Here is a 72,089-nt window from a genome sequence, read left to right as displayed (position 1 = left end):
GTTTCTAAAATATAATTAAGTTACCTTTTCCTCTTGTCTATCTACACACAATACCCCATAATGACAAAGCAAAAAAAAAAAAAAAAAAACGAAATACCTTATTTACATAAGTAGTATTCAGACCCTTTGCTATAAGACTCGAAATTGAGTTCAAGTGCATCCTGTTTCCAATGATCATCCTTGAGATTTTTCTACAACTTGATTGGAGTCCACCTGTCTTGTTTTGTCATGATGGGGTATTGTGTGTAGATTGATGAGGGAAAAAAATATTTAATACATTTTATAATAAGGCTATAAGTTAACAAAATGTGAAAAAAGTAAAGGGGTCTGAATACTTTCCAACTGCACTGTATACCGGTACATACTAATGATGAGCTGGGTCAGCTGTTTGTTCACCCGCACCGGTCCGCAATTGCTAATAACCCATCCTCAACCGCCCTACAATATGTGGTAAAGTGAAAATCTGATGCCTGCACCCATCTCTAACCTGCAAATATATGCAATGCACTGTATAGTCAGAGAAGGGGTGATGATTTTTTGTCAGTGAATGCAGAATTATTATTTTTTAAATTCTAGATATCCCGGTTTCTGTTTATAATTTCTGACATCTTGGTAGGCTATTTGTTAGTCAACTTGTCTATAATAAGTTACAGTGGGGCAAAAAAAGTATTTAGTCAGCCACCAATTGTGCAAGTTCTCCCACTTAAAGATGAGACAGGCCTGTAATTTTCATCATAGGTACACTTCAACTATGACAGACAAAATGAGAATCACATTGTAGGATTTTTTTATGAATTTATTTGCAAATTATGGTGGAAAATAACTATTTGGTTAATAACAAAATCTCAATACTTTGTTATATACCCTTTGTTGGCAATGACAGAGGTCAAACGTTTTCTGTAAGTCTTCACAGGGTTTTCACACACTGTTGCTGTTATTTTGGCCCATTCCTCCATGCAGATCTCCTCTAGAGCAGTGATGTTTTGGGGCTGTTGCTGGGCAACACAGACTTTCAACTCCCTCCAAAGATTTTCTATGGCGTTGAGATCTGGAGACTAGCTAGGCCACTCCAGGACCTTGAAATGCTTCTTACGAAGCCACTCCTTCATTGCCCGGGCGGTGTGTTTGGGATCATTGTCATGCTGAAAGACCCAGCCACGTTTCATCTTCAATGCCCTTGCTGATGGAAGGAGGTTTTCACTCAAAATCTCACGATACATGGCCCCATTCATTCTTTCCTTTACACGGATCAGTCGTCCTGGTCCCTTTGCAGAAAAACAGCCCCAAAGCATGATGTTTCCACCCCCATGCTTCACAATAGGTATGGTGTTCTTTGGATGCAACTCAGCATTCTTTGTCCTCCAAACACGATGAGTTGAGTTTTTACCAAAAAGTTCTATTTTGGTTTCATCTGACCATATGACATTCTCCCAATCTTCTTCTGGATCATCCAAATGCTCTCTAGCAAACTTCAGACGGGCCTGGACTTGTACTGGCTTAAGCAGGGGGACACGTCTGGCACTGCAGGATTTGAGTCCCTGGCGGCGTAGTGTGTTACTGATGGTAGGCTTTGTTACTTTGGTCCCAGCTCTCTGCAGGTCATTCACTAGGTCCCCCCGTGTGGTTCTGGGATTTTTGCTCACCGTTCTTGTGATCATGCGTGGAGCCCCAGATCGAGGGAGATTATCAGTGGTCTTGTATGTCTTCCATTTCCTAATAATTGCTCCCACAGTTGATTTCTTCAAACTAAGCTGCTTACCTATTGCGGATTCAGTGTTCCCAGCCTGGTGCAGGTCTACAATTGTGTTTCTGGTGTCCTTTGACAGCTCTTTGGTCTTGGCCATAGTGGAGTTTGGAGTGTGACTGTATGAGGTTGTGGACAAGTGTATTTTATACTGATAACAAGTTCAAACAGGTGCCATTAATACAGGTAACGAGTGGAGGACAGAGGAGCCTCTTAAAGAAGAAGTTACAGGTCTGTGAGAGCCAGAAATTGTGCTTGTTTGTAGGTGACCAAATACTTATTTTCCACCATAATTTGCAAATAAATTCATTAAAAATCCTACAATGTGATTTTCCTGATTTTGTCTGTCATAGTTGAAGTGTACCTATGATGAAAATTACAGGCCTCTCTCATCTTTTTAAGTGGGAGAACTTGCACAATTGGTGGCTGACTAAATACTTTTTTGCCCCACTGTACATGCAGTTTCTCTTCTCTTCTGTCATTACTTGTTGCCCTAGAATAGTGTTTCCAACTCCAGTCCTTGAATACTCCCAACAATACACATTTAAATGTATGCCCTGGACAAGCACACCTGATTCAACTCATCAACCCTTCGATGAGTTGAATCAGGTGTGTTTGTCCTGGGCTACAACAAAATGTGTGCTGCTCGGCCATGGAAATTAATTTCATCTAGCTCCGGATGAACAGTTCTTGTGCTGACGTTGTTTCCAGAGGCAGTTTGGAACTCAGTAGTGAGTGTTGTTGCAATCAAGGGGAGAAGTTTTTCTTGCTAGCCGCTTCAGCACTCGGGCGGTCCTGTTCTGTGAGCTTGTGTGGCGTACCGTTGTTGCTACTACACTTTTCCACTTCACAATAACAGCATTTACAGTTGACCCGTGGCATCTCAATCAGGGCAGAAATTTGACAAACTGACTTGTTGGAAAAGTGTTTTTTATGCACAAATGGTAACAAGATATTCTGTTACCTAATTTAAATAAGTACCGCCTTGTAACCAACATCGTGGAAGGAGTTTGCAGAGGGGAGTGCTTTATATAGCTAGACAGCTATTCTACTGGTGCCAACATTTTACTGTAAGGTGTCGGCAAATATCATTCAAAGCTTAAACTATTCATCTATGGTAAAGATACTTATATGTTTCCCTTTTCATCTGCGTTTGGTGTTAGCTAGTTACTGGCTAGCTAGGTCTTCGGCCAGCATGGAACAAAAGGGGGGAAGGTTCATTCAAAACTCCAAAGCACTTGTCAAGTCAACACATCCATTAGTGGTGCTGTGAACCACATCATAAGAGACATGCCAAATGGTAGATGCATGTAAAAATGTTTTTTTATCACTAACCAGGTCTCCATCCAACCTTTTTTATGCGAGTAAAGTGCATGTCGGATAAAACATGTCATAACAGGTCCAATGGAAACAGAACACCCTGAAGTGATCAGAGCAAAAATCCTCATTAAATGTTCCGTTGTACGTGTGCGTTAATGCTTATATAAGCGCACATGCCAAGGTGAAAGAACCAAGTATCCTGGTAGGTTGCAACCAGTTCAGAATGAGTCGGACGTCATCAGATCATTTCCAGGTCAATGAGATAATTTCCAGGTCAGTAAGAATTTATGGCCACCTCAAGACATATGTTAAGGGGACCTGTAGTAGTTTTACTACACATCAATGTGTCTTACGCCATTGTAGAGGTGATAGGAATGAAGGAGTCTATTTCATAGCTATGTTATCCACGGAGGAGCTAACCTCACGACGCAAGTACTCTCTAAGCACTGAAACAGTCGTGATCATAGTTCATGACTTCTAATACCTTTCCTCCTGAATGGTGGGTTCTATGTTCTTGTTCTATAGAGGGTTGCGTTTAGTGGACATATTCCCCACAAAGTGGAGTGGGCGTTCACAACGACGCCGTGATGTGCCATTTCTGTTCAAGGTGTAGGCAGATGGACTTTTCGGATTTTGAGTGGGCTTGGCTTCAACGGAGCTTTTTTTTACCTTTTTCTTTGCAACCTTTGTATCAGAGTCTATAGACAAGGCCTGTGGGCTTGTTTCTTGATCGAGCGGGCCCTGTATAGGGTTTTAAGTGAGAGCAGGAGAAATTCGATTTTTAATGTCCTTGCTAAGGGTGTTAATTCCTGTGGACCTGGTGTCCAGCAATTCCCTGTCTAGTCTTTGTGAATTATCTTTTACCCTTTTCTCAAATTATTCTCGCTTTAGTTCTTCACGCAGTGGAACTTCTAGAGAACATTGGTCTACGGTTTGATCATCCTTTAACCTTTTGTTACCCTTGTGCTCTGACACTGTGTGGGTTGGGTGCAGGAACGTAGCGAACAGGTCGATTGTAGCAGTAGCCGTTTTGATGGTACTTTACAGTTATTTCGACAGCGGTGGTCATTGGATTCGTGGTTTCGTGGTAGAAACCGTTGTTGTGCGTCATCTCGCAACGCTCCAATACCTGATGATGCACCCTCTAACTGGAGTGAGTGCTCCTGGTCAAACTTCAAAACCGAGTTGTCAGGGCGCTTAGCGTTGCAAACTTTTGATGCCTCAAAAGCTGTGCTTGCAAGCTCTCTGAGTTGTAAGATAGGCAAGCCAACGTAGGTAATGACGGTGGCATACATGTTCAACAGAAACATTTGTTTGAATGGTAACAGCTCTTCCATTCCTGTTTCAGTGAGTAGACCAAAGTAAGTTGAACGAAAGCCTATGATAGTAAGCTTGTGGGTGTTCATTCTGAGCTTGTTTGACAGTGTTAGCCAGTGAGTTATCGGAGTCGCAGAACCACTAAATTCTAATTTCAAATCTGTGGCAAGTTTAGCATAGTCGTTTAGCACGTGTTGCGGTTGTAGATGAATAACCACGTCACGTGTCTATTCGACGTTCGCTTCAACAGGTAAACCCTGTCAGAACCCGTAGCATTCGGGTAGCCATCCAATGCGTCCTCTATGTGAGCTAGGGATGTCTCAGTATCGTTTGGCTGACCTGGAATGGGGTCAAAGGTGGGGACATTTTTGATGAGTTTGTCAAGGAATTCCGCGCCAAGTGGGCGGAGAGGATTGGCTTCATCCTGTGGGGAAATTGGGGCCGAAAGGCCAAGAGCAGAAGCCAAGCTTTGGCTTTGTTGGCGCGGAATTCCTCAGTGCCGAATGGCCAAGAGGAGAAAACTGAGAGACACATGAGGGAGGCAAAGTCTGAAACCTTCTATCATCTTCACTCCTTTGAGTACTGGCTCCGGTTGCTTGGTTGGGTAGTCGCTCTGCAGCATTTGACCTTTCTGGAATTCCACCAGATTGTACCTACGGGTGGTATTCTGCTGCATTGTAGAGTCCACTTCTGATTTTGGACACGTGAGTATCACACTTGCTCCTTTCGGTCTCATACTTATGTCATGTTTGCAGATAGTGGTCTTGAGTACGGGCGCAAGAGATTCAATGATGAGATTTCCTCCCTTTGCTTAGAAATTAATATCACTTGAGTTCTCTCATCATTAATTTGGTCAGCAACTTCAATGAGTTCTGCTGATTTGTCATCCAACTTAGTCATTGTGTTCATTAACTGATCGTCTTTGGTCTGCAGCACTAGGAGTAGAACATTGCTACTTTGAGTAACGTTCAACCAAACTGCTTGCATGTTATCAAATTGCACGCTCCTGTTTGTAGATTAGATTTATCTAGTTTGGAGTGGACGACATCGTATTTAGTTTTGGCTAAATTGAATTGTTCCTGTAGTAAACAATTTTGCCGAAGAGTTTGTGCTCGTTCATCGTCATTTTAATTGTTCAGATTTCAAACGCAGTTCCTCGGCTAAAAAAATATTTAAATTTCCTGCTTTTGTCAATAGTTGCTCGATTCTCTCCACCTATCCCTTCATGTCAGCCATGTCTTTCACGTGCTTCTGCTAAGCACTGCGGTACTGGACCGATGCCAACCTTTGATGGCGATACATAAGGGCTAAAGTGGAGAGAACTGTTACAAAGCAAGCGTTCAATGTTTGATTTTGGAGAGCGTTGTTCACAATTTCTGCTGTTTTTCCACTAATGGCATAATTAGTTAGCGGAGGTCAGAGATCAGTCCTTTTATGGGTGAGAGTTCACTAATTAGCTGCGGAGTGGGGACCACTCATTATTTGTAAAATGTTCCTATTTTTTTCAAAGTTTGGGTTTGGAATTTGTTGGAAGCTACAAAGACAATTTTAATCTATTTATAAACGTTAATGAACCATCAGTACTGTATCAGTAATATAAGAGTTGGACGTGAATGAATTTGCAAAGACAAATTGAATTGATTAATCAATGATATTGATTAATCATACCTGTATAGGCTATTTGGGAATTAAACTTTAACTAACCTGAAAGCGTAGCTGTATCAAGGTTAATGTGGAAAAGTTTAAATTGTCTCATTTGTAGAAACCAATCAATTTGGATATTATTTATAATGTCCATTTGAAAAAGATAAGTCTGGCAATTTTACCACTTAGTTAATTTGTATGAGACAACTATATCCAATCCGTTAAGATTGGCTGGATATCATAAGTAACCACTTGATATAAACATGATACACTTTGGGTGTCACAAATAAAACAAATAAATCCTGGAAATTCTTCACCCCCAGGGGTCACTGATCACAGAAAGCTAAAATCATACGGGAGTACAAAGGGCGGGACTTCCGTCGCCCAATAGGAAGAATTTCAACGTGACACAGGAAAAAAACGAAATGGTTGCTCTCCCTTTGTTAGCTGTAGCATCTCATGCAAACTAATCCTACTTTGTATACTTTCAAGCATAGCATAGGATCCCTTTAAACAAAGGAATGGTTTTGCTAATAACGTCTTAGATTCAAACCTTTTTCTGAGTTATTTTCGCAATGTTTTAACCAGAATGCGCGGTAAACAAAGAAATACACAGAGTCTACTCAAGCTAATGAAACCGCGAGGGACAGAGAATTATCGCTTTGTTGAGCTAATATCTCCTCAAATTTCAATCGGCTGGTTCTGTGTCCTCGCTAGAGAAATTAACAATAACCGTGTCTACCCGGTTGTGAAATTCGGGAGACAGAAATAGCACATTTGGCTCAACGCTCACATTTCTATAATTAGCTGAATTGTTATCCAAGCACTAGAAATTGAATCACTAACTTTACCAACTCATTAGACACCCTGATGTCATCAGATACGCAACACCGGAACAAGTTCTATGGGCAAACACACAAAACCAATAATTCCTGTCTACAACTCCCCTGCTGTATAGCATTATCTGGGTGTATAATGCAATCTGCTTTTCAATTTTATATAGGCTGAATCCAAATAAATGTCTCATTCTATCTTAGATGCCTCACACGTGGCACCATAGGTCGTGTCATTGACTATCATTAAATGTGAAGACTGTATCTTATCAAATCAATTCTCTGTGTAATTTAATTACACGATTAAACTAATCATGTAACTTTAATTAACTAGGAAGTTGGGGCACCACGGGAATATGTTGTTTATAGAGTTTCAATTCCTGAATATAACTCTTCAGATATTTTCATATCTTATCGAGTACATTCTTGTATTAATGTATTATTATTACCAGTTTCATTACTGCAAACCCTTGGATATCTGCACAAACCCTAGCCTAAATCATGAATCAGCGATAAACAAATTGGTTAAATTATTTTTTTTACGAACAAACTTAATCAATCACATAATTACATAATCACACACACAATTAGTTCATACATGAGGTATTACATGATTCAAAGAAAAAGTCCCTAGTGGACAAACCAATATGACGACTTGGTAGACAAAGGAAAAGGGGTAGGGGCCGCTCAAGAGCGGGAAACTCATAGCTGATAACTACACTCATAGAAATTGCTAATACTTTACATGAACAACCGCTCATTCGAAAATAAATTGCAATTGACATATTTACGAATGTATATCTTGTTGTCTCTCTCTGTGGTCGCCGATCAATCATGTTCTCATAGAATAGATGTTTCGGCGGTTGTCCGTGTTCTTCGTCCTAGGCTATGTACATTTCCAGCTGCAGACTGAAAAGGCCTCTTCTAAGATTTGCTCCTTCTGTGGCAAAGTTTTAGAGATGAACCATTTCTAGCTGTCTAACCAACGCAACACGCTGTATGGTCTCCGTGGCCTTTAGAGTTGTAGTTCTTAACCATTTCACATGTAGCGTCAGCTGCGTGTTTTCTAGTCTAATGTGCATTTTGATGGAAGTGGGTTTTATACTCAGTGGAAGAAGGGGGCGTTCCATGACGCCGACCAAGTCTATGCTCACGTGGGCGTCGCCACTGACTAGATAAAACTTTACATCTTAACAAGTATCTTATTTAGAAGGCCAACATCACATTACATCTTCTCACAACTAGTTTCATATTTACTCATTCCTTTTATCCAACATCTAGATGTAAATCTGATCATTGAAACGTGTACACAAACAGAGATACAGTAATGTGGGTCTCCTGTCATTCATGAGGTCACCAAATGAAACAACTTTGACAGGATTGTTCTTTAAATACCCATGGACCATTCCCACATTCTCAAAAATAGAAATATTGCGTAATTATTCAAACTTTTGATTGTCCAAGTGTCTCTCTGTGTTCCACAGTTTACATTCCAATCTCGAACACTTCAGAGCATAGAGGCAGCGTATTTTACGACAGTCATAAAACTCCCCCTCTACGAGAGAGAGCACGCTGTAGAACGGACCCGCTGTAGCCTGATCCTTCAGATCGTCACAGGAGAGTTATGACACCATACAGCCACACAATATTTTATGACTGAAACCCCACCCACCCCGCAGATATAACCGCGGGGTCTGTGGGTTATGAGTCAACCCACGCATCACTATGACCCACTATGTGGTCTAATCTAAACCTGGCAAATAACCTTTTCAGAGCCCAAAACCAGTAAAGTCTGGATACCTGACATACTACCTCCATACATAATGAGATTCTACAGATCAATAGTTCCATATCTCTTAAATCAAATTAAATTACATTTAATTTGTCACATAGTCTAAACCTGTTGTTTACGAAGTAACAGTGATATGCATAGTTAAAGAAAAAATTACAACACAAGGAATAAATACACAATAAGTAACGACAACTTGGATATACAGAGGTAAGAAAAAGTGAACCCTTTGGAATTAACTGTGCTTCTGCATAAATTGGTAATATAATTTGATCTGATCTTCATCTAATTCACAACAATATACAAACACAGTCTGCTTAAACTAATAACACACAAAAATGACATGTGTTCATATCTTTATTGAACACACCGTGTAAACATTCACAGTGCAGGGTAGAAAAAGAATGTGAACCCTTGGATAACTGGGTTCGTAGCATGGCGGATGTATCCATGTGTAACTCTGTGTTGTTGTCTGTGTCACACTGCTTTGCTTTATCTTGGCCAGGTCGCAGTTGCAAATGAGAACTTGTTCTCAACTAGCCTACCTATTTAAATAAAGGTGAAATAAAAATGTAAAAAAATAAATAATTCATGACTACTATATGAGTGCCACTGGGAGATAGCCATTTAGACAGGTTACCTAGGCATTCTTGGGCACAGGGACTATGGTGGTCTGCTTGAATCATGTAGACACTACAGATTGGGTCAGGGAGAGGTTGAAAATGTCAGTGAAGACACTTGCCAGCTGGTCAGTGAATACTCTGAGTTCGCGTCATGGTAATCCGTCTGGACCTCCGACATGTAAATGTGAGTCATCACCTGGATTCGGTCTTATGTCGAAAAATTTGATATTGTGATAAAAGTAGAGACTCAAAGCTACAAAATCGTACATCATACACTGCATTTTTGAGGAACATTGGGTAAGTAATTCTGCCTGTAATCCATGGCTTCTGGTTGGGATATGTACGTACGTTGACTGTGGGGATGATGTTGCCAATGCACTTATTAATGAAGCCGGTGACTGATGTGGTAAACTCCTGAAGGCGATCACTTGAATCCCAAAACATATTCCAGACACTGCTGGTGAAACAGTCCTGTAGTTTAGCATCCGCTTCATTGGACCACTTCCGTATTAGGCGCGTCACTGGTACTTCCTGTTTGAGTTTTTGCTTGTAAGCAGGAATCAGGAGGATAGAGTTATGGTCAGATTTGCCAAATGGAGGGTGAAGGAGAGCTTTGTATGTGTCTCTGTGTGTGGGGTAAAGGTGATCTAGAGTTTTTTCAACCTCTAGTTTATCCACTCTCCAATGTTGTCTCATCAGGTATCCCGCACGCCGGCCTCTATAACGCCGCCTCTACCCTTTTTGAGTATCGGGGATTTGGGCCTGGTCCGGGATGAGCAGTTTGTTCTTTGCCCACCGACTCGTTGAAGTAGAAATCCTCATCCGTATCGAGGTTACTGATCACTGTTCTGATATCCAGGAGCATTTTTTGGTAATAGGAAATGATGGCAGAAACATTATGTACAAAAAAAGTTAAGATCAGTGGGAAAAAAACACAAAATAGCGTAATTGGTCAGGAGCCCTTAAAACGGCTGCTATTCCCTCCAGCACCATTCTATATCATGACTCCAAGTCCCATTATAGTAAATGCAGAATGCCGTCCAGCCTGAGTTATCAAGAGCAAGTGATAACCCAAACAACATGCCCATTCTCATAAAAGTAGATAGCTATTTAACTTGCAAATTCATGTTAGTTATCAATATCTTTTGTCTGAGTTTAAATGAATTGGCTAGTTAGCTAACGTTAGCTAGGAGGGATCAAAAACGTGTATGTGACCAATAAAATTGAATTTGATCTTTTTATCTAGCAAGTTTGAGTTGAAACATATCGTAACCACATCCTATCAAATCTTATTGTCAGGTGCAACGTTAGCTATAGAAATCTTCCTTTCTAGGACATTACACACTAGGGAGAGGCTATATATTTAGCTAGTTACATCACAGTATCGTAGCTGGCTAGCTAGCTGCTCACCACACACCAGTCACAGCCATCATGTCGTACGTTTGTTGTATGTAATCCATTCCTTGCCATCTTGAGCAATATTATGAAAGCATTAGATGTTTGCACAAACTTTATGGAAGCCCATTTTCACTCCTATGCCGAGCAAGTGTGCATGCATTCCAGACTTGACAACATGTCCACAACACATGGTAGCTGGGTGCGGACCACACCTTGTTGTCTTGGGGCTATTGGACAAAAGTGGCCTGGTAAATAATCCATACCAAACCCATCCATACACGTTGTGACACACTCACTTACAAATCTCGTTTTGGACGAGACTGACTTTATGACCAAAATTATCCTATTTACAGTATTTGGTCAATTTTGACACTATAATTAATGTTTCTGACTCAAATCGATGCCTTATAGGCCGTTTATAACCAGAGAAGTTGGTTCTAGGAGGCAGTTCCACTTGAAAGGTGCAAAATGCAAGCAATATAAGCACAAAGTGTAGAGAATCATTGTACCATCTAATCCACTGTGAAATATATTGTCAATAACCAAACATATTGTATTTTCAGCTGTTTGAAGCTGGTGTATAAAACCGAATGTAAATGACGCAAGAACTAAACTTCCGAACGGGAAGCATAGAAATAGTGCTCAGAACAGATCTACCGCCTCTTAGACTTGCTTTCAATGAGAATGACTGACTAATAACACACATTTCTATGTGAATGTGGTTGGGTCACCCAAAAAGTTACATATTGCAGCTTTAAGTGTTCTTAATGTGGCCACAAATAAAAGTTTAGGATGAGTTATAAACATTATTTGGGTATGTGTTAACAGAATATGAAAAGTGAGATTTTCACTGGACAGTTACTTTAAAAGGACTTCTTATAAACTCATCACAGTGCAAGTGATTTATAGAGCAAAACAAAGCAGCCCATTCACTCACTGCTGACTCTATGTTACCACAGTAACATTATCAGAGTAAGATTTGAATAGACTTTGTATGCTATCCATTGAAAAGGGGATGATAGGATCATGCATTGTACTGTGTATCGTACAACATTTTTTTTTTAATCACAGAGGCATTTTTTTTTGCTACTCTATAATGGATGTCTTAATCCATTAAAAAAACTGTTTAACTAGTTAAATGTTTAACAGTTGATAAGAACTGGAGAAAACCAGAGCCATCTAGTGGATATGATGTATTACCGTGACACGAACCCACTGTAGCCTACTACATATTTTCAGGATACAATGAGGTGAATCTTATTCTTTTTTTTTACTAGATACCATAAGAAAACTGAAAACATTTTATCACACATTTCCAGTATGCACTACTGTGCAGTACGTGCCTTGGTATGCAGCCCACCTCCAGTTAAATATGCACATTGTGATTTATTTCATTAATTCTCGCAGCCAACAATAATGAATTAGGCAGAATGCAAAGTTATATGTAGACAATCCTTAAAAAACACAAGACACTACATCCGCCCACTGCTCTCTGACTGCAACCAATACTAAACCAAATGCTTTGCACTGTTACCCTTACCCTAGCCCAGGGGTGACAAGGGGAGGATACTGGCTTGAAAACGACCTACCTACCATCCTGCCAGAGAAACCTAAACCGATACCTCCACTGACGACCCCGATCATGTATTGAGGGTGAAGGCCAATAGAGGGGGCTGCTGCCACACACAACATCTAAACATTATTTTGGAGCAGTGCCTTTCCCAGGTGTGCAGGTTTTGGGTCCAGCACAGCACCATAACATTTTCCTGCCTACCCGAAACTCCTTGCTCCAGCCAGCAGCTATGCCACACCCATGGACGTTAGTTTCATCTCCGCAATGAGTCTGGATCTGAGTACCTCCCCAACGATTTCTAGAACGCAAACACATTCTAATCGTTCTGATTGGTCCCAGAAACCGATGGGGTTGGCCAGAGCCATGAGACACGTGGATAAAGCAGCGTTTTGAAAATGTGTCATTGGCTATGATACTCTGATTGGTTAGAGATGATCCAATCAATGATGACTTTGTTTAGTACAACACCACATTTTAGAGTCAATACAAATGACTTCAATTAAGTGTGTAGCGAACATAGAGCAGCAGAATAATTCAGTTTGTCGTCAAGCCCTTGACAAGTTGACATTAGTTGAATCGAGTGTGTTGCTGTGCTAATTAATTGAGATTGAATGCACATATTTTAGGTAATCTCTGAGGTCATGTTTGTAATTACAAATCTGTTGATGGAGTCGAGAGTTCTCATGAGAGCTGTTACGTGGATTGTAGACAACTGCTGGTCTGGACCGGAATCAAAAATGGACAAGTCTTGTTACTCCCTCTGCCTCTCGACAGTAGAAATTAATGTGTGGGCTTGTACACACTATGGGCTACTTTCTCAGACAGAGATGAATCTATTGAGAACAATTTGATCCAGGACCAGGGTTAATCTGGGTCCAGGATGCATTGGGATTAATTGACTGTGGTCGGCCACTTTGGCAGAAAAAAAAGACCAACCAAAAGGCAGTTGCCTACGTGATCATAGAGTTGTAAGGGGATGGAGATGCTGACTGTGCCACAACTCAGACTCAACCCAAACCATCCCTTTGGGGCCCATTCAGTAATCTGTTCTCAATGGTTTGGAGCAGAGCGTATATTTACAAAACACTGTTAAAGGCTTTGGCTTGGGAGTGCTATGATGCAACTCTTTCACATGCTAAAAACAGAACAGAACCTGGCCCTTCAGGATCCTGTTACACTTAGGGCGACTGGCTAACAGGAGGACTGCGATGAAGCCCCCGAGAAACTGATAGCCGAGCATCTTCTGCATTGACCTGTAACTCCAGAAATAATTATTTAAACTGGTAAACACTCTAAATAGGCCTATTCAAAAATGACTTCCATACAGTAACTAATCTCCACTAGAGCCATATACAGTATACAGTTAGGATCACCACTTTATTTTAAGAATGTGAAATGTCAGAATAATAGTAGAGAGAATTATTTATTTCAGCATTTATTTCTGTCATCACATTCCCAGTGGGTCAGAAGTTTACATACACTCAATTAGTATTTGGTAGCATTGCCTTTAAACGGTTTAACTTGGGTCAAACGTTTCGGGTAGCCTTCCACAAGCTTCCCACAATAAGTTGGGTGAATTTTGGCCCAAATCTCCTGAGTCAGGTTTGTAGGCCTCCTTGGTCGCACATGCTTTTTCAGTTCGGCCCATACATTTTCTAAAGGTTTGAGGTCAGGGCTTTGTGATGGCCACTCCAATACCTTGACTTTGTTGTCCTTAAGCCATTTTGCCACAACTTTGGAAATTTGCTTGGCGTCATTGTCCATTTGGAAGACCGATTTGCGACCAAGCTTTAACTTCCTGACTGATGTCTTGAGATGTTGCATCAATATATCCACGTAATTCTCTCTCCTCATGATGTCATCTAGTAGGTGAAGTGCACTAGTCCCTCCTGCAGCAAAGCACCCCCGCGCTTCACGGTTGGGATGGTGTTCTTCGGCTTGCAAGCGTCCCCCTTTTTCCTCCAAACATAACGATGGTCATTATGGCCAAAAAGTTATATTTTTGTTTCATCAGACCAGAGGACATTTCTCCAAAAAGTACGATCTTTGTCCCCATGTGCCATTGCAAACCGTAGTCTGGCTTTCTATGGCGTTTTTGGAGCAGTGGCTTCTTCCTTGCTGAGCAGCCTTTCAGGTTATGTTGATATAGGACTCGTTTTACTGTGGATATAGATACTTTGTACCCGTTTCTTCCAGCATCTTCACAAGGTCCTTTGCTGTTGTTCTGGGATTGATTTGCACTTTTCGCACCAAAGTACGTTCCTCTCTAGGAGACAGAAGGCGTCTCCTTCCTGAGTGGTATGACGGCTGTGTGGTCCCATGGTGTTTATACTTGCGTACTGTTGTTTGTATAGATGAACGTGGTACCTTCAGGCATTTGGAAATTACTCCCAAGGATGAACCAGCCTTGTGGAGGTCTCCAACTTTTTTTTTTGAGGTCTTGGCTGATTTCTTTTGATTTTCCAATGATGTCAAGCAAAGAGACACTAAAAAACACGTCCGTACGGGAGTTGTAGTGATGGGACAAGACTATAACTACTAATTGAATATCCCAAAATTGGGGGAGAAAATAAAACAACCTAAAAAAAGGTGGAGATAGTATAGCTGCTTCAAAACAGTTGAAAAACAGCTTCCATCTCCAGGCCATCAGACTGTTAAACTAGTTGGCCCTGAACCTTAGAGAATGTTGCCCTATGTAAATAGAGTCATTGAACAGTGGTCACTTGAATAATGTTTACATACTGTTTTACTCACGTCATATTGTATATGTATTCTAGTCATTGAACATTAGTCACTTGAATAATGTCCATACTGTTTTACTCATTTCATATGTACAGTTGAAGTCGGAAGTTTGGAGTTTGGAGTCATTAAAACTCGTTTTTCAACCACTCCACAAAGTTAATGTCAACAAACTATAGTTTTGGCAAGTCGGATAGGTCATCTACTTTGTGCATGACACAAGTCATTATTCCAACAATTGTTTACAGACAGATTATTTAACTTAAAATTCACTGTATCACAATTCCAGTGGGTCAGAAGTATACATACACTAAGTTGACTGTGCCTTTAAACAGCTTGGAATATTCCAGAATATTTTGTCATGGCTATCAGAATCTTCTGATAGGCTAATTTACATAATTTGAGTCACTTGGAGGTGTACCTGTGGATGAATTTCAAGGCCTACCTTCAAACTCAGTGCCTCTTTGCTTGACATTATGGGAAAATCAAAAGAAATCAGCCAAGACCTCAGAAAAAAAATTGGAGACCTCCACAAGTCTGGTTCATCCTTGGGAGTAATTTCCAAATTCCTGAAGGTACCACATTCATCTATACAAACAACAGTACACAAGTAGAAACACCATGGGACCACAAAGCCGTCATACCGCTCAGGACGGAGACGCATTCTGTCTCCTAGAGAAGAACGTACTTTGGTGCGAAAAGTGCAACAGCAAAGGACCTTATGAAGATGGAGGAAACAGGTACAAAAGTATCTATATCCACAGTAAAACGAGTCCTATATCAACATAACCTGAATGGCCGCTCAGCAAGGAAGAAGCCACTGCTCCAAAACCGCCATAAGAAAGCCAGACTACGGTTTGCAACTGCACATGGGGACAAAGATCGTACTTTTTGGAGAAACGTCCTGTGGTCTGATGACACAAAAATATAACTTTTTGGCGATAATGACCATCGTTATGTTTGAAGGAAAAGGGGGTAGGCTTGCAAGCCGAAGAACACCATCCCAACCGTGAAGCACGGGCGTGGCAGCATCATGTTGTGGGGGTGCTTTGATGCAGGAGGGACTGGTGCGCTTCACAAAATAGATGGCATCATGAGGAGAGAAAAGTATGTGGATATATTGAAGCAACATCTCAAGACATCAGTCAGGAAGTTAAAGCTTGGTCGCAAATGGGTCTTCCAAATGGAAAATGACCCCAAGCATACTTCCAAAGTTGTGGCAAAATGGCTTAAGGACAACGAAGTCAAGGTATTGGAGTGGCCATCACAAAGCCCTGACTTCAATCCCATAGAACATTTGTGGGCAGAACTGAAAAAGCGTGTGCGAGCAACGAGGCCTACAAACCTGACTCAGTTACACCAGCTCTGTCAGGAGGAATGGGCCAAAATTCACCCAACTTATTGTGGGAAGCTTGTGGAAGGCTACCTGAAACTTTTGACCCAAGTTAAACAATTTAAAGGCAATGCTACCAAATACTAATTGAGTGTTTGTAAACTTCTGACCCACTTGGAATGTGATGAAAGAAATAAAAGCTTAAATCATTAATTCTCTCTACTATTATTCTGACATTTCACATTCTTAAAATAAAGTGGTGATCCTAACTGACCTAAAACAGACATTTTACTGGGATTAAATGTCAGGAATTGTGAAAAACTGAGTTTAAATGTATTTGGCTAAGGTGTATGTACACTTCCGACTTCATATGTATATTCTGTATTCTAGTCATTGAACACTGGTCACTTTAATAATGTTTACATACAGCCTCCCGGGTGGCGCAGTGGTTAAGGGTGCTGTACTACAGCGCCAGCTGTGCCATCAGAGTCGTAACCGGCCGCGACCGGGAGGTCCGTGGGGCGACGCACAATTGGCCTAGCGTCGTCCGGGTTAGGGAGGGATTGGTCGGTAGGGATCTCCTTGTCTCATCGCGCACCAGCGACTCCTGTGGCGGGCCGGGCGGAGTGCGCGCTAGCCAAAGGTGCACGGTGTAGCCTCCGACACATTGGTGCGGCTGGCTTCCGGGTTGGATGCGCGTTGTGTTAAGAAGCAGTACGGCTGGTTGGGTTGTGTATCGGAGGACGCATGACATTCAACCTTCGTCTCTCCCGAGCCCGTACGGGAGTTGTAGCAATGAGACAAGATAGTAGCTACAACAATTGGATACCACGAAATTGGGGAGAAAAAGGGGTAAAATTCAAAAAATATATATAATAATAATAATAATAATAATAATAATAATGTTTACATACTGCATTCTAGTCATTTAACATTGGTCACTTTAATAATGTTTACATACTGTTTTTACACTTTATATGTATATACTGTACTCTAGTCATTGAACACTGGTCACTTTAATAATGTTTACATACTGTTTTACCTACATTATACAGCATATACTGTATTCTAGTCATGGCTCATTCCTATTCATATACTGTCTTTACACACCATTATATGTATATATATTTACATACTTCAGTGGAGGCTGCTGAGGGGAGGACAGCTCATAATATTGGGTGGAATGGAGTTTAATGTTTTTTTTCATACCATTCACTCTATTCCAGCCATTCTCATGAGCTGTCCTCCCCTCAGCAGCCTCCACTGATATACACTTTAAATATAGTGCATTCGGAAAGTATTCAGACCCCTTGATTTGTTAAACATTGTGACGTTACATCCTTATCCTAAAATTGATTAAATGTTTTATTATCAATCTACACACAATATCCCATAATAACAAAGCAAAAAATATATTTTTTAAGACATTTGCTAAAGTTTCTAAAAAGAAAATAACACTTTTACATAAGTATTCAGACCATTTACTAATTTACTCAGTTGAAGCACGTTTGGCAGCGATTACAGCAAGTCTTCTTGGGTATGATGTTACAAGCTTGGCACATCTGTGTTTGGGGAGTTTCTCCCATTCTTCTCTGCAGAACCTCTCAAGCTCTGTCAGGTTGGATGGGGAGCGTTGCGGCACAGCTATTTTCAGCTCTTTCCAGAGATGTTCGATAGGGTTCAAGCCGGGCTCTGGCTGGGCCACTCAAGGACTTGTTCGTAGGGATGGTGCCTGGGTTCCTCCAGACGTGACACTTGGCATTCAGGCCAAAAAGTTCCATCTTGGTTTCATCAGAGCAGAGATTCTTGTTTCTCATGGTCTGAGTGTCCTTAAGGTGCCTTTTGGCAAACTCCAAGCGGGCTGTCACATGCCTTTTACTGAGGAGTGGCCTCCGTCTGGCCACTCTACCAAAAAGGCCAGATTGGTAGAGGGCTGCAGAGATGGTTGGCCTTCTGGAAGCTTCTCCCATCTCCACAGAGGAACTTTGAAAGGGTGACCATTGGATTGTTGGTCACCTCCCTGACCAAGGCCCTTCTCCCCAATTGCTCAGTTTGGCCGTGCAGCCAGCTCTAGGAAGAGTCTTGGTGGTTCCAAACTTCTTCCATTTCAGAATGATGGAGGCCACTATTTTCTTGTGGACCTTCAATGCTGCAGACATTTTTTGGTATCCTTCCCAAGATCTGTGCCGACACTATCATGTCTAGGAGCTCTACAGACAATTCCTTCAATCTCATGGCTTGGTTTTTGCTCTGAAATGCACTGTTAACTGTGGGACTTTATATAGACAGAATTTACCACAGGTGGACTCCAATCAAGTTGTATAAACATCAAGGACGACAAATGGAAACAATATGCACCTGAGCTCAATTTCGAGTCTCATAGCAAAGGGTCTGAATAGTTACGTAAATAAGGTCTGTTTTTTTTTTTTATAAATTCTTAAATTCAAAAAAAAAAAATGTATTCGTCATTATGGGTTATTGTGTGTAGATTGATGAGGGGGGAAATGATTTAATACATTTTTGATTAAGGCTGTAATTTAACAAAATGTGGAAAAAGTAAAGGGGTCTGAAAACTTTCACGAATGCACTGTACGTACATATTTAGATTCCGGTTTCTGACATTTCTTAATTATGTGTGTATTAATATTATTGCTAGGCATTACCGCACTGTTGGAGCAAGAAACACAAGCATTTCGCTGCACCTGCAATAACATCTGCAAATCTGTGTACGCGACCAATAAACTTTGATATGAGAAAAATTGAAAGGTACATTCATGTCTTGCACACTGTTACAAGATTGTGTTTGTGTGTGTGTGTTGGAAACAGAGAGAAATTGAGAGCGCTATTAATTTCTGGGTTGTAGACATAATTCCAGATGTCAATGTGCTGCCCTGAATGGAGTACTGCTATTAACTGCTGCTAATAGATTTTGAAAACATGACATTGGACTAGGATGAGTCTACTCTCTGCTTACACCGTTAAATTTGGAATTAAATACAAAACAGACTTGTTTCTACTGTACAGTACGTACAAATTATACATGCAAATGAACTTATATATATATATATATATACACACTGCTGTGTATATTGTATACAAAGGTGCTTGATATAAATGCATTTACATTGTGGTAAAATACGCATTAATTGACAAGTATTATAAATACAAATTGTATCCTTATTGGGTTAAACATACTCAAAAACCACACACACCCATAATTACAAATATTGTATATACAGTGGTGAGAACAAGTATTTGATACAGTGCTGATTTTGCAGGTTTGCCTACTTAAAAATTACAGACCTCTACATGCTTTCTATCATAGGTACACTTCAACTGTGAGAGACGGAATCTAAAACAAAATCCAGAAAATCACATTGTATGATTTTTAAGTAATAATAATAATAAGTAAGTGCCATTCAGAGGTTAATTGGGCAAGAAAAAAGATTTAAGTGCCTTTGAACAGGTTATGGTAGTAGGTGCCAGGCACACTGGTTTGTGTCAAGAACTGCAAACCTGCTGAGGTTTTCACGCTAAACAGTTTCTCGTGTGTATCAAGATTGGTCCACCACCCAAAGAACATCCAGCTAATTTGAAAACAGTGGGAAGCATTGGAGTCAATATGGGCCAGCATCCATGTGGAATGGTTTATACACCTTGTAGAGTCCATGCCTTGACGAACTGAGGCTGTTCTGAAGGAAAAAGGGGAGGATGCAACTCAATATTAGGAAGTTGTTCTTAATGTTTGGTATACTCAGTGTATATCACATGAATATTGCAGTTTTGTGCTATTTCCAAGTAGATTTGAAGCTAAAGTCAAGTATTGCAACATATTGGGAAATAATTCCAACTCTGATGATGTATTGCTACTTCTTCTTCTTGGATTGATGTCTGCTCAGAGATGGGTCCCGATTTTCCGACCTAGTGTACACTTGCACAATTCATGGGAAGGGTGGAGGTGGAGAATCTAGACACAGTCTTAAAGGGATACTTCGTGATTTAAACGATTTAAACATATATCTCAAAATAAGTCTCAAACAAATCAAGTAACCAATTAAACTTAAGTATTTAGTGCTTAATCTATAACAAACATTTGTGGACAATCACTATCCGATGAACAAGATTAATGTCACTATGCATTCAACCATTTTTGTACCTATAAAAATATACATCATACAAAACTAAAATAAATCATATATATTTCTAAAGGTTCCCTGTCTGAGTTGTACACATGGGGGTTAACACCCATCCTAAAATGGGTAGTAGTGGCAGAAAACAGGAGAGGCTGGGGACAATCTCATGACAGGGAACATTGCTGAAGGCATCCTCGAGAGAAAACCTACAAAGAAAATAAACAAATTGTAGTCTATCCATTCAAATGAAACTTAGAACATACAGTAGCAGTCAAAAGTATACTCATCTACTCATTCAAGAGTTTTTCTTTATTTTTTTTACAATTTTCGACATTGTAGAATAATAAAAAACATAAAACCTATCAAATAACACATATGGAATCATGTACAGTTGAAGTCAGAAGTTTACATACACCTTAGCCAAGTACATTTTAACTCAGTTTTTCACAATTCCTGACATTTAATCCGAGTAAATATTCCCTGTCTTAGGTCAGTTAGGATCAACACTTTATTTTAAGAATGTGAAATGTCAGAAAAATAGTAGAGAGAATGATATATTTCAGCTTTTATTTATTTCATCACATTCCAAGTGGGTCAGAAGTTTACATACACTCAATTAGTATTTGGTAGCATTGCCTTTAAATTGCTTAACATGGGTCAAATGCTTTGGATAGCCTTCCACAAGCTTCCCACAATAAGTTGGGGGAATTTTGGCCCATTCCTCCTGACAGAGCTGGTGTAACTGACTTAGGATTGTTGGCCTCCTTGCTCGCACACGCTTTTTCAGTTCTGCCAACAAATTGTCTATAGGTTTGAGGTCAGGGCTTTGTGATGACCACTCCAATACCTTGACTTTGTTGTCCTTAAAGTCATTGTCCATTTGAAAGACCCATTTGTGACCACGCATTTAACTACCTGACTGATGTCTTGAGATGTTGCTTCAATATATCCACATAATTTCCCTCTCTCATGATGCCATCTATTTTGTGAAGTCACCAGTCCCTCCTGCAGCAAAGTACCACCACAACATGATGCTGCCACCCCCGTGCTTCATGGTTGGGATGGTGTTCCCCCCCCTTTTCGTCCAAACATAATGATGGTCATTATGGCCAAAAAGTTATATTTTTGTTTCATCAGACCAGAGGACATTTCTCCAAAACTTACGATCTTTGTCCCCATGTGCCATTGCAAACCGTAGTCTGTTTTTTCTTATGGCGGTTTTGGCGCAGTGGCTTCTTCCTTGCCGAGTGGCCTTTCAGGTTATGTCGATATAGGCCTCGTTTTACTGTGGATATAGATAGTTTGGACCTGTTTCCTCCAGCATCTTCACAAGGTCCTTTGTTGATGTTCTGGGATGGATATGCAATTTTCACACCAAAGTACATTCATCTCTAGGAGACAGAAGGTGTCTCCTTCCTGAGCGGTATGACAGCTGGGTTGTCCCATGGTGTTTATACTTGCATACTGTTGTTTGTACAGATGAACGTGGTACCTTCAGACGTTTGGAAATTGCATCCAAGGATGAACCAGACTTGTGTCTTGGCTGATTTCTTTTGATTTCCCCATGATGTCAAGCAAAGAGGCACTGAGTTTGAAGGTAGGCCTTGAAATGCATCCACAGGTACACCTCCAATTGACTCAAATCATGTCAATTAGCCTATCAGAAGCTTCTAAAGCCATGACATTTTCTGGAATTTTCCAAGCTGTTTAAATGCACAGTCAACTTAGTGTATGTAAACTTCTGACCCACTGGAATTGTGATACAGTGAATTATAAGTGAAATAATCGGTCTGTAAACAACTGTTGGAAAAATGACTTGTGTCATGCACAAAGTAGATGTCCTATCCGACTTGTCAAAACTATAGGTTTGTTAACAAGACATTTGGAGTGTATGCAAGAACCCTAAGTGTATGTAAACTTCTGACTTCAACTGTAGTAACCAGAAAAGTTGCATGAACTAACTGTGTACAATAATGGTGAAAAATATGATTTTTGAATGACTATCCCATTGCTGTACCCCACATGCACAATTTTCTGTAAAGTCCCTCATTTGGGGCGGCAGGTAACCAAGTGGTTTGAGCATTGGGCCAGTAACCGAAAGGTTGCTAGATCGAATCCCCGAGTTGACAGAAAGGAAGGAAACTGCTGAGGGATTTCACCATGATACCAATGGTGATTTTAAAACAGTTATTACAGAGTTAAATGGGTGTGATAGGATAAAACTAAGGATAGATAAACAATACTCCACAATGCTAACCTAAATGACAGAGTGAAAAGGAAGCCTGTACAGAACAATACTGCAAAGAATGGGGCAAAGAAATGTACTTTTTGTCCTTTTATTTATTTATTTTATTTCACCTTTATTTAACCAGGTAGGCTAGTTGAGAACAAGTTCTCATTTACAACTGCGACCTGGCCAAGATAAAGCAAAGCAGTGTGACACAGACAACAACACATAGTTACACATGAAATAACATGGAAATAACATGGAATAAACAATAAACAAGCCAATAACACAATAAAAAAGTCTATATACAGTGTGTGCAAAATGCATGAGGTAGGCAATAAATGGCCCACAGTAGCAAAGAATAACAATTTAGCAGATTAACACTGGAGTGATAAATGAGCAGATGATGATGTGCAAGTAGAGATACTGGTGTGCAAAAGAGCAGAAAAGTAAATAAAAACAGTATGGGGATGAGGTAAGTAGATTGGGTGGGCTATTTCCAAATGGACTATGTACAGCTGCAGCGATCGGTTAACTGCTCAGATAGCTGATGTTTAAAGTTGGTGATGGAGATAAGACTCCAGCTTCAGCAATTTTTGCAATTCGTTCCAGTCACAGGCAGCAGAGAACTGGAAGCAAAGGTGGCCAAATGAGGTGTTGGCTTTGGGGATGATCAGTGAGATATATAGTGAGATTTTTCCTCCACTTTGACAGAGTATTTTGTATAGATTGTTGGAAAAAAAATGCCAATTACATACATTTAATCCCACTTTGTAATGTAACAAAATGTGAAAAAAGTCAAGGGGTGTGAATACTTTCTGAAGGCACTCACATTTGACTGTTCGGCATCTGAGCACCCTCGCTAAGAATCAGGAAAGCAGAAAATGGCAAGGTGAGTTGGAAAAGTTAGCGCATGCGGGGCCTCCCGAGTGGCACAGCGATCTAAGGCACTACAACGCAGTGCTTGAGGCATCACTACAGACCCAGGTTCAATCCCAGGTTGTCTCACAACTGGCTGTGACCGGGAGTCCCATAGGGTGGCCCACAATTGGCCCAGCGTCGTCCGGGTTAGGGGAGAGTTTGGCCGGGGGGGGGGGGGGGGGGGGGGGATACTTTGCTCATCGCGCTCTAGTGACTCCTGGTGATGGGCCAGGTGCCTGCAGGCTGACTCTGGTCGTCAGTTAAACGGTGTTTCCTCCAACACATTGGTGCAACTGGCTTCCGGGTTAAGCGGACGGGTGGCTGGGGGCAGTATTGAGTAGCTTGGATGAATAAGGTACCCAGAGTAAACTGTCTGCTCCTCAGTCCCAGTTGCTAATATATGCATATTATTAGTATATTTGGATAGAAAACACTCTGAAGTTTCTAAAACTGTTTGACTGATGTCTGTGAGTAATAACAGAACTCATACGGCAGGCAAAAACCTGAGACAAAATCCAACCAGGAAGTGGGAAATCTGGGGTTGGTTGATTTTCAACTCATTCCCTATTGAAGATAGGAAGTGCAACATGACCAATATCCCACTAAGGCTTCCATTAGATGTCAACCGTCTTTAGAAACTTGTTTGAGGCTTCTACTGTAAAGGAGGGGCTCATAAAGGCTCTTTGAGTCAGTGGCCTGGCAGATTGCCACAAACTCGTGATGCTCGTTCACGTGAGAGGTAGCTCCCGTTCCGTTGCTTTTCTGAAGACAAAGGAATTCTCCAGTTGGAACATTATTGAAGATTTATGTTAAAAACATCCTAAAGATTGACTCTATACATTGTTTGACATGTTTCTACGGACTGTAACGGAACTTTGACATTTCGTCTGCAACTAGTGAACGCGCTTCGTGACTTTGGATGTGTTTACAAAAGTAGCTATTTTGACATAAATGATGGACATTATCGAACAAAACAAACATTTATTGTGGAACTGGGATTCCTGGAAGTGCATTCTGATGAAGATCATCAAAGGTAAGTGAATATTTATAATGCTATTTCTGACTTCTATTGACTGCACAATATCTTTTTTGGTTGTTTGGTCTCTGAGAGCTGTACTCAGATTATAGCATGGTTTACTTTTTCCGTAAAGCTTTTTTGAAATCTGACACAGCGGTTTCATTTAAGGAGAAGTGTATCTAAAGTTCCATGCATAAGACTTGTATTTTCATCAACATTTATAATGAGTTTTTCTGTAAATTGATGTGGCTCTCTGCAAAATCACCAGATGTTTTGGAACTACTGAACAAAACGTGCCAAAGTATACTGAGATTTTTTTATATAAATATGAACTTTATCGAACAAAACATATATGTATTGTGTAACATGAAGTCCTATGAGTGTTATCTGATAAAATGAATCACTAACCTTTGATGCTCTTCATCTCTATTTCTGATTTTTGTGACTCCTCTCTTTGACTGGAAAAATGGCTGTGTTTTTCTGTGACTTGGCTCTGACCTAACATAATTGTTTGTGGTGCTTTCGCCGTAAAGACTATTTGAAATCGGACACTGTGGTGGGATTAACAAGAAGTGCATCTTTAAAATGGTGTGAAATACTTCTATGTTTGAGGAATTTTAATTATGAGATTTCTGTTGTTTTGAATTTGGCGCCCTGCACTTTCATTGGCCCAAGAAGTTACTTAGAATCGTGGTTTGGGGGGCATATTTCGGAGGAAGGATGACTCAACCTTCGCCTCTCCCGAGCCCATTGGGGAGTTGCAGCGATAAGACAAGATTGCGATTGGAGATCACGAAAATTGGGGAGAAAGATTAGGATAAAATACAAAAAATATATTTTAAAAACGCATGCATGTGTGACACTGTCTAGTAGCTGCTGGCCCTGGCTCTGGTATGAACAATGTGCTTACCATAGGCAGGGAGGGAAGCTGCAGTACCATAACCATATGGAGCTCCATAGCCTGGAAAGAGAGGTCAGGGAACTTTAGCTACAGGATCAGTGCTTACATAGCGACAACCTAACGAACACACACATTTACAAACACCAAGCCCCAGGTCTTACCTATTGGGAGGTAGCCATGGGTGGGGGGAGCGCTGATGTAGGGTGTTCTATGCATCACTGGCCTTGTTCTAGGCCTGGAATGGGCACAGGCTGGGATAGTCACAGTTGATGACACAGTTCTCTTCACCTGCAAACAAACACACACATTCTTTACGGTTATAGCGTCACCTTTGCATACTTTTGGACGTATGCTGCACAACTAATAATGATAGGCTCATTTGAATTCTATGCATGGGCTGAAAGTGATCTTTGTCCACCCACCAGTGTGGTGGGTCTCCTCTTCTTGTTGCGGGGGTCTTTGGAGTCAGAGAATAGTCTCTTCAGAGCAGCCAGGGCAGCGCAAGCCTTCGCCGCTTTCTTATTGGGCCCTGAGCCTCGGAACTTCTGTTTATCAACCTCCACCTACAGTACAGTACAGACACTCAATCATTCAAAACTACACTAGGGCCACTTGCCCTGACCTACTGGGCTCTAGTTTAGTTTCTCTTGGTCAGGTCAAAATATTTAAATAAAAGTCAAGCAGGTGCTAGGCTGCTGGGTGTGTGTGCAAGTCTGTGTGTGTGTGTGTGTGTGTGTGTGTGTGTGTGTGTGTGTGTGTGTGTGCGAAGCACTACCACAGAGTTATATTTTACAACGAATGCTGCAGAAGAAGCAAAATCCTTCGTAGGCGACTCTTTTGTCCACACCCACACGGCTGGCGCGCCCCAAATGTCTGGTGCACCGCGCCCGCACACACACAGCTGGCTGGCTGTCTTTGTCTATAATACATCTGTGCTGCATGCGATTGAACAAGTCCCAGGAAGCATGCCCTTTTGTTGCCTTCCTTGTTAGAATAAAAGAGATTACTTGAAAAAAGTAATACCTAATCCATTAGCCTACTAATTCATGTATTGATAAATTAAAAATGTGCACATGTTCAATAGCCCAGAAGAAACAAATAAACCGGAAGAAAAATGATTTTAACCTGGTAATAATAAATGTTATTTCAATTTGCTCCAGAATCTAATTACATTAATAACAAAACTAGGTCTAAAATATTTCCTTGAAATGTTAATTCAAACAGCATATGAAATTGCCTTTATTAGAGATACTGCACAGCGGCTTGTTCTGGCCGATCCCCTCAAACTTATCAGCAGCACACAGAATCTCTCCATCGATTGGAGGAGTATTAGGCTATTGGCACCAATATGTCAAGTCTGACTGAAGCCTATTCATTTTTCTTTTATTTAACTAGGCAAGTCTGATAACAACAAATTCTTATTTACAATGACGGTCTAGACCGGCTAAACCCTCCCCTAACCTGGAGGACGCTGGGCCAATAGGCTAACAGCTAAATAAATTTTAAAAAAGGTGAAAAGACTGAATGTGACTGACTTGACCTAGGAAAGTGTCCAGACGACCGTGTGCTGGATGACTAGTAGGCTAGATGTGAATGTTCTGAAGGAGTCATTCTAATCAATCACCTGAATCATTTACGAGCCCCCATCAACAGCCAATGGGGGCCATCAGCAGGACAATTCTTGCTTTGTCTGAGATCAAATCAAATCTTATTAGTCACATGCGCTGAATACTTAGTGAAATGCTTACTTACAAGGCCATAACCAACAATGCAGTTTAAAAAAATATGAATAAGAAATAAAAGGAACAAGTAATTAAAGAGCAGCAGTAAAATAACAAAAGTGTGACTATATACAGGAGGTACCAGTACAGAGTGAATGTGCGGGGGAACCAGTTAGTCGAGGTAATTGAGATAATATGTACATGTAGGTAGAGTTATTAAAGTGACTATGGATAGATAACAGAGAGTAGCAGCAGTGTAAAGGGGGGAGGGGGGGGGAGGAGCCAATGCAAATAGTCTGGGTAGCCATTTGATTAGATGTTCAGGAGTCTTATGGCTTGGGGGAAGAAGATGTTTAGAAGCCTCTTGGTCTAGAAGAACAAGAAACGCACACCTATTAAGACGAGGTGCTGGCTAGTGGAGTAGAAACTTGAAAATAAAGGAGTAGTTGTTTGTAAACTTGTGTAGTTAAATTAATCTATGATCGTATGCTATCCATTTGTTTGTATGCTGTTCTTTGTATGACATTTTAATATTTGATTATTAACCAATGGTATTAGGCCACTCTTGGCCATGATTACAGACACCTGTGTCTTTTGACACTATATAAACGAGTCATCCCGCAGTGTTTGTGATTATACCCTGATGAAGACAGCCAAGCTGTCGAAACGTTGGTATTACATTTTTGCATCTGAGCTCCTAGAGTGTGTGGCTCTCCTTTATTTTCTAGAAGCCTCTTGGACCTAGACTTGGCACTCCGGTACCGCTTGCCGTGCGGTAGCAGAAAGAAAAGTCTATGACTAGGGTGGCTGAAGTCTGACAATTTTTAGGGCCTTCCTCTGACACCACCTGGTATATAGAGGTCCTGGATGGCAGACATGAGTGCTACAGGTCGGTAGTCATTTTGGCAAGTTACCTTAGTGTTCTTGGGCACAGGGACTATGGTGGTCTGCTTGAAACATGTTGGTATTACAGAGGGGTTGAAAATGTCAGTGAAGACACTTGCAAACAAAGGTTTCTGTACCAAATACAGTGGGGCAAAAAACTATTTTGTCAGCCACCAATTGTGCAAGTTATTCCACTTAAAAAGATGAGGCCTGTAATTTTCATCATAGGTACACTTCAACTATGACAGACAAATGAGAAAAAAAATCCAGAAAATCACATTGTAGGATTTTTTATGAATTTATTTGCAAATTATGGTGGAAAATAAGTATTTGGTCACCTACAAACAAGCAAGATTTCTGGCTCTCACAGACCTGTAGCTTCTTCTTTAAGAGGCTCCTCTGTTCTCCACTCGTTACCTGTATTAATGGCACCTGTTTGAACTTGTTATCAGTATAAAATACACCTGTCCACAACCTCATACAGTCACACTCCAAACTCCACTATGGCCAAGACCAAAGAGCTGTCAAAGAACACCAGAAACAAAATTGTAGACCTGCACCAGGCTGGGAAGACTGAATCTGCAATAGGTAAGCAGCTTGGTTTGAAGAAATCAACTGTGGGAGCAATTATTAGGAAATGGAAGACATACAAGACCACTGATAATCTCCCTCGATCTGGGGCTCCACGCAACGGTGAGCAAAAATCCCAGAACCACACAGGGGGACCTAGTGAATGACCTGCAGAGAGCTGGGACCAAAGTAACAAAGCCTACCATCAGTAACACACTACGCCGCCAGGGACTCCTGCAGTGCCAGACGTGTCCCCCTGCTTAAGCCAGTACATGTCCAGGCCCGTCTGAAGTTTGCTAGAGAGCATTTGGATGATCCAGAAGAAAATTGGGAGAATGTCATATGGTCAGATGAAATAATATAAAATATAACTTTTTGGTAAAAACTCAACTCGTCGTGTTTGGAGGACAAAGAATGCTGAGTTGCATCCAAAGAACACCATACCTACTGTGAAGCATGGGGGTGGAAACATCATGCTTTGGGGCTGTTTTTCTGCAAAGGGACCAGGACGACTGATATGTGTAAAGGAAAGAATGAATGGGGCCATGTATCGTGAGATTTTGAGTGAAAACCTCCTTCCATCAGCAAGGGCATTGAAGATGAAACGTGGCTGGGTCTTTCAGCATGACAATGATCCCAAACACACCGCCCGGGCAACAAAGGAGTGTCTCCGTAAGAAGCATTTCAAGGTCCTGGAGTGGCCTAGCCAGTCTCCAGATCTCAACCCCATAGAAAATCTATTGAGGGAGTTGAAAGTCCGTGTTTCCCAGCAACAGCCCCAAAACATCACTGCTCTAGAGGAGATCTGCATGGAGGAATGGGCCAAAATACCAGCAACAGTGTGTGAAAACCTTGTGAAGACTTACAGAAAACATTTGACCTCTGTCATTGCCAACACAGGGTATATAACAAAATATTGAGATTTTGTTACTGACCAAATACTTATTTTCCACCATAATTTGCAAATAAATTCATAAAAAATCCTACAATGTGATTTTCTGGATTTTTTTTCCTCATTTTGTCTGTCATAGTTGAAGTGTACCTATGATGAAAATTACAGGCCTCTCATCTTTTTAAGTGGGAGAACTTGCACAATTGGTGGCTGACTAAATACTTTTTTGCCCCACTGTATATCAATGATGTTGCTCTTGCTGCGGGCGATTCCCTGATACACCTCTATGCAGACGACATCATTCTGTATACTTCTGGCCCTTCCTTGGAAACTGTGCTATCTATCCTCCAAACGAGCTTCAATGCCATACAACACTCCTTCCAAATGCATGCTTTTCAACCGTTCCGCTGCCTGCACCCGCACGCCCGACTAGCATCACCACCCTGGATGGTTCCGACCTAGAATATGTGGACATCTACAAGTACCAAGGTGTCTGGCTAGACTGTAAACTCTCCTTCCAGACTCATATCAAACGTCTCCAATCTAAAATCAAATCTAGAGTCGGCTTTCTATTCCGCAACAAAGCCTCCTTCACTCACGCCGCCAAACTTACCCTAGTAAAACTGACTATCCTACCAATCACTCAGTACTCTACTGAGCATTGAAGATGGGTCGTGGCTGGGTCTTCCAGCATGACAACGACCCGAAACGCACAGCCAGGGCAACTAAGGAGTGGCTCCGTAAGAAGCATCTCAAGGTCCTGGAGTGGCCTAGCCAGTCTCCAGACCTGAACCCAATAGAAAATCTTTGGAGTGAGCTGAAAGTCCGTATTGCCCAGCGACAGCCCCGAAACCTGAAGGATCTGGAGAAGGTCTGTGTGGAGGAGTGGGCCAAAATCCCTGCTGCAGTGTGTGCAAACCTGGTCAAGAACTTCAGGAAACGTATGATTTCTGTAATTGCAAACAAAGGTTTCTGTACCAAATATTAAGTTCTGCTTTTCTGATGTATCAAATACTTATGTCATGCAATAAAATGCAAATTAATTACTTAAAAATCATACAATGTGATTTTCTGGATTTTTGTTTTAGATTCCGTGTCTCACAGTTTAAATGTACCTATGATAACAATTACAGACCTCTACATGCTTTGTAAGTAGGAAAACCTGCAAAATCGGCAGTGTTTCAAATACTTGTTCTCCCCACGGTATATATACATATATATAAACACACACACAAAGATATTCGGCCCATATGAACTTATTTAATTTATGCCAAAAAACAACCATACATGATTTAAAGAAAATCAGCAAAAAAAAAAAAATGTCACATTCTTTAATAAGACTCAAACACAAACACGCAATAGGCTACAGCTCGCTTCACAACGAAATACAGGGAAACTCAAGGATTTGTAGCCTACAGTGCGAGTGCGCTGAGGGCTCTGTACGCAGCGTTGGGCCCTCCCTGAAGCATTTTGCGCAACAAAAAGCAGCTTAAGCGTGTAAGTGTGTATAAAGACTTGCCTCCATGATGAAGCGTTTGTCGCAGCTGCCGCCGGTCTCTGATAGGAGTTCGTACTTCAGGCCTCTGCGTTTCTCATTCAGCTCCATCACTGGGTTCTTGCCCCCTGCCGTAAGGAGAGGGCCTGGGGTGCGGGACTAGGGATAATAATAGAATGAAATCACTACCTCTCTAGAATTGTAAGAGATGGGGTTCAGTCGGTGAATCACACAAAACATATCCATTATAGATGCATACCAGTTTAACAACTATCGCAAATAGTGTAGGCAATCACAATGAAAGATTTATAATAGGTTTCCATGTTAGTGTGACAGTTGTGTGGTAACATCATGTGGTCAGTGTGATGGTTGTGTGGTTAGCTAGTGTACGTGTGACGGTCGTGTTGTGTTGGGAGTGTGACTGTTGTGTGGTTACCTCGTGTGCGTCTGTGGAGGAGGTGACAGAGTTTCTGCTGGAGCTGGTGGAGATCCTGTCATTTCTATCACTTCTATGGTTGCGTCCCTCGCCGTCAGACCTCTCGTCAGCACTCAGGGAGTCCAGGTCCACATCGAGGTCAGCTGGGTAACCTAGTGCCTGTAGGACCTGGGGAACAGGAGCAAGAGGAACAAAGATAGTAAAATAATATATAAGATCAAGAGGAGGAGCACTTCCTTGGACACTGTGTGTTGTCATGGTAGAGTGCACCCAATAGTTGTGTCATATCTGCAATGTATCAATGTAATAATAGTGTCTGTGTCACAGTTCTACAATACATGTACAGATGATTCTACATCATCTTTCTTAAAAATCCACTATTCTCCATCAATCCAATACAATGCTTCTCTCATGTTACTGGCCTCTGCCTGTCCTAACTGCTAGTCTTCATCATCTCGTAACATGCATCCCTCCATGTATTCTTCCCATGCCATTTACTGAAATAGGTTTGTTGGGTACCTTAAGTGCTACTTGTAGTTTGGCCGTCTTCTTGGAGGCGCCGGAAGCCTCGTAGACAGTGCCGTGGACGTCCACAGACATGGTGAAGACTGGAGCGTGGACTGGGCCGGACTGGGACAATAGCTTGTACTGCAGCCCTGGGTGGACCTGGTTCAGTCTTATCACGGCGGTCATGGAGTGGTTGGGGTCCATCCTGTTACTGTCCAGAACTAGGAGGAAACATGGAGACCATACAGGGTTTCAATTACATAAATTAGAAGTATATGAGATAGATTGTGATTTTGAACAGTACTTTATAAACTCTGCAACAACAACAAAAAAGTCCCTCTTTTCAGGACCGTCTTTCAAAGATAATTTGTAAAAATCCAAATAACTTCACAGATCTTCATTGTAAAAGGTTTAAAACACTTTTTCCCATGCTTGTTCAATGAACCATAAACAATTAATGAACATGCACCTGTGGAACGGTCGATAAGACACTTAGACGGTAGGCAATTAAGGTCACAGTTCTGAAAACTTAGGACACTGAAGAAGCCTTTCTACTGACTGAAAAACACCAAACGTGAACGTGTCTTAGGCATGCTGCTAGGAGGCATGATGACTACTGATGTGGCCAGGGCAATAAATTGCAATGTCCATACTGTGAGACACCTAAGACGGCGCTACAGGGAGACAGAACGGACAGCTGATCGTCCTCGCAGTGGCAGACCAAATGTAACAACACCTGCACAGGATCGGTACATCCGAACATCACACCTGCGGGACAGGTACAGGATGGCAACAACTGCCCGAGTTACACCAGGTACGCACAATCCCTCCATCAGTGCTCAGACTGTCCGCAATAGGCTGAGGGAGGCTGGCCTGAGGGCTTGTAGGCCTGTTGTAAGGCAGGTCCTCACCAGACATCACCGGCAACGTCACCTATGGGCACAAACCCGCCGTCCCTGGACCAGACAGGACTGGCAAAATTCTTTCTTCACTGGCGAGTCGCAGTTTTGTCTCACCAGGGGTGATGGTCATATTCAAATTTATTAAGGAATGAGTGTTACACCGAGGCCTGTACGGGATCGATTTGGAGGTAGAGGGTCCGTCCAGGTCCAGACACAGCATGTCTGGGACCTGTTGGATCTTAGGGTGAGGGCTAGAGCCATTCCCCACAGAAATGTCCAGGAACTTGCAGGTGCCTTGGTGGCAGATTGGGGTAACATCTCACAGCAAGAAGTGGCAAATATGGTGCAGTCCATAAGGAAGAGATACACTGCAGTACTTAATGCAGCTGGTGGCCACACCAGATAGGGACTAACTTTAGATTTTGACCCCCCTTTGTTCAGTAACATTTCTGTTAGTCACGTCTGTGGAACTTGTTCAGTTTATGTCTCAGTTGTTGAATCTTGTTATGTTCATACAAATATTTACACATGTTAAGTTTGCTGAAAATAAACGCAGTTGACAGTGAGAAGACATTTCTTTTTTTGCTGAGTTTAGGTCTAGTTCTATACAGTGGATTCTGAACTAGGTTAGCATGGCAGGTGTCAAGGCATGTCTAATCTAAATGCCCAGGCAGACAAGGAGTGAGATTGAGGAAGGGAGCAGGTGTGTCAGATAGTGGGAGAACGTGGTGGTGCTAATACAAGGACAGCGTCCTATAGTGTAGGTAAGTGTCCTGTGAGAGATACCGAGGTGTAGAAAGATAATTGTGTGAGAGACTGCCTGGAGGGGGATTAATCCCCAGTCCATTTCAACCCCCTATCTGTCAGTCACCTGCTTTGAACTGTGGAAGATCAAAGTCCTGTGGGATTGGAGTCACAGTGAGGGGAAATTTAATTACTGTGACACAGACAGCCTGTACTAGCCATGAGGGGTAGATGAGAGATGGTATGGGATTAATACCCCACTCAGAATGCTATTTTTGAGTATTGACATTCTGGAATGTACCCGTATTCTATTATAGAGTTCTTATAAGGGCAATTGGCATAGGCTGATCTACAGAAAGTCTACGCATCTACACTACATAGTAGTTTTCTAGGCTGAACGGAGAGGAAAGGGATTTCCCTACACTCAGGAAGGATTTAGCCAGAGCAGCAGGGAATCTGACCTCTCATCAGGTTGTGTTTCATCCTCTTGAAGAGCTGTCTGTCGTAAGTGCGTCTGTCTTCATGCTGCCTTTTACGACAGGTTCCTGTGTAATACAAATGATGGTTTCACCTTCAGGAGAACAGAGACAACCTGAGATCTCGAGCATGAACACACACACACACACACACACACACACACACACAAACACACCTTTGTCTAACCCGAAGAGTCTGTGTGACGGTTTGGTTGGAGTGAGAGGATTCATATTCAGGACCTTATAAAGCTGTCCAAAGGCTAGGAGGCGTAGCGCATGCTGAAACAGACAGATACAGTATGAAACCAGACAGAATGAGGGCACAAAACAAGAGTAAAAAACAACCACAAGCCCTATAGAAATGAGTGACGCTAGAAATACCTACTAGAACGTAATCAATGGGTGAATTAAATACGGAACTATCGATCAATAGCATGTATTTAATATTATACTGCGAGATTCTGCTATTTAAGTCTATATGAAGGAAGTTAGCAGTACTTTCACAAGCCAATGCTAGCATGCGTTAACGCAATGACTGGAATTGTACAGGTACAGTAGCATTGCTATGCCAAAATCTAGCAGTACCCCATTAATTTTTTGATTAGCATTTTACTATTTTATTAGAATCCCCAATTACCTCTTCCTAGTGTCCAAATAGGAAACAAAAACAAAATATAAACACTACAATTTATAATATTATACAAAAAATTAAATAAAAATGCCTCTTAATACTGTGCATTTCCCAGCCTCTGTTCTGGACCTGGGGAATGTGAAGAAACCTCTGGCTGCATGTCTTGTGAGGTACCGATGAGTATCTGAACTGTGTGTAAACTGCATCAGTACCAGTTCAGTAGATTTGGCATGGGTCCCCAGATCCCCAAAAAGTTCTACAGCGGCACCATCAAGAGCATCCTGACCGATTGCATCACTGCCTGGTATGGTAACTGCTCGGTATCTGGCTACAGAGGAGTGTGTATGGCCCAGTACATCACTGGAGCCAAGCTTTCTGCCATCCAGGACCCATATACTAAGCGGTGTCAGAGGAAGGCCCAAAAAACAGTCAAAGACTCCAGTCACCCAAGTCATAGACTGTTCCTCTGCTACCGTACGGCAAGCTATACCGCAGCGCCAAGTCTAGGACTAAAAGGCTCCTTAAAAAGCTTCTACCCACAAACCATAAGACTGATGAACAATTCATAAAATGGCCAAAGGGACTATTTACATTGACGACCCCCGCTTTGCTTTTACACTGCTGCTACTCCCCGTTTATTATCTATGCATAGTCACTTTACCCCTACCTACATGTACAAATTACCTCAACTAATCTGTACCACAGCACATTGACTCAGTACCGCTACCCCATGTATAGCCTCTTCATTGTGTTACTTTTAAAAAAAACAATTTTTACTTCAGTTTATTTAGTAAATATTTTCTTAACTCTATTTCTTGAACTGCATTGTTGGTTAAGGGCTTGTAACTAAGCCTTTCACGGTAAGGTCTACACTTGTATTTGGCGCATGTGACAAATCGAATTTGATTTGACCTCTTCCCATTTTAACAACAATAGAGTCTACATGTTTTGACCATAACAGCTTGCTATCTAGGCTTTTACCCCCAGCAGTTTTAACTTTCTCAATCACCACATTATTCAGTAAGAGATCTTGGAAAGAGTTGTTACATTGGGAACATATACACAATTGCAACAACCATGACTTACTGTACAGTGCATATGAACAGAACAGATTTCCTCCTACCTGGAGCGAGAAACCGAGAGATCCTCCTCACCTTCCTCTACCCTCCCAATAGTATTACATTGCATTCTGCTCAGGGGCAGTCTAGAAGTGTTATATGTAAGCAGCACTAAGCAGTGCTGGTGCGCTGGGAATGCTTTCCCACGCTCATTAGTGGGCTAATTAGGCCTCCATGAGTGTCCTCAGCTCCAAGGGGCTGTAGAGGTCGAGTCTGGGGTGCTGTAGCAGCACTGATCTAACTATAGACCTTGACTGGGCCTCTGGGGTGGCCGTGGGGCCACTTTAAATAAACCTCATCATCCAATCAAAGTGAGGGAGACGGTACTGTAACGAGGAGAGCAGTGTCATTTCTTTCCTGACGTATACAAGTCTGACTTTACAGCATTGTAGGTATGTAATATACAGTTGAAGTCGCAAGTGTACATACACCTTAGCCAAATACAGTTACTCAGTTTTTCACAATTCCTGACATTTAATCCTAGTAAAAATTCCCTGTCTAAGGTCAGTTATATCACCACTTTATTTTAAGAATGTGAAATGTCAGAATAAGAGTAGAGAGAATAATTTATTTCAGCTTTTATTTAATTCCCAGTGGGTCAGAAGTTTACAAACACTCAATTAGTATTTGGTAGCATTGCCTTTAAATTGTTTAACTTGGGTCAAACATTTCGGGTAGCCTTCCACAAGCTTCCCACAATAAATTGGGTGAATTTTGGCCCATTCCTCCTGACAGAGCTGTTGTAACAGAGTCAGGTTTGTAGGCCTCCTTGCTCGCACACGCTTTTTCTGTTCTGCCCACAAATTTCTATGGGATTGAGGTCAGGGCTTTGTGATGGCCACTCCAATACCTTGACTTTGTTGTCCTTAAGCCATTTTGACACAACTTTGGAAGTATGCTTGGGGTCATTGTCCATTTGGAAGACCCATCAGTGACCAAGCTTTAACTACCTGACTGATGTCTTGATGTTGCTTCAATATATCCACGTAATTTTCCATCCTTATGATGCCAACTATTTTGGGAAGTGCACCAGACCCTCCTGCAGCAAAGCACCCCCACAACATGATGCTGCCACCCCCATGCTTCACGGTTGGGATGGTGTTCTTCGGCTTGCAAGCCTCCCCTTTTTTCCTCCAAATATAACAATGGTCATTATGGCCAAAAAGTTATATTTTTGTTTCATCAGACCAGAGAACATTTCTCCAAAAAGTACAATCTTTGTCCCCATGTGCAGTTGCAAACTGTAGTCTGGCTTTTTTATGGCGGTTTTGGAGCAGTGGCTTCTTGCTGAGCGGCCTTCCAGATTAGTGTACTTAGTGTATGTAAACTTCTGACCCACTGGAATTGTGATACAATGAATTATAAGTTAAATAATCTGTCTGTAAACAATTGTTGAAAAAATTACTTGTGTCATGCACAAAGTAGATATCCTAACTGACTTGCCAAAACTATAGTTTGTTAAAAAAAAGACATTTGTGGAGTGGTTGAAAAACGAGTTTTAATGACTTCTACCTAAGTGTATGTAAACTTCCGACTTCAACTGTATGTATTGTAGGTATGTAACTGATGTATTTAAGTGTCTCACCTGTGCATTGTGAGTGATAGCCTGAGCCTGTTGGCCTGTGATCACTGACAAGGTGTCTGTTGGCTCCTTCTCACAGGGGTCGTGAACTCCCGGCCCATCTGGAACAGCAGTAAAAATCCACATATTATATGGGCTTACTGGGCTAACTCAGCCCATCCACCCCCAGTGAATGGGCACAGTAAGTCCCATTGAGGTCAGCAGACCACTTTCCCAGGGGATACCTGGATAGAAAACCTCATAGTCCCTGTGACTGACCTGGGAGGAGGATCCCTGAGGCGATGCACTCCATGACCCTGCGCAGGGCCTCTCCGGGCCCCAGAGGTCGGTTACAGGTGGCTATGGCCTTCTCACAGATCAGCTCTAGGGGCTGGGGAGGAGAGAGTATTTAGTATTTTATTAGGATCCCCATTAGCTACTTCTAAAGCTGCATCCACTCTTCCCGGGGCCCACACAAAACATTAAATAACCTTAATAGTCAAGTAAATAACAAAAGGACAGAACTACATACAGTGCCTTGCAAAAGTATTTGGCCCCCTTGAACTTTGCGACCTTTTGCCACATTTCAGGCTTCAAACATAAAGATATAAAACTGTCTTTTTTTGTGAAGAATCAACAACAAGTGGGACACAATCATGAAGTGGAACGACATTTATTGGATATTTCAATTTTTTTTTAACAAATCAAAAACTGAAAAATTGGGCGTGCAAAATTATTCAGCCCCTTTACTTTCAGTGCAGCAAACTCTCCAGAAGTTCAGTGAGGATCTCTGAATGATCCAATGTTGACCTAAATGACTAATGATGATAAATACAATCCACCTGTGTGTAATCAAGTCTCTGTATAAATGCACCTGCACTGTGATAGTCTCAGAGGTCCGTTAAAAGCGCAGAGAGCATCATGAAGAACAAGGAACACACCAGGCAGGTCCGAGATACTGTTGTGAAGAAGTTTAAAGCCGGATTTGGATACAAAAAGATTTCCCAAGCTTTAAACATCACAAGGAGCACTGTGCAAGCGATAATATTGAAATGGAAGGAGTATCAGACCACTGCAATCTACCAAGACCTGGCCGTCCCTATAAACTTTCAGCTCATACAAGGAGAAGACTGATCAGAGATGCAGCCAAGAGGCCCATGATCACTCTGGATGAACTGCAGAGATCTACAGCTGAGGTGGGAGACTCTGTCCATAGGACAACAATCAGTCGTATATTGCACAAATCTGGCCTTTATGGAAGAGTGGCAAGAAGAAAGCCATTTCTTAAAGATATCCATAAAAAGTGTTGTTTAAAGTTTGCCACAAGCCACCTGGGAGACACACCAAACATGTGGAAGAAGGTGCTCTGGTCAGATGAAACCAAAATTGAACTTTTCGGCAACAATGCAAGACGTTATGTTTGGCGTAAAAGCAACACAGCTCATCACCCTGAACACACCATCCCCACTGTCAAACATGGTGGTGGCAGCATCATGGTTTGGGCCTGCTTTTCGTCAGCAGGGACAGGGAAGATGGTTAAAATTGATGGGAAGATGGATGGAGCCAAATACAGGACCATTCTGGAAGAAAACCTGATGGAGTCTGCAAAAGACCTGAGACTGGGACGGAGATTTGTCTTCCAACAAGACAATGATCCAAAACATAAAGCAAAATCTACAATGGAATGGTTCAAAAATAAACATATCCAGGTGTTAGAATGGCCAAGTCAAAGTCCAGACCTGAATCCAATCGAGAATCTGTGGAAAGAACTGAAAACTGCTGTTCACAAATGCTCTCCATCCAACCTCACTGAGCTCGAGCTGTTTTGCAAGGAGGAATGGGAAAAAATTTCAGTCTCTCGATGTGCAAAACTGATAGAGACATACCCCAAGCGACTTACAGCTGTAATCGCAGCAAAAGGTGGCGCTACAAAGTATTAACTTAAGGGGGCTGAATAATTTTGCACGCCCAATTTTTCAGTCTTTGATTTGTTAAAAAAGTTTGAAATATCCAATAAATGTCGTTCCACTTCATGATTGTGTCCCACTTGTTGATTCTTCACAAAAAAATACAGTTTTATATCTTTATGTTTGAAGCCTGAAATGTGGCAAAAGGTCGCAAAGTTCAAGGGGGCCGAATACTTTCGCAAGGCACTGTACATTTACAATACAAATACATGCTTTCGTACATGTATGCCTTAGCATCTCATGCATTATGTACTCATTACAACAACAATACTGCATTTTCCAATATTTTATAACCTATTGCTCTCTTTTGTTCTACTTTACTGCTTAGACAATTGCTTTGTCTAAGCAGGTCCTGATATCTGAATCTCACAGCACCAGTTCTGTAAACACCAGGAGAGAATCTCACAACATCAAGAACAATCTGTGATTTTTCCGTTTGACGTCAACACTATGCACAATCATGTTATTCATAGACACTAGTGAACGCAAGCACAACACACAAAAGAGAAATTGCAATAATCACGAGGAGTTTCACGGAAGTCATTAACTCCTGCTCAGTTACACCGTGAACAGAGCCACATTTCACGCAGCAACCTTGAATCGTATGGAGTTGCACCAAAGTATCACTCCTGCTACGTCCCCCTAAGGCAAACGCAGCAACCATGAACAGAATAACGTCTCACGCACTCAGGTAAATTCCCGACGTCAATAAAGCTACCTTGTTTTGCTAAATTCCCCTGATGTGAATAAAGTTACCTTGTTTTGCTAAATTCCCCTGATGTGAATAAAGTTACCTTGAGAGGAACAACACCACACACAGAGGATATCTTAACTCAACATGTACAGCACCAAATATACAGTGCATTCCTAAGTATTCAAACCCCTTGAATTTCTTCCACATTTTGTTACGCAAGACTTATTCTAAAATGGATTAAATCGTTTTTTTCCTCTACACACACACAATACCCCATAATGACAAAGCTTTGCAAATGTATTAAAAATAAAAAGCTGAAATATCACATACATAAATTCTCAGACACTTCACTCAATACTTTGTCGAAGCACCTTTGGCAGCAATTACAGCATCAATGACGCTACAAGCTTGGCCCACCTGTATTTGGGGAGTTACTCTCCTTCTCTGCGGATCCTCTCAAGCTCTGTCAGGTTGGATGGGGAGCGTCGCTGCAAATCTATTTTCAGGTTTCTCCAGAGATGTTAGATCGGGTTTAAGTCCAGGTTCTGGTTGGGCCACTCAAGGACATTCAGAGACTTGTCCCGAAGCCACTCCTGCGTGTCTTGGCTGTGTTTTTAGGGTCGCTGTCCTGTTGGAAGGCGAATCTTCGCCCCAGTCTGATGTCTTGAGCACTCTGGACCAGGTTTTCATCAAGGATCTCTCTGTACTTTACTCCATTCATCTTTCTCTTGATCCGGACTAGTTTCCCAGTCCCTGCCGCTGAAAAATATCCCCACAGCATGATGCTGCCACCATGCTTCGCCGTAGGGAGAGTCCTTTAGGTGTCTTTTGGCAAACTCCAAGCAGGCCGTCGTGTTCCTAGTCACCTCCCTGACCAAGGCCCTTCTCCCCCAATTGCTCAGTTTGGCCAGGCGGACAGTTCTAGGAAGAGTCTTGGTGGTTCCAAACTTCTTCCATTTAAGAATGATGGAGGCCACTGTGTTTTTGGGGACCTTCAATGAGTCAGACGTTTTTTGGTACCCTTTCCGAGATATGTGCCTCTCCACAATCCTGTTTTGGAGCCCTACGGGAAATTCCGTCGACCTCGTGGCTTGGTTTTTACTCTGCCATGCACTGTCAACAGTGGGACTTGATATAGACAGGTGTGTGCCTTTCCAAAATCATGTCCAATCAATTGAATTTATCACGGGTGGCATATCACAAATTGTTGAAACATCTCAACAAATGTAAATAAGGTATTTGTTTTTTATATAAAATGTAAAATATGTATAAAATGTTTTTATTTAATCCATTTTAAAAATCAGGCTGTAACATAACAAAATGTGGACAAGGGGAAAGGGTCTGAATACCTTCCGAATGCACTGTACATGATGTGCATATACAAACATACACCTCTTCCTCCTCTCCCTGGACCACTTACCCATCCTTTGAGAGGCTCCCACACAGTTAGTCTGTTGCACATGTCTCTGAAAATACGCATGACGATGACACACGACTTCAGATCGGTCACTCTGGCCTACAATGTGAACAGACTCACAATTAGAGTCCAGTGATGATAAAACACATGTACAGTCCACCATCAGGATTGCTCAAATCTTCAGTCATACAAAGGATACTATGCCATTTAATGTTCCCCAAATATCCCTCTAGGGAGCAAACAGTTTTGAATGAGGCATGTGAAATCAGAACAGATGTCCCACCTGGAACCATTTGGTGTGTCTGAGCGTTGCCAGGGCAGCCTGGCACCACCGCCCGTCCAGCACCTCATCAAGCCCCTCCACCTCCACACCTTCCTCTGGAAAGAGGGACAGGATGAAGACACAGATTACATTGCCCAGGGGGCCTTCAGACATACTGCAGCACAAACACAGGCTGCATCTGAAATGGTACCCTATGCAGGTGGTGGTCAAAAGGAGTGCACTTTAGGGAATAGGGTGCCTATTTAGGACATACCCATAGACACACAGGCAAGTAGGGTGGGCTGGCTATAATTAGCTTCCTACTGGTCTGATAATATTTTTAAAATGGAAGGTGATAATGTCTGGAGATTAGTTCTGTGACAACTGTCTTGAGGATCTCAAGGACGTTTAGAGAAGTAGTGGGAAAGCATTGGTATTGTGAAGTTGAAAAAATGTAATTGAGTCATAATTCAATTTGTTTGTCAGGCATCGTAGTAGGACCCCATGCTGGTATTTTCTGTCTTGCAGGTCAATCAGATGTTTATGGTTACTAAATCACAGGCTTACTGTGGGATCAAACCTGCCCTGTCATGGCTGGAACTGAGCCATGGGAGAAAATAAAAAAACAACAGTAGAACAAACAGAGTGAGGACGCCACCATGGAAAGAAAGTGAAGACTCAGTTTCCCGGGAGCAGCTATGTTTTCTCATCCCAGAGCAGACCACACTAAAGAACTCTGGGCTTAGTAAAAGAGATATCCTCTTCATCCCCTACAAATAATTAAATGTGGAAAATTGGCAATGGAACCAACATTAAATTACAACATCTACTGTATATAGGCTTACAGCTAGAACCACAACCAATTATAGCTATTTCAAAGTTACAAAAAGATAACCCCGCTCCGCACAATCGAATGCCTTTTTTTGGCATGAATTATAAATCGCGAGTACCGCTTATTTTAGAATCGGTAATTATATTATGTGATGAATAAATGACTCCAACCGTTGGGACAGGTTTTTCACTCAAATATTTATATTACCATCGACTAACCAAATTGGATAGTCGTATCCACTTATTTTTAGGTTTTAAATGTTCATTCCTGGCTTGGTTTATTGAGCGAGTTTGGAAATAAAATTGATTTTATGATTTCTTCAATTGCAAATTCTTGGTCTAAGATTATTCGCTTTTGAATTTAGTGGTCACACTGGCCATTTCAAATGTAAGGTTAGTAGCCATGTTCAGCAGCATACTCTATTTACGGAGGGGATTGTAAGAGCAGTCTATGTGTGGTTTTGCAGATCTTTGCCATAGAGACCATTGTGAAAGCTGGACATTATGGAAGAGTTGGAACACAAACAAGGTGAGAAAATTATGCGAATGGGTCAACCCATGTCACACCTCCTAATGCTAGACTGAGGGCCTTCATGGTCTGCCCGAGGGGAGACCTGGGAAAAATAAAGTAATCAAATCAAATTTTATTTGTCACATACACATGGTTAGCAGATGTTAATGCGAGTGTAGCGAAATGCTTGTAGTGTAGCGAAATGCAGTCATCTGCTAAGGATCTTGGCCCAGGGAATGCAAAGACTTAAATAGGACCATAAAGGCACAGAATATACACTACAGCGGCAAGAAATAGTATGTGAACCCTTTGGAATTACCTGGACTTCTGCTTAAATTTGACAAAAGTTGATCTGATCTTCATCTAAGTCACAACAATAGACAGTGTGCTTAAACTAATAACTCAAATGATTACATTTTTCTTAATGCAATAAACATTCACAGTGTAGGTTGGGAAAAAGTATGTGAACCACTACGCTAATGACTTCTCCAAAAGCTAATTGGACTCAGGAGCCAACTAGCCTGGAGTCGAATCAATGAGATTTGGTTAGAGCTGCCCTGCCCCATTAAAAAAAACAACTCACAAAATGTTTGTTTGCTATTCACAAGAAGCGTTGCCTGATGTGAACCATGCCTCAAACAAATGAGATCTCAGAAGACCTAAGATTAAGAATTGTTGCCTTGCATAAAGATGGAAAGGGTTATAAAAGTATCTCTAAAAGTCAGTCCACGTTAAGACAAATTGTCTATAAAATGGTGAAATTCCAGCACCGTTGCTACTCTCCCTTGGAGTGACCATCCTGCAAAGACGACTGCAAGAGCCCAGCGCAGAATGCTCAGAAGGGTTAAGAAATACAGAAATCTCTGGAAGATGCTAACATCTCTGTTGATGAGTCTACAATATGTAAAACACTAAACAAGAATGGTGTTCATGGGAGGACACCATGGAAAAAGCCACTGCAGGTCTGAAGTTCGCAAAAGAGCATCTGGATGTTCCACAACGCTACTGGCAAAATATTCTGTGGACAGATGAAAGTTGTGTTGTTTGGAAAGAACACACAACACTATGTCTGGTGCAAAAAAGGCACAGCACAGCAACATCAAAACCTCATAACTGTAAACTATGGTGGAGGAAGCAACATGGTTTGGGGCCGCTTTGCTGCCTCGCCTCCGGACAGCTTGCTATCAGACGGAAAAATGAATTCAAGACATTTCGCAGGAGAATGTAATGCTGTCCTGTCTGCCAATTGAAGCTCAACAGAAGAAAGTACGCCTTCTGGAGTGGCCCAGTCAGTCCTGACCTCAAACCGATTGAGATGCTGTGACATAACCTCAAGAGAGCGATTCACACCAAACATCCCAAGAATAATGTGGAACTGAAACAGTTTTGTAAAGAGAAATAGTCCAAAATTCCTCCTGACTGTTGTGCAGGTCTGATCCGCAACTACAGAAAACATTTGGTTGATGTTACTGGTGCTAAAAGAGGGTCAACCTGTTATTAAATCCAAGGGTTCACATACTTTCTCCAACCTGCACAGTGAATGTTTACACAGTGTTCAATAAAGACATAAAAATGATCATATTTTGTGTGTTATTAGTTGAAACAGACTGTCTTTTGTCATGACCAATTTATGCAAAAATCCAGGTAATTCTAAAGGGTTCAGACTTTTTCTTTCCACTATACATCTCAGTCCCTCCAGGATTTCGCAGGGATTTTGTGATATTTACAGGCAAAAAATTATTGATTTTGCTGCGGCAATTCCAGCAATTTGAGAGGCAACATGCAATGATTTTGTCCAATTTGTCGTGAAAATGCCTGACGAGGGAAAATGTTTGATTGAACCATATTATGTGGTGATTGGTTAAAATTGCGAGCCCTCTTTTAGTACTGCAGTGATGGGTCTCAGTTTAATGCGATAATATTGCAATGATTTGACTGTTTTCTGCAGAAATAGTTCAGTGATTGGTCAAATTTTCAAGCCCTCTCATAAAAAGAAAATTATGAAAAACCAGGCGAATGGAGCCTCAAGAGCCCTTCCTATGCAGAATTGTCTCCCCAGTTTCCACCAGCTGCAGGTCATGATGAAGCCATCAATCACAAGGAACACATTCCAAAAAGACAACCCCAATTAGAGCTCTCTGCGTCATCAGCTTAGACTGATTAGTGACCACAAAAATAAGAAAATTAATATCTTGGCAGCAGCTAATGGGGATCCATAATAAATACAACTGGTTTTACAACATGAAATTATGGTATGTCATTCTGAGCAAATCAACAGTAAAGTTAGTCGTCATCACATATCAATGGGCAAAGAAGTCTTCAACAAAATATAAAATATGTTGAATATCGGCAATCAAGAAGGCAGTTGGATACCAGTTGCCTGTCTTCTGTCGGCTCTCAATTGGACATTGACCAGAACTTCATGGTGTACAGCGACCAGAATTTCATGGTGTACAGCAGGGCTGTTCAATGTTGGCCCTGGCAGGCGAAAATACTTCTGGTTTTCATCCTCTCCTTCTACTAATTCAGACCTGGGACAGCTGGTGATTGCAATTAACCTACGAAGTAGAAACAAAAAACAGAAGGGTTTCGGCCCTCTAGGACCGGAATTGAAACGCCCTGGTGTAGAGTAACCCAGAGAAGAGAAGTACATTGAACAGTGTGGGGAAGAGGAGCGACGTCTAGGGCTAGGCAGATAGTGGTTTTATAAGGGGAGCCCCTTGTACCCGGGCGTCCTGCGCTGGGTCTCGTCCCTATGCTGGCTCCAGCCCGGCACTTCCAGGTTTGATAATCCAAACACTGGGCTGGGGTGCTGTGGTAAAATAAAGACATTTGCACACTATATAATACTCCCAAACATTCTATGGAGAGAACTGTTTCCGGGCAATGTGTCTTCCTCAGGGTTGAGGATGCTGTGGTAAGAAATAGATTATATGGATAGAACAAACTTCAGTATAGTCAGTGTTCTACTCATGTTGTTCCCCAGAACTAGAGGTTGCTTGAGAGTGCTGAAGTGACATTGTGTTGATTACACAATTAAAATGAAACCGTGTGGAATATTTAGAGGCTGAGGGCAAAATCTTTCTCTCCTAGCATTCATCTGCTCATTTTACCCCAATTTCGTGATATCAAATTGTTAGTTACAGTCTTGTCCCATCGCTGCAACTCCCCTATGGACTTGGGAGAGGCAAAGGCCGAGAGCAATGCGTCCTCCGAAACACGACCCTGTCAAGCCGCACTGCTTCTTGACACACTGCACGCTTATCCCCAAATGTGTCGGAGGAAACACCGCCCAGCTGGCAACGAAGTCAAATTGCAGGCATCCGGCCAGCCACAAGGAGTCGCTAGAGCGCGATGGGACAAGGAAATCCAGGCCGGCCAAACCCTCCCCTAACCCAGACGCTGGGCCAATTGTGCGCCGCCTCATGGGTCTCCCGGTCACGGCCGGCTGTGACACAACCTGGGATTAAAACCCGGGTCACTGCGATGCAGTGCCTTAGACCGCTGCGGCACTCGGGAAGCACTAGTGTTTCACAACTAACACTCAATGCAACATTTATGCTGCGAGGACCTTTTGTACAGAATGCTGAAAATATTTTATTTCAGGTCTCCCCTAGAAGGGTTGACACACTACAATAGGTTTTACATAATTGCGGCTCTTCCCATCCTTGAAATCATTTTATTTGAATTCTCTTTTTAAAAAGCACAGCATAAGCACTCCTCTCAGTCTCCAGCGCTGTATTTTGCAGTTTCCCACTAACTGGATGTTGGGCAACGATAGGATAAGTACCCTGACACTCTGTTAGACAAAAATAATGAGAGAACGCTGTACGGAGAAACCGGAGACAGACGGCTATTTTCACAACAGACCACCTCCGGTCAGCTTTCAACCCTCCTTTATCCCTTTATCACCCTTCTCCACTACCTCTTTACTCCACACCCCATTCTTGTCATCTTTAACCTCTGCTTTGTACATCCCTCATTCCCTCAACCTCTCCTAAATTGTCATTTTCTCAATGAAAATAACCGTTCAGGTTTTAAAAGTACATGTTGATATATTTTAAAAGTTATATTGGCTCCAGCTGGAACAGCTTTATATTTATTTACATTTTTCAGATAAAATCATACATTCAAATAATTACATTTAAAAGAAAATCTTATTAGAGGACAGACAGAGGGGTAAATACCTTGGTCTTTGGCAGTGTGTTCATCTCTCATGGCCAGTGAGGACAGGGTGACCTTCAGGGAGAATTTGGGGTCGTTGATGTTGACCACCCAGATGGCGGACTGCGACACGCTGGGCCGCACCTCGTACTTGTCCTCCGTCAGCGTCTGCAAGGGCAACCAACGAGGGTTAAGGCAGCTCTGGCATGTACACAATATGTTCAACATATTCCCATTACACACTATTATATTATTACAATTTTAAATTATCAAAACATGTTTGAACGTCATAGGCATAACAAAACTTCCAATTCCATTTTCAATACATCATTTTGTAGTGATTATGTTCACAAGGAGAAATGTGTATTCTCGTCTAGTAGCTAGTTCCTTCGAATAATGCATAATGTCTCTCCTTGTGTCAACCTCACTCCACTTCCCTTTGCTGAAAATCCGAGAGGTGCAAATGGAATCGTCCCTTGATGATAACCTGCACAGCAGACTGGATCGGTAATTAACTGGGTGATAAGGAGGGAGGGAGGAAGCACAAGGAGACCATGTACAGTAGTCACGTCCGCACTGCACTACAGAAAGCAGTGGTGGATGTAGTCACGTCCGCACTGCACTACAGAAAGCAGTGGTGGATGTAGTCACGTCTGCACTACACTACAGAAAGCAGTGGTGGATGTAGTCACGTCCGCACTACACTACAGAAAGCAGTGGTGGATGTAGTCACGTCCGCACTACACTACAGAAAGCAGTGGTGGATGTAGTCACGTCCGCACTACACTACAGAAAGCAGTGGTGGATGTAGTCACGTATGCACTACACTACAGAAAGCAGTGGTGGATGTAGTCACGTATGCACTGCACTACAGAAAGCAGTGGTGGATGTAGTCACGTCCGCACTACACTACAGAAAGCAGTGGTGGATGTAGTCACGTCCGCACTACACTACAGAAAGCAGTGGTGGATGTAGTCACGTATGCACTGCACTACAGAAAGCAGTGGTGGATGTAGTCACGTCTGCACGGCACTACAGAAAGCAGTGGTGGATGTAGTCACGTCCGCACTACACTACAGAAAAGAGTGGTGGTATGCTCAGGTCTGCACTAGAGGTTGACACGGGAACAGGACTCCCGCGGGATTCTGGCAGGAATGGGATTCAAGTTCTAAAGTCAAGTTCAGGACAGGATCAACAGTCCACAGGAACAGGCAGTACAATAATAGTTATAAACTGAGGTTTGGGGGAGGGGAAGGATAGAAATATGTAACGTGTGGAGCATTTCATAAAAATAACCGTATTTCATCCTCTCCCCTTCCGTCGACTCGCACTAGCGCGCCTCGCTCCAGTCGTAGCTGATCCCTACTTTACCTCAGAAGCTGTTTGTGCACTGCGCAGGCAACTGTCTCGTGAGCATGGAGCAGCAGCCAAACGGAGCATTTGCTATTGGCAACGCATTAGTGGATACTCAGACTGGTCTCAGGGCAGGTCTGCCGTGTTTTGACTAGCAGTGACTTTTTCTAGCAGGTTAGGAGAACTTACCCAGCATGTTAGGAGAATTAACATGGCATGTTAGGATAATTAGGTTAAGGTTAGGAAAAGGGTTAGAGTTAGCTAAAATTGGCCCTCGACACACCTAGCTACAACCAGGCCTGCCCTAAGAACAGTCTCGGTTTTCACTAATGCAATTCTGCATGCAGAGCAGGGGACAGACAGACAAGCAACTAACGGGGGAAGTTATTTCTGATTTCTGCGCCTAAAAATTAGCACAGGACAGGAGTGATTTTTAGCAGGACAGTTCAGGGGTTATAGAAGAACTGTTGCAGGATCAGGACAGGATGTGTTTGTTTTTTTACTGGACAAGACAGGACTGGAATTCATTTTCTCTCTCGTGTCAACCTCTAGTCTGCATTACAGAAAGGAGTGGTATTCGAAACACACAGTTGAATAATGTGACATCCCGTTAATTTTAAAATGGTACGGTTAGTTTGCTAATGTAAAAAGTTTGAGTACAAACGGACCTGTAGTTGCAAGGGCAGGTTGGCACTAACAGTGTACAGAAGTAATTTGGTGGGTTTGTCTCTGCACATCAGAACCAGCTCCAAATCCATGTCTCCTTTAACCAGGAGGCCCTTAGCCACAAGACCCACCCGCATCACCCCACACAGGATCGACACACTCTGGGTCCTGGTGAAGACAGAGCAGTGCAGTAATCAACCACATTACACCATAGACGCCATTAAGAAAGGACTGAAGAGTTATAAACTAAAATGTTTTTGTTTTCAGACACTTTACATAAATGTAACTTTGACATTTGACGTCTACACATTTTCACCAAAACAGAGGAAGAAATAACTACATAACTGCTTTATTAAAACCTACTATGTAGAGCAATGGAATCATGTGGATAGTGCTAGGCCAAAAACAAAAATGTGCACCCTTTTGGGTCCCCAGGACCAGGATTAAGAAGCACTCAAATGTAAAAGTACCTCAAGCCTGAAATTGTAGAAGAGAACTCACTTTGTGCTGCCATGGATGCCTGTAGAGTCTCCAGCAGCCTTGATGTCGACGGTGGTGGTGATGGTTGGGGCCTTGCTTAGGGAGGCGTTGAGGCTGTCCAACCAGTCCGACACCTGTTTGAGGGCACATTCCACAGTGGACACCAGCTTTTGGACAGCCTCCAGCTCCTCTGGCGAAGGGTAGATGTCGACATGCTTGGCCATGACGTGGCAGTCGTCGTTGGCGAACGATCGGATGGACCTCTGAGAGGAAGGAAAAACAAATAAAAAACGAGTCATTCAGAACATGTGATCCTTTATCAATATTCTAAAGACAAATGAGTTGGCCAGTTACAGTAAGGTGTTTTCTGGGTGCCCAGACATGACATCTTACGCCGCATATATTTGACAGTGACACCTCCTAGCAACTGGTGCTGCTGCCATTTTCCATTTGTCCTACTTACGAAGCCAGTGTGTGCTTTCCTAGAAATCAGCAAATGTGTGTCGTTTTGCAAGCCCAACTGCACACAGTACAGGGAGAGCACCATCTGGGGCGTGGAGCCCACGTTCCACTTTCCATCCCTCTCTTTCTCCATCTCTCCCCCGTCGCTTCATCCCTCTGTCTGCAGTGTGTAGGCACATTACAGTGGGTTATTTATGAGAGGGTTGAATAATTCATAGGCTATAGTGTGGAGACTGGGGAGGGGAGGCTCAAGTCCTCAGAGGTGGAGGTGGCGAGGTGGGTCATTTACCACGACCTAGCTAATCTCTTTCAGTACCACCAGGGCATTTACACCTCTATATCAAAAGAGAGCGGAGCACATCAACAACACATACAGTACATCTCCTATATTTCTCTTCCTCCTCTCAAACAACCTGTCTTTATTCAAGATGTGACATATACGCATAAAAACAGACAGTCAGACCTGAACATACATTATAGCCACAGAAACATAGCCTACTCAGACAGACATCCTCGCACTCAGCCAGGCAGATTCTCTCTCACAGACACACACATCTCACCATCTCTAGAGGAGAGGCAAGGTCAACAGACCTCTCTGGTCTAGGAGTGTGACTGGGTTTGGTCTAAGTTCAGACCAGGGTCCCCTAACTCCGCCTCCTCATGCAGTCACCTCTGACCCATCAGCTAGCCCTTCTGTCCCACGTGGCAGAGATACAGGTAAATCAGCACAGCTATGGGAGGAAAAAAGGAGATGGGATACAAAGGATGAGCATTTAGCACACTGGTATATGCCATAACTACAAACAACCAACATCAACCAAACAAGCAGATGTATGCAATCATTGGCAACCAAGTGTACAGTGCATTCGGCAAGTATTCAGACCCCTTGACTTTTTCTAAATTTTGTTACATTACAGCCTTATTCTAAAATGGAATAAATTGTTTTTTCCCCCCTCAATCTACACACAATACCCCATACTAAACAAACAAAAACAGGTTTTTAGAAATTTCTGCAAATGTATTAAACATTTTAAAAACTGATATTAAGTTAAATGTTGAAAAGGGAAGGGGCCTGGATACTTTCCGAATATACTGTATAGCTTTGGTATTACTCCAAAAAGAAAGATAGTGAGTTATTTATTTGTTATTATGGGTAACAAAAATGTCATCATAGATATCTGATATTCTGACCTTGACCCAATATCTAGAATACAAGCTACCTCTATTCATCAGAACATTCCTGTTTAACATTTTCAATTTAGATCCGCGATCACATTATGAGTGTCATTATCTCAACCTGAATGGAGAAGCTAGGTGATTTTATTAGGGATAATTAAAAGTAAGCCACACTGATTACTTTTTAAGCACTTTGAAACACACAAAGTGTGCACTTTGAAGCACAGCATGAGACAAAGGGGAAGAGACACAGATGCTGACACAACCCTCTTTTAAAAAATGTAATGTTATGTTCTGACTGAAGTTACGAATGTAAAAACTCATAGTAAATGGGCAGGCCGGCTGTTTTTACTTCCATTGAGAATGACTATAGTTCCTCAATGTAGTCTATTTGAAAAATCTTTCCAGCTCTCTCCCTTCCCATAACCACTCAGCTGAAAGGGGGGAAAAAATGTAATGCTCTGATCCGGTGGAAACATCATAAAAAAAGTACTACCTGATTTGCGCAAGTAGCCTACAGCTGTGTTGGTCTGTCCGGAGTTCACTGGCAAAACTGAGGGCCCAGAATATTTTAGACAATGTTGCAAGTTTGCTAGCAAGAGCATCAGGCCGGACCAAATTAATAGTTGATACAATGTTTTAAGTTCTTTGCAGACAGGCCATGCATAGCCAATGTGATTTATAGGATATTTATTTTTAAAATCAGAATATTTTCTACCTGAAGGCTGCATTGTTTTTATTTGTTGGCTTTATGTAGGCTAGATTTACATATTGGCTATGGCAATAGAAGTTACTTTTAGATTTCTATCTTTTAAGTTTATATTTTGATTAACCACATGACATTGATTTTGAGGTAAAGACTTTATTATAAATGAAACTGTGCATATGAAAATCATAACCTTGCACGCAGATCAGTTGAAATGGTAGGATAACTTGGCACTCCAAACGGAAAAGGTTGCCGACAGCTGGTGTAGCCTATTACTGGCAACTTCAGAAGCATAAGGGCATTAGGCCAGCAGCAGGAGGGGGGGGGGGGGGGGGGGGGGGGGGGGGGGGGGGGGGTCGGGAACAGGTATTTTTTCCTTCTAGTTAGGCTATAATCTCTGGCTCCCTCTTCAGTAATTTCTGTCTTAAAATTTTTATTTTAGTGTTTAAAGCATCAGACAAGCTAAGTAGCCTACATACAGTACAGTTGATTTTATTCAAACATAGGGTGTGTCTATATATGGAAAAACTTTTCAAATTAGTGGATTCAGTCATTTCAGCCACACCCGTTACAGGTGTATAAAAATTGAGCACAATAGACGTGCAATCTCCATAGATAAACATTGGCCTTACTGAAGAGCTCAGTGACTTTCAACGTGGCACCGTCATAGGATTCCAATAAGTCAGTACGTCAAATTTCTGCCCTGCTTGAGCTGCCCCGGTCAACTCTAAGTGCTGTTATTGTGAAGTGGAAACATCTAGGAGCAACAATTGCTCAGCCACGAAGTGGTAGGCCACAAAAGCTGACAGAACAGGACCGCAGAGTGCTGAAGGGCATAAAAATAGTCTGTCCTCAGTTGCAACACACACTACAGAGTTCCAAACTGCCTCTGGAAGCAACATTAGCACAAGAAGGGTTCGTCGGGAGGGTCATGAAATGGGTTTCCATGTCCGAGCGGCCGCACACAAGCCTAAGATCACCATGTACAATGCCAAGCGTTGGTTGGAGTGGTGTAAAGCTTGCCGTCATTGGAAATTCTACTCCAAAATGAATGAAAATCAAATGATGCCGACACCATCCACCTATAAAGTTAAGAACTGGGACGAGTTGCATAAAACATCTTAATGCTTCAAGTAAGGGTTTCCCTTAAACTGATGTTTCATTACAGATCCAGCTGCGTTTGTAATCCCCATCAGGGACGCAATGCCCAGCTTGCCTGACACAGCAGGACACCACAAACACTTGAGGACAAATTAAATATTTGAGGGAACCACATCATGTAGGCCAGTTGTTGCATTCAAATGAACACGCAAATGGCTGTTAAGTTGCTGTAAAACTGTCCTCAAATTGCCTGTAACTGAGCGGACTGGAGATTCCTTGGAAAGATGGTTTAGCCCGTGGAGCCTGAGGCCTCCTGTATCACTCCATCAAGACACTTTACACTGTTTTATCAATCTCTCTGATTTGGTCCTGCCGTACATACCTACACGTACGCTACGGTCACAAGACGCAGGCCTCCTAATTGTCCCTAGAATTTTTAAGCAAACAGCTGGAGGCAGGGCTTTCTCCTATAGAGCTCCATTTTTATGGAACGGTCTGCCTACCCATGTCAGAGACGCAAACTCGGTCTCAACCTTTAAGTCTCTACTGAAGACTCATCTCTTCAGTGGGTCATATGATTGAGTGTAGTCTGGCCCAGGAGTGGGAGGGTGAACGGAAAGGCTCTGGAGCAACGAACCGCCCTTGCTGTCTCTGCCTGGCCGGTTCCCCTCTTTCCACTGGGATTCTCTGCCTCTAACCCTATTACAGGGGCTGAGTCACTGGCTTTACTGGGGCTCTCTCATGCCGTCCCTGGAGGGGGTGCGTCACCTGAGTGGGTTGAGTCACTGATGTGGTCATCCTGTCTGGGTTAGGCGTAGGAGGGTTAGGTATAGGGTTAGGATTAAGGTTAGGGGGTAGGTTTAGGAGATCGGGTTAGGGAAAATAGGATTTTGAATTGGAATCAATTGTTTGGTCCCCACAAGGATGGTAAAACAAATGTGTGTGTGAGAAAGCGAGCCCGACCAATATGGGATTTTTGGGTCCGATACCGATTTTATGAAGGCAAAAGTCACCGATATGTATATTTTTATTTTAGGAGGTAGAATGAAAAACATACCTTTTATACAACTTCTGCTACAGATACTCTATATGATGATTTATTAAGATACTCTAAATGATGATTTAACAAAATATTCAAATTAACATTAAGAACATTTTATTTGTAGGTTACAGGATATCCACCAAAATGCAACTATGTCCTCTAAATACGACAGTAAATACAAAACTTGTTTAGTTTACCTTCTTAGGTACACCTTATGTCTATGGCAGTGGTTAAGAAGTATGCAACATTGTTTGTGCTAAACCACCCCATTGGGGAGTGTGCTGACTGAATTAATTAAACTTTGTCTCAAAGTACATCTGAAACTGTACTGTTCGCAAGTTCACAAATAAGCATTGAAATGCAGTAATATGCCGTTCCTTATGTCACCACCATGTGTTGTCAGCATTTTGTCTTGTGTAGATTTACTAGTGTTTGAAACAGTCAAAAGGTAAACAAACACTTTATGGCAACCTCATGTGACAGAAATGGTTATGTTTGTACTTTTCTAATAACCAATTTCTGTGTTCATGTAAGTGACTGAACTAATCCTCACTATCAGTATCTTCAATTAGGCAGTAAGCCCAGAACCGTGTTTTGAGAATAAAAGGATCTCTCAGTTTCAAGGTCTCAGCTTAGAGGGAAGAAGCTTTGTGAGGTATTGGTCAGTCACATGCATGAACCAAACGTTAATGATGAATTAACTATGAATAAGCTAAATCATGCAAATATAACTTGTCTGTCTGTGTAAGCAAAATAAGAGAACTAACGGAACTGCCCCAGGGGAGCTCACTTCAGACCGGTACCGGTAGTTTGACTGTGACCTCTCCAGCATGCTAATAATCAAAAATTATTCATTTAAGATCGACTGAGTGTCCCTGTGTAGAATTACCACGACACACAAAAGCCATATTACACTGTTATTCAATACAAAATGTATTGGCTATAGATTTCAACTGAAAACGGCATGCGCTGATGACTTTAAACATTTATGCAGGCAAATGGTTGCCGCACTGGTTTGAGTCACACGTTCTAATTTAACTAGCTAGCTAACATTAGCTACTTAGCTCATCATGAATGCAAGCACACTGCCTGAATGATAGCTCTGCACCAATTGTCTTGCTTTTTGCAGATTCCGTATTTCAGAAAACTAACTAAATAAGCACACTAGCTACAATAATAGGCCCAGACAGTAACAGTATTGTTTTTGTATTAAGGAGGAGTGTTCACTTTGGCACCAGTCCAGTGTTCACACATAAGTATCACAGATTGCTAGATAAGCTAACTACCTAGCTGGCTACTAACATTATCTAAGTGAGGACGACAGGGCTGCTTGCTTAAAGTGTACTTTTGAATATTTACTTCATAAAATTAGGGTTGAATGGTGGGAACCCAATTACAGAGATTTACCGCCCAAAACCACTCCCCTTTCCCAGCATAAATAACTGAGAAACTATTAAGAAACAAATCAATTATTTATACCAACAGCATGACGTGAAATGTAACTGTTAAAATTGTATGCAATGTCTAAATCTGGATTCTCTATGGCCTTCTTTCTGGTCACTGCATGATGAATCATCAACGCTCAGCCCATCTCAGTATGTAGAACCTATCATCTCATGGTAATAATTTTTTATTGTGACAGGTAGACCTACATTTACTGCAGCACAGCCTATGCTACAGTAATATAAAAGACTGAATGCGTGCCTAATTCACACATCTCTCTGGCTTTCGGAGGTCACCTAATTTTTTTATTGTAACGTTTATTGTTTTGTAGCTGCAGAGTTTAAAAACACCAAGGCACTCTTCATTTAATTCATTCAAATGCCTTTATTTGTATGGCATGTTCAATGGTAACAAAGTTTAAAAACTGATGCGTTTCAGCTGAATGGCCTTCGTCAGGGAGTACAAAGATATGATAATATATCGTCCTCTTATGAACAGCTTTTTCAAATCAACCCTGAGTTGAAGAGGGAGTGGTTACAGAATTCATTGGACCACACAGAGTAAGCAACAATAAAACACATAAAAAAAATGAAATAATGTAGCTGTTATTAAAAATGCATCTCAAGGCTAGAAGCATCAGAACCCTTAAAGGAGGTAGTTCTAACATTGAATATGACTGGGCAAAGTGTTAAGAATAGGAGAGCCATCTATTTTATAGTACACTAGAACAAAGCAAACATAAACCACAACAGTCAAAACATAGCTGAGGGCAATAGAGCAAAATGTCCACTAGATAACAGCAATGGGACCTCGTGACCCTACAGGAAAGGTGAGAAATTATTTATTTCTGCCCTTCAAGATACCACAGCTGTGTTGAACAAAATTAAGCAACTGAACAATATAGGTACAGCTTCCTTTTTAGTCACCATGGATGTGGAGTCTCTACACACCACCATTGAACATGAACAAGGATTGGCAGCTAAGCACCATTTCTTGAGTACCCAGCCTGAGACTGAGACGCCTCCCACAGAATGAATGGACTCCTAATAATAACAACATCTTTGTCTTTCAGGACTACGGTTGCAAAATTCAAGGAACTTTCAATAAATTCCCTGCTTTGCCCAAAATCCTGGTTGGAGGATTCCTGGAATCAGGAGGGAGTAAGCAGTGAATCTGGATCCTCTAACCAGGATTTCTGGAAAACCAAGGAATTTATTGAAAGTTGCGGCAATTCTGCAACCCAATTTAGGACCAACAGGTAAAAGGATGTTCCATGGGAGCTTGCTATAGCCCTTCCAACTCTGGTTTGGACTTGGGAAAATTACTTCAATTTGGATCATTCTAAAACTCAATTATTTGACTGGATTATTTGGCGGGGGATGCTATATTGATGATGTTTGCCTGTTCTGGTCTGGCTCAGAATATGAACTTATTTCCTTCCACCAATACATTAAGAGCATTAACCCTAACATCAAACTAACTATGGAGTATAACAAGGATAACATTCATTTTCTGGACCTTGACATCAGTAAAAATTACAATGGTTGCTTGCACACAATCTTTAGGAAGCCTACAGATGGGAATACCATTCTGAGGGCAGATAGCGTCCACCCAAAAAGGCTAAGAGAGAACATTCTATATGGACAATTCCAAAGAGTCAGAAGAATTTGTGATCAGGAAACAGACTACAGTGTCACATCTGCTGAATTAGAGAATCGCTTCTTGAAAATCAGGGCTACAGCGCACAGGTCTGAAAGATGCAGGTAGAAGAGCCGGATGACTTGAGAGAGAACTTGCTGTGAAGGGTAGCGCCTCCTGATGTATCAGAGAGAGGGTACTTTGTTACAAAATATAGCACTGAAGCAGAGAACATTAAAATAGTTATTAAAAAAAAGAATTGGGGAATCATCCAAAGTGACACGCTACTACGCAAAGTCTTCCCAGAGCCACCAGCCATAAGCTTTACGAGATGTTCTACCCTAAATGACAAATTTGTCCACAGCCATCTTCCTATTGACTCAAAACAAAACTTGGCTGGACCACAAACCCAGGGGCAATCAGTGCAACCATTGCAGAAATATTGCATAGGGAAAGTATTTTGTTGACACAGCTTCTAAAAGTATCAAGTCAAGCATTTCATTAACTGCAAAACCACTCATGTCATCTACAGATTGGAATGTCCACAGTGCAAGGTGTTCTACATTGGATGGACAAAGACGTCTACAAGCTTCCCACAATAAGTTGGTTAAATTTTGGCCCATTCCTCCTGACAGAGCTGGTGTAACTGAGTGAGGTTTGTAGGCCTCCTTGCTCGCAAACACGTTTTTGGTTCTGCCCACACATTTTCAATAGGATTGAGGTCAGGGCTTTGTGATGACCACTCCAATATCTTGACTTGGTTGTCCTTAAGCCATTTTGCCACAACTTTGGAAGTATGCTTGGGGTCATTGTCCATTTGGAATACCGAATTGCAACCTTGAGATGTTGCTTCAATATATCCTCATGATGCCATCTATTTTGTGAAGTGCACCAGTCCCTCCTGCAGCAAAGCACCCCCACAACGATGCTGTCATCCCGGTACATCAGTTGGGATGGTGTTCTTCGGCTTCCAAGCATGCCCCTTTTTCCTCCAAACATAACGATGGTCATTATGTCCAAGAAGTTCTATTTTTGTTTCATCAGACCAGAGAACATTTCTCCAAAAAGTATGACATTTGTTCCCATGTGCAGTTGCAAACCTTATTAAAATGCCAGACTAGGGGTTTTGGAGCAATGGCTTCTTCCTTGCTGAGCAGCCTTTCAGGTTATGTCGATATAGGACTAATCTTACTGTGGATATAGATACTTTTGTACTGGTTTCCTCCAGCATCTTCCCAAAGTCCTTTGCTGTTGTTCTGGGATTGATTTACACTTTTCGCACCAATGTACGTTCATCTCTAGGAGACAGAAGGCGTCTCCTTTCTGAGCGGTATGACGGCTGCGTGGGCCCATGGTGTTTATACTTGCGTGCTATTGTTTGTACAGATGAACGTGGTACCTTCAGGCGTTTGGAAATTACTCCCAAGGATGAACCAGACTTGTGGAGGTCTACAATTTATTTTCTGAGGTCTTGGCTGATTTATTTAGATTTCCCAATGATGTCAAGCAATCAGGCACTGAGTTTGAAGGTAGGCCTTGAAATACATCCACAGGTACACCTCCAATTGACTCAAACAAGGTCAATTAGCCTATCAGAAGCTTCTAAAGCCATGACATCATTTTCCAGAATTTTCCAAGCTGCTTAAAAGGCACAGTCAACTTAGTGTATTGTATGTAAACTGTCAGGTCGGATGGGGAGTGTTACCCCTGCGCAGCTATTTTCAGGTCTCTCCAGAGATGTTCGATCAGGTTCAAGTCCGGGCTCTGGCTGGGCCACTCAAGGACATTCCCGAGACTTGTACCGAAGCCACTCCTGCGTGTCTTGGCTGTGTGCTTAGGGTCATTGTCCTGTTGGTAGGTGAACCTTCCTCTTTCCCCTTGATCCAGACTAGTCTCCCAGTCCCTGCCTCTTAAAACATCCCCACCGCATGATGCTGCCACCACCATGCTTCACCATAGGGATGGTGCCAGGTGTCCTCCAGATTTGACACTTGGCATTCAAGCCAAAGAGTTCAATCATGGTTTCATCAGACCAGAGAATCTTGTTTATTGTGGTCTGAGAGTCTTTACGTGCCTTTTGGCAAACTCCAAGCGGGCAGTCGTGCCTTTTATTAAAGGGTGGCTTCCGTTTGGCCACTACCATAAAGGCCTGAATGGTAGAGGGCTGCAGAGATGGTTGTACTTCTGGAAGGTTCTCCCATCTCCACAGAGGAACTCTGGAGCTCTGTCAGAGTGACCGTCGGGTTCTTGGTCACCTCCCTGACTAAGGTCTTGCCTCCATCATTTGGGGACCACTGTGTTCTTGGGGACCTTCAATGATGCAGACATATTTTGGTACCCTTCTCCAGATCTATGCCTTGACAAAATCCTGTCTTGGAGTTCTACGGACAATTCCTTCAACCTCATGGCTTGGTTTTTGCTCTGACATGTACTGTCAACTGTGGGACCTTATATAGACATGTGTGTGCCATTCCAAATCATGTCCAATCAATTGAAATTGCCACAGGTGGACTCCAATCAAGTTGAAGAAACATCATGGATGATCAATGAAAACAGGATGCACCCGAGATCAATTTCAAGTCTCATAGCAAAGGGTCTGAAAGGCGGTATTTCCTAAATAAGGTATCTGTTTTTTATTTAATACATTTGCAACGATTTCGAAAAACATGTTTTCGCTTTGTCATTATGGGGTATTATATATATATATATATATATATATATACATATATATATATACATACATATACATACATACATACATACATACACACATATACATACATACAGCCTTAATCTAAAGTGTGTGTGTGTAACTTAAAGTGTGGAAAATGTCAAGGGGTCTGAATACTTTCCAAAGGCACTGTATGTATTGGATAACTGCAAATTCATTTGGGCTGGGGCTCATTAAATGTATTTAATGTAGTGGTCATAAAATGTCTTTAAATCAGGCTCAGGTTGCATCAGTTTTGAATTTTCGAATCAAAGATCTAATGAAATCCTGACATAGGCCTATTTACATGCTTTATAATGCTTTTGAATGACACTTCCATCTTTTGCAGGAAATACTGGGTTACCCGGGAGAAAAGTGGTCAATTCTCGGGATGGAAAATAAGCAACTCCAGTTAAAATACGCTGCCTGTGGCAAGGTACTCCTCGTCAAACCACCATTACTACTCTCTCACGTTGTGACCTATAGCTGAATGACGTTTAACGAGCAGTTCGTAAAGTGCCTTTTTCAGGCAATCACTGACATTTTTCAGAAAATTACCACAGACGTATGTTTATATTATTGGCGCTTGATCTGTGGAATAAAGACCAATAAATATTTTGAAAGGCTAATATCGGCCGATAATTTTTTCAACTGGGCTCGTGTGTGTGCAGGCCTAGCTGATTTCCTATACACACATTAACACAAGTAAGAAATAAGAACGTCCTCACTGAAACCAGGTTGGATTTGGGTCTGTGAGTGTATAGCAGCTGCAGTAGAGTGCCTCTGCCCGGAGAGGTAAAGGACGCATCATGTTCCCATGCATGAGTGAGCACTGAGCAGCTGCAATCACAGTCCCATCCTCTACACCCATCAGACAGAGCCACAGGGGCTCTGATGACAGTAATGGGGAGGCCAGAGAGTAAATGGCAGCACACTTTGCAAGTAGGACAACCTGGACAAGGCAGATAGACTAACGTAGCTGAATCTGTGCTTAAAAAACACACAACTTTCATGCAGGTAAAGTGAACACAATCTGCACAGCTTCCAAAAACACAAACTAGTGGGGCTCTAGCCATTTAGGCTAGTAGACCTCCAGATAGCAGCCAATTCAGATCCACAATCAGTGATATTATCGTACACCCCAGGTCCATTGGACTAGCAGCAGGCCAGCCTTGGGGGATATCGCAACAACAAAACCTCTGGATTTTGTGCATGTGTCTCTAAACCACTGATCACATAGGCCTACCACTGAACTGAACTGGTGCTGGGGTAAAAGACTCAACCACGGTCACCATTACCACCATATTGTCAACTAACTAGCCTGCAGCAACCAGCGACTACCCCAAGGGACCTAGCAAGTCCTTCTTGGGGGAGCCGAAGAATAGTGTCTGAAAGAAGAGAGCCTCTTGATGCTTGCTCAAAACACAGTGAAATAAGAGAATGTGGTGCCTAGGGTTGGAAACGTTCTGGTAAATTTCCAAAAATTCAGAAATTTTCCATGGGAAGATAAGCCCTGGAATTTGGGGGATTTTTATTAAATGTATCAAAAAAAGTTAGCTTATAACAGTGAACCTTTTGTGGGATACACATAAGGCAATTCTAGGTCTTGTGGCATATTTTGGTTAAACTATCCACAATTCAATGGAATTGCAACCCTGTGCATGCAGTGCATTCTTCCATCCCATGTTCAGTGCACTCTTCCATCACATGTACAGCTGATTCTCAAGATCTTGCACACTAATGAGATGCTATTGAGCCCACACTACTACACTGTGAGCCAAGGACTACATGCTTTCCGGTAAGATTTGATTACAATACTGGGTGGGGTAAATATATTTTACATGACATGCATGATTTTTTGTTAACTAGTAAATAGTAGCCTACAGCAAAGTGTTTAAATCATTTCTAACTTGTTAACAATTTCTGCTAGTTAGTTTTTGCTATAATTTGGGGGTTTTAGCTCGCTTGAGCCAGCTAACGGAGGAGTGTTAATTCACCTGTTTCATTTGAAAACATTTATCTTACAAAGGAGTTGTTTAATCTAACTGCTTAACTATTTGTATTTGTTTTTTTTTTTACTCATTTTTTCTAATCTTTACAGGAAAATGCAATGGGCACTATCTGAAGTGTTGAGACATTTCACTGCAGCTAATGTAAAGAACGCAACAAAGATGCAGAATAATCTGGCCAAGTGCATAAAGTTCCCTCAGCTCTCACAACATCTGACAAAAGTCCCTCTACTTCGATTTGAGGTGAAAATTATGAATCTGACACCTTATCGATAGCAACAGCTCATGGTCCTCCTGGAATCAGAAGTTGTTTTTTGACTCAATGGAGGAACGTAGTCAGAGATATGCTGATGAATGTCTTGTCTTGCTCGAGCTGTGTATGCAACTGGTTCACCTCTGATGTTCACGGGCAATGTGTATTGGAAAACATTTCTGAATGTTCTTCGCCCAGCATACACCCCTCCAACCAGACATGCTTTATCTACTCATTTGCTGGATGCAGAGTTCAGAGTTCAAGTGAAGGTCAAGCAAATCATAGAGAAAGCAGACTGTATTGCAATCATCTCTGATGGGAGGTTGAATGTTCGTGGGCAAGGAATAATTAACTACATCATCTCCACCCCTCAACCAGTATTCTACAAGTGCACAGACACACCGGTCTCTACATTGCAGATGAGCTGAAGGCAGTCATCAATGACCTTGGACCACAGAAGGTATTTGCACTGGTGACAGACAATGCTGCGAACATGAAGGCTGCTTGGTCTAAAGTGGAGGAGTCCTACCCTCACATCACACCCATTGGCTGTGCTGCTAATGCATTGAATTCTCTCCTCAAGGACAGCATGGCACTGAAAACAATGGATACACTCTACAAGGGAGCCAAGGAAATGGTTAGGTATGCGAATGGTCATCAAGTTATAGCAGCAATCTACTTCACCAAGCAAAGTGAGAAGAATAAGAGCACCACATTGAAGCTGCCCAGCAACACCCGTTGGGGTGGTGTTGTCATCATATTTGACAGTCTCCTGGAGGGAAAGGAGTCTCTCCAAGAAATGGCCATATCACCGTCTGCCAATATGGACAACCCCATCAAGAGGATCCTCCTGGATGATGTATTTTGGGAGAGAGTGGTGAGCAGCCTGAAACCTATAGCAGTAGCCATTGCACGGATTGAGGGGGACAACGCAATCCTGTCTGATGTTCAGACTTTGCTTGAAGACGTAAGAGAAGAAATCCATACTGCCCTGCCCACTTAACTGTTGCTCCAAGCAGAGGAAACTGCAGTTCTGAAATATATCACAAAGTGTGAAGGCTACTGCCTGAAGCCCATACACGCCGTAGTGTACATGTTGGACGCCAAGTATGCTGGCAAGAGCATCCTGTCTGGTGCAGAGATCAACAAGGCCTATGGTGTCATCACTACCATGTCTTGCCACCTTGGACTAAATTAGGGCAAGGTTCTTGCCAGTCTGGCAAAGGACACTTCCAGGCAAAGGACACTTCCAAGCAAGGGCTTTGGGAGGGAGATGCAATATGGCAGTCGTGCCAACGTATCTCAGCAGCCACCTGGTGGAAGGAACTTTGTGGATGTGAAACTCTTTCCACTTTTGCCTCCATCATCCTCCAAATCCCACCAACATCAGTTTCCTCAGAGTGCAACTAGTCATATTTTAGGTACACACACACACACACACACACACACATCAAAGCACGCAACAGGCTGACCAACACAAGGGTTGAAACGAAACATTGGTGGCCATCCGGGCAAATTTGAGGCTTTTTGAGCCTGACAATGAGCCATCCTCAACCAGGTCAGAAAGTGACAGTGAAGATGAGGCCTCAGAGCCTGATGTTCAAGAGGTAGACATTGAGGAGGTCCAGGGAGAAGACATGGAAGCCTGAGAGGAAGACCACCAAAGCTTTAGTTTCTAGACTATCATTTTACAGAGATGTTGAAAACGTTTTCGCTTCTACACCTGCATTGCTTGCTGTCTGGGGTTTTAGGCTGGGTTTCTGTACAGTACTTTGAGATATCAGCCGATGTAAGAAGGGCTATATAAATACATTTGATTTGATAAGGTAAAAGGTTTATGTTTCTTTATGTCTCTATTTAATATGGTAAATATATCCCATGCAAAAAAAACATCTACATTTAAATGGTATTAATTCCCACATATTCCCGTTAATTCCCACGGAAAGTTTCCACCTCTGAATATTCCCCAAAATGTGGAACCCTAGTGGTGCCTGTTCAAAAACATGGGCATGAATATTTCAGTCCCGGTAAAACAGTCAATACAAAAAAGCCTCTCTGGCTCTGATGGTCTATTTCAGTCAGGCTGAAAACTGTAAGAGGCTGACTTCAATGAGCCATACAGTTGAGTGCTGAAGAATATTGAGTAGCAAAGAAAATAAAAGTGTAGATAGCTGGTATTCATCTCAGGAGGTAGACCTATTTATGCCCACACCTGCTCCAAACCGAGCCTACTGTGACACTAACAACTATAGAGGTGCAATTCCACAGTAACGGGATTGCGCTGAAAATGTATGCCAAACAAAAACCACTGATTTCAAAGTTTAACAAACCAAAAACTATGCACAGGGACTACTTTGAACAATTTACCCAGAACATTTGACAAAAAACACATTTACTGGAAGAACTGTGCAGATGCAGTTTGGTAAAATCTCCCTCAGTTGCATGTGTCCATGTTTTCCAAAAACTCTTAAACATCCGCTCCGAAATAAGATTCAAGGATGTCTGCAGAAAGAATGGGGAGTCAGCTATGACATGACACATGGACATTGAACAAATCTCTTTTTGTTATTTAAGTGCAGTAAGTGAAGTAGATTTACACCTGGTAATTAAATTGAAGTAACAGAATTTCCTCATGGGTCCCTGATCTGAACTACACAGAAATGCAGAATTATGGATATGAATGTCATTCTCTTCATAGCAGTGTATCCTAAATAGGTACACAAAAGGCATAAATACGCAATATCCTCCTTTGCATATTTTTCTACACACTGGCTATTATTTTAATGAGCTCTGACCCCAAACAAGACCAAATTTGGTTGGTTCGGACCAAATCTGAACGAATCATAGACGTCTGTCTCACACACGTTTGGACATCAAAGTACAGCATAGTAGAGCTCAGTATAGTACAGCACACTACAGTACAGTTCCGTACAGTAAAGGTCAGTAGAACAGTACTCAAATTTAGTGTACTCTACTGTGTACTGTACTAACCTCTACAACTGCACTTTTCATTTTTTTTTTACCATAGAGAATCAGACAAAATGTTGCCTACACTGCCTAGTGGCTTCTTTGCATATTCAAGCCTGTCTCAAAATACAACACTACCCTTTAAGGCTCTCCTGTTGGATGGCTCTTGGACAGTCTTGTTGAACTCTTGGACAGTTTTGGGACGACAGATCCAAAATTCATGAAGCCTTATTAAAAAAAATCAATAAGGCTGATGCATCAGATCAGACCGTTTAGCTTAAATTAAAATGTTGATAGTTGTTTTTCTTCATATTATAAGCTCAACAATGTGCACATGGCTGTAGGCTATGCACAAATGTTCCAAAATGCAATTAGCGGGAAAACATTCCTCTCAAAAGGGCTTTTGAGAGCATGTGACAGAGATGAAAATATCAGTTAAAAATGTAAAAGGGAGATCTAAAGATGCATCAACTAGCATGGGTTATTAATGTGACTAGGATTATGCCTTTGGCAGCTGGACAATGAAAGAAAGTTGATTTGAAGACCAATAGCAATTGAGAAAAATGCTGGTTTCAATGTCGTATTAAGGGTTAATAAAATAATTCCCTCAACATTTCTATGGTCGTATTTTGACTAGTCTAGGCTACTTTGAAACAAGACGCTTCATAAAATGACAAAGTTAAATAGTTTTAAAAATGCTGACGGCCTCCGCTCAGATTCAAGTTAGGTGATTCAATTCTGATCGGAGTAATTGTTTGATAATGTGATATTTTTTTTACTTGTCCATTCAGACAGGCTAAGGACCCTGGGACTAAACACCTCTGTACTGGTACCCCCTGTATATAGCCTCGCTATTGTTCTTTTACTGCTGCTCTTTAATTATTTATTACTTATCACTTATTTTTCTTAACTGCATAGTTGGTTAAGGGCTTGTAAGTAAGCATTTCACTGTAAGGTCTACACCCTTCGTATTCAGCGCATGTGACAAATAACATCTTATTTTATTTTATCTTAAAGCTACAATATGTAACCTTTTGGGCAATCCGACCAAATTCACAGAAATGTGAGTTATAGATCTTTCATTCCATTGAAACCAAGTCTACAGTCGTGGCCAAAAGTTTTGAGAATGACACAAATATTAATTTTCACAAAGTCTGCTGCCTCAGTTTGTATGATGCCAATTTGCATATACTCCAGAATGTTATGAAGAGTGATCAGATGAATTGCAAAGTCCCTCTTTGCCATGCAAATGAACTGAATCCCAGAAAGAAAAAAAAAATTCCACTGCATTTCAGCCCTGCCACAAAAAGGACCAGCTGACATCATGTCAATGATTCTCTCGTTAACACAGGTGTGCGTATTGGCGAGAACAAGGCTGGAGATCACTCTGTCATGCTGATGGAGTTCGAATAACAGACTGGAAGCTTCAAAATGAGGGGGGTGCTTGGAATCATTATTATTCTTCTGTAAACCATGGTTAACTGCAAGGAAACACATGCAGTCATCATTGCTTTGCACAAAAAGGGCTTCACAGGCAAGGATATTGCTGCCAGTAAGATTGCACCTAAATCAACCATTTTTCGGATCATCTTGAACTTCAAGGAAAGCAGTTCAATTCTTGTGAAGGCGGCTTCAGGGCACCCAAGAAAGTCCAGCAAGCGACAGGAACCGTCGCCTAAAGTTGATGGATTGGGGGGGATTGGGGCACCACCAGTACAGAGCTTGCTCATGAATGGCAGCAGGCAGGTGTGAGTGAATCTGCACATACAGGGTGGCAAAGACTTTTGGAGGATGGCCTGGTGTCAAGAAGGGCAGCAAAGAAGCCACTTCTCTCCAGGAAAAACATCAGGGACAGACTGATATTCTGCAAAAGGTACAGGGATTGGACTGCTGAGGACTGGGATAAAGTCATTTTCTCTGATGAATCCCCTTTCCGATTGTTTGAGGCATCCGGAAAAAAGCTTGTCCGGAGAAGACAAGGTGAGCGCTACCATCAGTCCTGTATCATGCCAACAGTAAAGCATCCTGAGACCATTCATGTGTGGGATTGCTTCTCAGCCAAGGGAGTGGGCTAACTCACAATTTTGCCGAAGAACACAGCCACGAATAAAGAATGATACCAACACATCCTCCGGGAGCAACTTCTCCCAACCGTCCAGGAACAGTGCCTTTTCCAGCATGATGGAGCACCTTGCAATAAGGCAAAAGTTATTACTAAGTGGCTCGGGGAACAAAACATCGATATTTTGGGTCCTTGGCCAGGAAACTCCCCAGACCTTAATCCCATTGAGAACTTGTGGTCAATCCTCAAGAGGCGGGTGGACAAACAAAACCCCACAAATTCTGACAAACTCCAAGCATTGATTATGCAAGAATGGGCTGCCATCAATGGGCTGCCAGAATGGGCTGCCAGAAGTTAATTGACAGTAGGCCAGGGCGGATTGCAGAGGTCATGAAAAAGAAGGGTTAACACTGCAAATATTGACACTTTGCATCAACTTCATGTAATTGTCAACAAAAGCCTTTGACACTTATGAAATGCTTGAAATTATAATTCAGTATTCCACATCTGACAAAAATATCTAAAGACACTGAAGCAGAAAACTTTGTGGAAATTAATATTTGTCATTCTCAACTTTTGGCCACGACTGTAAGAAGCGGTACATATGTTGTGTGTACTATTTCTACGCTTCCAGTTCTGAAGTTTTGTTTGTGGGTCTAACTTTCGGGTTTTGTACATCAGCTTCAAAATCAGCTGGTTATGGAAACAATATTTCACAGCCGTTTCAATGGTACAATGATTCTCAACACAATGACTTATTGTTTAGTCAAATAAACTGAAATAAGGCGAAATATTACAATTTTAGCAAAAAGGAAATGGCGGAGCGATTTCTGCATAGTACATCTTTAAATCTATATTCTTCTTGCCCAACTATTTGTTTTACTTGTCCCGGACAAGAGGACAAGCATTAATGTCGAGCCCTGCCATTGTAGCCAATTCAACTGCAGAAATTCCGTTTCGATCTGGTAACAGAATTTCAAGTTTTAGTCGCTTACTAATTAATTTAAAAAAATTGATATCAGTAAAAACATTGACTAATTGATAGGTCTAACTTTACTTATTACTTCATTATCCTCATGGGGGAGAGAAATGGGAAATATCTCAAAGATATGTAACAGGCACAAGGCAATGTTTCTTAAACTTAGAGAAGACAAATAATTTATCCAAAACTAAATATAAGTGTTAATATTAGTTGGCAAGGGTCCTAATACCTTAAGACTTTTTCCTGGTAGATGTTTTCTAAGACCTCTTTTCCATCTGTTTGAGCAGAAATCAAAGCCTTTGCTTATTCCTCATTTTTAGTACAGAAAATGGTTGGAAAATGTACATATAGAATCTTAGCTTTCATTTGATATGCTCCTATGAGCTTCAAGTTGGTGCTCATGGGTCCTTTAATATGGAAATGACCAGAGGCAAATTGATTTATGGCTTTTATATGGAACTCATTTGGGAATTTGGTAAACAATGTGGCTACTGGCTATTAGCCTACTGTACAACCTAAGTATGATAAATGCACTGTAAACCTCTTACGGGGCAGCAAAAATCTGCCCACCCACGCTCAAATTATTTTCATAGCACATCAAATGGTTGAGGAAGAAAGAAGCCCAGAGGACATTCAATTCTGCACTCTCTCTGGGTAAAGCACTTTTATTTCAGACATGGCTAAATGTAGAAGCCTCTGGATTTGTTTCTTTCATCATCAGTGTTTTAAATTAACCTTCTCTATTCCACAGGACTGCGACACAATATGCACTTGATTCAGACAGTCCTCCTCCCTGGTGTGGCATAGAAAAGAGGGGTGAAATTGAGTTGAAATGAGAGAAGAGAGATGGATATGTGGGCTGATGGGAACAGGCAGGGTAATACTCAGCTGCTCATGTTTCACATCTTTACTTCGACATCTGTTCTCAGTTGCTGCTGTCATTGGTGTTGTGCAGTTTCTTCAAATCACTGACGAGACAATCCATTGACTGCACCGTCTTCAGCATATGGCCTAAATAATATGGTGACGTGACGGTTATATTTCTATAAGATTACATCTATACCTGTGACTAACATTTTATGGGATAATGTGTTAGATATGACAGATTCAGACACCCAAGAATAAGCTAATAAGACTCTTCAAAGATTGGGTGTGTGTGTGCAGTGTGTGGGTGCGTGTAAGACGTTATACAAAACAGCAATAATATCCTCAGACGTCTTACCGATCAAGTCTGAGAGGGAGAGAAGATCTCAACTATTATAGCTTGATTGGATTTACTCAGTGCCAAAAACCTGAGCTACGGCAGACATGGTTTCAGTTATGACACTTATGAAGCGACTGAATTCCAAAACAACCCTCTCTGAGCAGAGGAGTCTTGGTCATGGAAAACCGGAACATGTTGATGGGAAATGAATGCTTTCAAAATACTTTTAACCATTTCCACAGAATATTTTACAAAAACACATTTACTTGAAGAACAGTGCCGATTTCTGTGTGAAATTGTTAAAAGTAGTCATTGTGCATAGAGTGGTATGGTTTGTTTAACTTTGCAATAATTGTTTTTTGTTTGACATAAAAATCTGAGGTCAATTGCCCTTACACAAGAGGCATTTGTAACACTGATTACAAAACAAAATGTCATACACACTTGATCCTCATTTAAAATCTTTGCTGCCCATGCCCATCAACGCGATATCTAGTCCTGGCTGGGGCCATGGAACCTTGGGAAATTAGGCTCCTGTTAACGTTTCCAATAACATTCCATAGGCAGGGACCAGTACCTGCTAGTCTTTGCACTCTGCTGCTTACTCTGCTGTATTGAGTACTGCACACCAAACCAGTCAACCCGAAACAGCAACACAATGAGGATGTTTTTCAGCTGTTGAGTGTTGAACCAGGAGAGAGCTAATGCAAAGCACCTAAAAGAGCCTTTATTTTGCGTTGTCTGCCTTATTTTATTTTCTGACATTCACACCTGTTAAATTAGCTAGTTAGAGAAAGAAGATTCCCAATTTAAATTGATGTCATCATTATATGTATTTTGATATTAAATTACATTAAATTGTAAGGACCCGTAATTGAATATCAAAATACTTGCGTTGACAATGTAAATTGTAACTCTTCTTTCACAAGAGTACAGATACATTAAACAAGCTAAAGTGAATATTAACTATGCAAAAGCTCGAACCAACGTCAAAGTACATGTCGTCCTCTGTTTTTCCACTTGTTTTGTGACAATCTGGGACTCATGAATTGTGACAACATTAACTAGCTGGGTAGCTATAACGTTAACTAGTTATAGTAGCTAACTCAATGGCATGTCTTCCCAGACAATAGATAGATTGATATAACTAACTAGCTAGCGAAATGTCACTAGAAAATAAAACAATGTATATTTTTAAGACTGTGCATAGTAGTTATAATACGTTGGGGGAAGCATTATACTTGATCATTTCCCTCAACGTGTTATCAGAAAATGTTCAGAGATTTGCAGCTGTGAGAAGTTTCTAGCCCCACCGCTGACCAACAGTGCAGCAGACTAGTGTGTATGCATCCTTTCTTGCGCTATCTTGAGCAATTGTCATTGAGGAAATACTTACAGAGTTGCAGTACTTGAATCAAGGTATCCCAAATCTGTCAATGGTATAATTTCACTGGTAGGACTTCGTGTTTGCACAAACAACTCCGTTTTCCTCTCGGTTTGGGACAACGTAGTCTCAGCACCCACCAGCACTCGTTTATGTTTTGATCACAACTGTTAGGGCACGCACAGTGGTAGCAATGAGGGGGCTCGATTAATCTCGCCCGGAAGCACGTGTAGACATGTTTGCACCGGCTGAAAATGATTGCATTCGATTTGGAACAGGGCTGACTCCAGAGTGTGAAATAGGTGCCACGCGCTGTCTGACGGCGAAGTCGGCTCAAACAAAGCGGTTCTAAGCTGATATATGTTATTGTTTTAAGATGGTCATACTAGCTATCTGGTTTTGAATGTAGGACCCCTTTAGGTATAATATATATATATATATATTTAATAAAATATTGAATTTGTCCTTTACTCCTGTAGCTCAGAGAAACGGATTGAATAACACATTAATAAATGGCAAAAAAGACAGGAAAAACAGTGATAAGAAAAAGTGATAAGAAACAAGGTTTTGAAGTGTTTGTCCTATATCTAGAAGATATAAGAAAGCTGCTCAGGATATATATTACACATAGGGCCTACTGTATTTAACCCCTTTTTTAGGGTAGGCACAAAACGACCTTCATACTACTACACATGTGGGCAAAACGGAGAACACCATTGTATTCGTGATAATCTCCCCTTTCCACAGTGGGGTCACATTCAGTGTTGCCAACTCCTCAGTAAGGAAAGTAGCTATTGGCTGTCCTAAAAGTCGCTAGAAGTCGCTAAATGACGTCATCACCTAATTTGCATAACTGGCCATGTGCATATAATTGCGATGGACGCTGTAGGAGAGAGGTATAAAGTCGTGGGAGAGACAAAAAGTGAGTAAAAAAATCACCCTAAATATGTTTAGAACTACAGATAAACTTTCTTCTGTCTATTCTGGGGGGGATTATGTCACAATTCCATAATTTGCAAATAAATTCATAAATAAATCCTACAATGTGATTTTCTGGATTTATTTTCTCATTTTTGTCTGTCATAGTTGAAGTGTACCTATGATGAAAATTACAGGCCTCATCTTTTTAAGTGGGAGAACTTGCACAATTGGTG

At 41.7% G+C, this 72,089-nt stretch overlaps 1 protein-coding gene across 2 annotated transcripts; it reads right to left on the bottom strand.

Moving 5' to 3' along the window:
- Positions 1-20,367: 20,367 nt before the first annotated feature.
- On the bottom strand, positions 20,368-71,231 carry LOC110535841 (spermatid perinuclear RNA-binding protein). 2 transcript variants are annotated; one of them, XM_021621161.2, is made up of 19 exons: positions 70,948-71,231; positions 50,819-50,989; positions 50,260-50,418; positions 49,818-50,059; positions 49,319-49,484; positions 47,321-47,465; positions 41,813-41,907; positions 41,533-41,628; positions 37,731-37,842; positions 37,476-37,573; positions 34,318-34,420; positions 34,127-34,210; positions 32,032-32,240; positions 31,513-31,680; positions 31,101-31,235; positions 25,936-26,076; positions 25,675-25,801; positions 25,523-25,573; positions 20,368-20,652 (listed from the first exon to the last, which is right to left on the bottom strand). In XM_021621161.2, the coding sequence occupies exons 3-19, from the start codon at positions 50,389-50,391 to the stop codon at positions 20,564-20,566; spliced, it is 2,193 nt and encodes a 730-aa protein (XP_021476836.2). In that variant the 5' UTR covers positions 50,392-50,418; positions 50,819-50,989; positions 70,948-71,231; the 3' UTR covers positions 20,368-20,563. The 2 variants fall into 2 exon arrangements, with proteins under 2 accessions (XP_021476836.2, XP_021476837.2); XM_021621162.2 differs by lacking the exon at positions 50,260-50,418.
- Positions 71,232-72,089: the final 858 nt, after the last annotated feature.

Source organism: Oncorhynchus mykiss, chromosome 11, assembly GCF_013265735.2.
Source record: "Oncorhynchus mykiss isolate Arlee chromosome 11, USDA_OmykA_1.1, whole genome shotgun sequence".
Classification (NCBI taxonomy): Eukaryota; Metazoa; Chordata; class Actinopteri; order Salmoniformes; family Salmonidae; genus Oncorhynchus; species Oncorhynchus mykiss.
The sequence above is the reverse complement of the archived record's forward strand: the minus strand, read 5'-3'. Positions and strand labels throughout refer to the sequence as shown.

Bases quoted from the DNA above. Each gene is read 5' to 3' on its own strand.
- LOC110535841 (XM_021621161.2), bottom strand. From the start codon at position 50,391: ATGGAGAAAGAGAGGGATGGAAAGTGGAACGTGGGCTCCACGCCCCAG. The intron at 47,466-49,318 runs GTCCGTTTGTAC...TTGCCCTTGCAG, and splicing joins ACCTGCCCTTGCAACTACAG to ACGCTGACGGAGGACAAGTA. The intron at 34,211-34,317 runs GTGTGTTTGTGT...TGTATTACACAG, and splicing joins ACTCTTCGGGTTAGACAAAG to GAACCTGTCGTAAAAGGCAG.